Raw genomic sequence first — 72,089 nt, 5'->3', positions numbered from 1 at the left:
TTCTGAAAATCGATATCAAGACATCGCTGACGAAAGCAATTAATAAACAAGGGTTCATTCCCAACCCCTTGATTATACCACACCTCCCAAATCCATCATACAATAAAATTGATTTCAAATTCTTTACCCAGCATTCCTTGTTACCATCAGTCAGTTTACATTGAAAACAATAACAATGATAACATAGCGATTTGGATGCATCCTTAAAATTCTTAACCGATACTTGGCAATTCTAACCAATCGATGGCCCTTAACGTTGGCTGACCCAATTCGCCTCTTTTTTAGGCATGAATATGTGATGAATAAGACGAGAGTAAAATTTACAAAATTGTATGTGTATTTTCTCTATGGTTGGTGCTTCAATATAGCCCCATAGTTCACTACCATAGTGCAGAATCGGAATAATCTTTGCATCAAATATCTTAAAACACAGATGTATTGGAACATGACCAAGTTTCTTTAAATTAATCACTAATGAATGGAGAGCCTTTGATGCCTGGTCTGAAAGCTGTTCTACAGCTCTTGACCAAGTACCTCTAGACGATAATGTTAATCCTAACTATACATAGTATGGAACGGTTTCAATAACCTGGTTTCCATAGAACCACTTTTCATAACGTCTAAGTGTGCCACCGTTCCTGAATACAACTACTTTAGTTTTATTTAGATTAACCCTCAATTTGTACTTATCACAATACACTTTCAACTTTGAAATTAATCTCTGCGATCCGATCGCATTGTAGGACATAAGAACAAGATCATCTGCAAATAAAAGGTAGAAGAGTTTAAGAAGACCTACTGCACATCCAACATCATCTCCTAAAATATGATCTGCACGTAACTCCTCATGCAAAGTCATTGATGAAAAAGAGAAATAAGAAAAGGTGACAAAATGTTACTCTGTTTAACACCAACGGGACAACTGAAGAAGTCAGTTATACCCGAAGGAGTCAAGACACATGATTTACTTCCTTTATCTTCGCATTTATTGCGACTTCAGTTTTATGAAATATGAGCACGATAATATAATGAACAAATACATGTTATTCCTCATCCACGCTTCGACATACTTACACGTTGTAAAGTGGTAATGTGGATGGTAGTTTAAGTTCAGTTAATGCATGAAATCGATTGTCATTTGCACAAACATGCACATTCGCATCGCGATTCGCATACATATGTAGTCTCGTCTACACGTTCTGCGGTAAATGTTCTGACTTGTAGAAATTATTACTCGGCGCCATTTTGCTATTATTACCATGCATAGTTACCTTCTACACCAAGCTTGAAAACTTCAAGACAGCGGGTGACAGAGTTCGTGACCTACTGAGTACTGTGTTAGAGAACAGTGACGTTGAAGTTGGTTCTTTACAAGGATTGGCAAAAGCCCCGACAGAACGTTCCTGTAACAGTTGTGGTAGTTATCGATGCAAGGCAGACCAGAAATTTAATCACTCCTGAGAGAGGGCACAGAAATGTGGATCACGTTGACGAATTGAGGAAGTTAGAAAGCGAAACATCGCCCAAAGGTAATACGGCATTATGTAATAATATAGCCATGGATACTTTAGCAAAGCAGTATATATGAAACTCTGTGGCCCGAGGATTTTTAATCGAGAAGATACTTCTTCGTGGCAAAGAATTTAAAACAATATTTTTATTTCAACAATTTCAGGAAATTTGCATTTGTTTTATTAAAAAGGGAAGAAAATACGGATATTCTGTGACAATTGTTAAGCAGACGTGTTATATAAATGCCTCAAACATGTTATCAATTTTGGATGGGGTTCTCCTCATATTGGTGTCTCGTAAATATTATTTTTACCATTTTTCTCCTTTAACCAAACACAAGAAAGCAATCCGTTGTAAACAAGAGACAACTTAGACTGTCGACTTTCTCTTGTACCTTTTTTTAAAATATTGTATTGTCTGTTGCACATACGGGGGAGGGGGTTGAGGGTCGCAAGTATAGCATCGAAGGAGCGAGTCGGGAATGCTGAAGGCATGACTGCGAGTTGCGAAGGCACGAGGGACGCTTGCACCAGACGTATAGTCCTTGACTAGTCTTTGTCCAGCGTTTATACTACGAAAATGGCACAAAAGACTAGTACTGTTGACGGTCTGGGGACAACAGGTAAAAATCCGTTCCTTGCTGACTGATCTGGTGTTTGCTGTACTCCTGATCTCTCTGTGTTCCTTGTCTTCAGGCCATGGTAATCATTAATACCAGGAGCCGGAAGACAATATCTAGAGCGTGTATTGTGATCCATTCCAATATGTTACAGCATGTAGCACACACTACTGCTATAATGTTCTCAGCAGATTTACAGTGACTGTAGCCTAATATTAGTTAAATGACAGTGCGGTAGTCTATAACAGTCAAGTGATGGTGCAATTGATCTAACCCAGTACTTGTGTTATAATATCAATCCTACTTTGTTTAGGGGCTGTGGGTATATCAAAATTCAATTCAAATTCTAACTAACACATACAAAAGATTCCCCATGCTATTGATAAAAGATGCTCGTGCAGCCCCTATCCAACGTCAGATTGATATCATAACACTTGCATAGGTGCTTTTCATCAAGTAGGTAGAGTGAACTCAATTCTGAGATGAAGGCATCATATTTTATTGTCAAAAACAGAACTTGTATATGTATTTCACTAGATTTTGTTCAGCGAGTAAACATGTGTTTCTGTTTTGCTAATCAGAGAGAGAGAGAGAGAGAGAGAGAGAGAGAGAGAGAGAGAGAGAGAGTTTTGAGTTTTTCACAATGACTTTAATATAAAATCAAATTATTTACAGCAAATCAACTGAATTTTACATACAATCACAAGTAGGACATCAGAAAAATGTCAAGAAAAACACAATAAAGATAAAACAAACCATCACAGCAACTAGTTAAAAGTTCGTGTGTACATCGGTGACAAGTATCAAAAGAGACAAGAGAATTAAGCAAATCAACGACTTTTCATATCTGGAAACACAAATTGTTGTCTGAGTTTATTTCACAGATAGTATTGTTAATGCACCATATGTCCTTGAACAGTTCTAAATTCCCATTCATTTTGTAGTAGTTATAGTCTATGGTAATTCTACGGCGGACTCGTCGTTTAAACATGTGTAGTGGTTGAGGCAAGGCTTCATCCAGGCGGCAATAAATAGTTGCAATCTTTGCTGTCACCATAAGGAAATTGCAAAGTTGATAGTTGAGCCGGAGTATTTTGGTCCTTTTGGCATCCCAATGACATACCAACTCAACGGAATTGTGTCAGTGTCTAAAATTGACTGCAGCAATTGATGTAGATATCCATGCAATGGCTGTATCTCAGGACAATCAACAATCAGATGAAGCAATGTTTCTATTTCACCACAGTGTTGACACTCGGCATTCTGTCGTTGGTTGCTAAGATACAGGTAGCGTCCCGTTGCCAAGCAACCATGAATAGTTCTCCATTGAACATCACTGTCACGTCTGCTAAGAGGTTCTGAATAAACTGTGTCAAAATTGACTTTAGTATCATTAGATAAAGACAACAGATCATGCCATGGAGTTGGCAGCCTTTCTAAATGCTTCTTGCTGTACACATTATTTACAAATAAGCAATAAGTCTGTTTTCTACATAACTTACTAAAAGAAATCGGTTCAAGATCAATACCAGGAATTGAAATATTGAAATGAAATGACGTTTTTACCCCTAAATCAGTATTTTGATCTGTGAAAAAGAGATCAAGTTTAGTTTTCCAATTTTGTGGAATAGAATTCCAAATGAGCTGAATTGCTTTTTCCATAATTCTACTGGAATAAATCTGAACATTTCTCTGTAATTCATGTAAAGTCTTCTTTCGTTTCTCATCTAAAACAACAAGATCGCTAATAGTTACAATGCCAGCCTCAATAAAATGTTTTAAATTTAGTGGACGTCTTTGCATAGGGTGCAGAATCAAGGGATTATAAAAAAGAGGTTCTGAAAGAATGTCAACGACATTGGATGAAATCTCACATCGTTTCGTATTAAGTGAAAACCATGTACTAATTAATTGCTTATAGAAAGAGGACTGCTAATATTCATATCCAAAGTAGACGATAATTCAAGAGCAAAAATTTTAGTACCATAATTTAGATTGCCAACTTTGCTCAAAAAGTAATTTGCATAATGATGAAGTAAATATACATGATCATCGTACAGCAGTTTGCGTATATGCATCAAACGGAAGCTATCGATTTTACTTTGGACGAGAACGAGAGCATGTCCTCCTTCATTAACTGGTAAATACAATAGCTCATGAGGGAGCCAATGTCTTCCTTGCCAGAAAAAGTTGACAAAGAGAATTTGAATATTACTGACAAGGCCACCGGGAGGTGGCAAACATAAAAACTTATGCCACAGCTTTGATGCAGCTAATTGGTTAATTATCAGCGCCCCTTCCTCGATACGAGATAGCACTTGCATATGGCTTCCATTTTTTCAAGGTCTGTTCAACTGAATCCAGTAAACCTTCCCAGTTTTTGGCAGTGTAGTTACTGTCATTGCCTAAATAGACACCTAAGAATTTCAGCCCTTCACTGTTCCAAACTAAATTAAGAGGAGTATCATTTCTTTGTCGCCAACTACCGGCCCAGAGACCTTTGGATTTCTGGAAGTTGATTTTTGCGTTTGAAGCACCTTGATACACACTCAACCAGTGTGACAGACCTTCAAAATCCTGATCACAGGTGACAAAGACATTAATATCGTCAGCATAACCAGAAAGGAACTGTTTCTTCAGCTCCGGACCCGGTGCTGAAAACCCTTGCAAAGCACCACTCGTCCGCAATTTATGTAACAATGGTTCGATGCAAATAGCATATAGTTGCCCTGAAAGAGCACACCCTTGACGAATACCGCGACCAAACGTAAATGGAGCAGCAAGATCGTGATTCACCTTCAAATACTCTGAGTGCCATTATAAATAAGTCTGATGTAATTTATGAAACCTTCACCAAAGCCAAAGGCTTGCAAAGTCTTAAACATATAGCTATGATGCACTCGATCAAAAGCCTTTTCTTGATCGAGTGCAACGATAGCAAGTGGCTTATGTTGATCATTAGCATAAAAAAGAGTGTCACGAATACACTGAATGTTATTAAAAATTGACCTGCCAGGGAGACAGTACGTCTGGTCCTCGTGAATAATTTCCTTGAGAGCAAACTTGAGTCTTAATGAGAGAGCCTTCGTAAAAATTTTGTAGTCTGAACACAAAAGTGAGACAGGTCGCCAATTTTTAAGAAGACCGTTATCTCCCTTCTTTGGCAAAAGAGTAATCAAAGCTCGACGACACGACAAGGGAAGATAACCGGTCTGAATCGAATCACTGAAAACATCGTAAAGATCTCTTCCAATAACACCCCAAAAGCATTTATAAAACTCTGAAGGAATGCCGTCAATTCCAGGTGATTTATTATTGCGCAACATTCCAACTGATTTGGCAAAATCATCAAATGTGAAAGGCTGATCAAGGGCTTGCTTGGTCTCATCAGAAAGTTTTGGAATATCCGACAAAATTTTATGCACACTGTCGGAGTCGATCTCATCCGGGGTGTAAAGTGTTTTGTAAAAATCCCTTGCAGTTGTACGAATAACCGATCGATCTTCGGTAATAGCATTGTCACCAATTTTAAGGTGCGTGATCAATTTACGAGCACTCTTTCTTCTTTCTAAGTCAAAGAAATAGCGTGTAGACTTATCGCTTTCGTTAATGAATTGGAATCTGGAGCGAACCCAAGCTCCCCTGGCTTCTTTTTTGAGAAGTTCATTCAGATTAGCCTTTTTCTGTTCATACTCAGCAGGGTTTCATTAAGAGCCGGCAGCCGGCGAAATTGACCGGTTACTCTCACGATTTCGCCGGCAACTTTTTTTGGAAATTTGAACTCTTTCATTGCTAAAATATTTTTTACCTTCTGAAATGATACGGACAAGTTTCACAAGCTGTGTAATCAAACTTTTCAACGCCTTTTATGTGAAACAAAATTTAGAAGACGAGCGACTACTACGATCCGCCTTGCACTACGATGCAGCACGGTCTTGCGTATACTGCCTCAATAAAAATCGGAATTGCAATTGACGATTCTATTGGCTACCTGAATTGCTGATTCCTATTTGGTGACCTTTATATACGCTAATGAAAACGTGCATACTACCCCCGTACACCTGTCGGCCGTCGTTAGCTAACTCAAAATGGTCGATGAACAAATGAAGACGGAAGCGATCGCAAGGGTCAAGCTTCGCTGTACGATCCTCGGTTTTGAAGTGGACCAAGAAAAGAAGAGAAGGATATTTACGTGGATTTAAACTGTTTTCGAAGGCAATGACCTGATTTTTTTCTCACAAAAAACTTTCTGGTTACAGTTTGAATTTTAGTAAGCCGATGTGCGTTGCACTGCGGTAGGCGTAATTGTGAAAGAGTATAACCAGCTGGACGTATGATACGTACTGCTCTTCGGTCTATCGACGCCCAGAGTGATTACAATATGATCAGACCTCTAAATTCACTTCAAAAGCGATCGTCAGGTTAAATCCAAATGTGCGCTTCTGAACGTACAAATTTTCATATCCTATATCAAGGTTCTTACTTTGCATATCCATATAGTCAAATAACCTTGAGGATCTTTGATTCTATTTGCGAAATATGGTAATGATTGTCACTTTTTTATCATTATTCGTTACATAAATTATCCTTTTTACCTCCCCAGTGGTATCAAAGTTCTACATCTACAGATTTCCATACCAAATATCAGCATTCTTAATTTTAAGCATAACATTATGAGTGTTTCATCCAGGATGGCATCAACAAGGGGGATTTTCCCCCTTTACCAGAAAATTTCGGGGGCATTTCACCAGTTCAAGTGTTCTACTTGTACCTCTAAGGTTTGACTGGCACCATTTCATGGAAAGGGGGAGTGGTCCCCTTGACAAATTAATCGGGGGTGCCAACATTTCAAAACAGGAGGAATCCCCTATCCCCCTGTCCAGATGCAACACTGTATAATATCATCTACATATCAAATTTATAACATTAATAATAGTGAATTTTTATAGTTTACCTCCTAAAAGCATACAAGACTCTAAAAACTTGTTTTCTTTGTTCAAATTATCGTCAACATTACCACATTTTATCATTTTTAATTATGAATTCTCATATTTAAGCCTAATCTCCCAGGAAAATGGCTTTTATGATATGAACACAAATTGCCCTGGAATACTGCTGACAATTCTCCTGAAAATATTAGAAATTCAAGTGACTGTAAGCTGTAAAAAGTAAATTTTAGCTCATTTTCAGGGTTTTCGGCCGAACACCCCCTCCCAGACCCTCCCCCGACTACAAGCGCTTTGTGGTCATGGCAGCTGCAAGCCGCCTACTTTTCCAGTATAGCCCCCTACTTCAAAACTTAATGAACCCCTGACTCAGTGTTGTTAATATTACTGGACGAGATCTTATTTTCAAGATTCGAAAGATCTTGGAAGAGCTTTTCTTTTAGGCCCTGCTCACGTTTGCGACGACCAAAACTGTATTGCTGTGAAAGTAATTTTATTTGTAGTTTGGCTGCATCCCACCATTGTTGCAAGGAACCATAATCGGATTTTTTTGTTGTCCAATCCTGCCAAAACTCAGCAATAAGAGACTTATAAGACTCATCATCCAAGAGGGAGGTGTTAAGTGCCCAACAAGCACTTTTATGTTTCATTTGCTTTTGAGTGATGCGCATTTGAATCATACAATGGTCAGAAAATGTAACAGGGATGATCATTGCAGATTGCACCCTGTTAGTTATGTGTTTACTGACATAAAAGCGGTCAAGGCGCGCATGCGCGTTGTGTCCATGCCATGAGTAATTACAATTGGTAGGGTGAAGCTGTCGCCAAGTATCAACCAATTTAAATCTGTTAATTAAACGTTGCAGAAATGAAGAGGACTCTGGGTGTGGTTCCCGGCCACTTTGTCTATCAACTTTGGCGTCCAGTGTACAATTAAAATCCCCACCCAAGATGATGGGGTCCAAAGAATTCTGAAGGCGATTGAGAAGGCATTTTAACTGCTGGAAGGCAGCTAGACGAGCTTGGCCATCATTGGGTGCATACACATTGATAAAATGATACTGATAATTGTTAAGCTTGGCATGAACGTGTATAAGACGACCTGGAATAATATCTTCCTTTTGTAACACGTCAACTTTTGCTTTCGGATTGAACAGAATTGCAACTCCCCCAGAAATGTTATTGAGATGTGAAAATTCAATGTGTCCTCTCCAAACAACTCTCCACAAAGATTCATCATTAACGGACGTGTGTGTCTCTTGAAGGAACATACAATCACTACCATACTGAGATTTCAGAGACTCGAGTATGGTGTAACGTTTCAAAGCATCTCTACAACCACGGGTATTAGAAGAGAGAATTGACAAATAGGACAGAATTACAAGGAGAAACGGTCCAAAAATGAGCTTCCTAATTTTTGTGAAGGCGAAAAGTTGAAGAAGACTAGAACAGTGGGACCAAACTATTTTTCCTCATGTCACTTCTCACTTTTTTCATAAGTTTACTGATTCTCTGTTTAAGTTGTTTATCTGTCGATGGTGCCTTCATAGCAATTGACAGGGCTTCAAGTAAATGATTCTGGTTTGGACAAAATTCGCGTCCACGTTCAACATGATTTTTTAGATTTTTTATATTCTCAAGAAAAAGCTTGAGTTTTTCTTGTGTTGGTACATTCAAGCATTGTGACATAGGCTGTGGGTCAATATGGCTCTCTTGTTCCTGAGAAGATTTTAAACTTTCAACATCGGAATCACTATCAGATCCACTTAGTGTACTGAGAACATCGAAACGACCTGAACTAGGGATGATATTAGCATTTGCTGACAGAATTTCACCAGCCTTCAAATTCCCATGACTGTTAGCTGTCTTTCGTGCAGGAGATTGAACTTTAGTAAAATCATCACCAGAACTGGGTGGTAATTCTATGGATTCATCCTCAGATTCAATGGCCTGAAATTTATTTTGACTGTGAGAAATGTCATCATCATCACTATCATCCTCGACATTGTCTCTTGATCGTTTTACTGACTCTGTGGACTGAGCATACTGTTGGGAAACCATAGTCACATCTGTTTCTAGCGTTAGGGCAGCTGTACATGTCTCATTTGCATTTTGTTCAATAGCTGCTGAGTCATTATCTGATTGTTGATCATCTTTTTCACTCCTAATATCATCAGAATCAGGAGAAGAATTCAATTTGGTAATATTATCATAAGATAATTCATCATCATCCGCAGTTTTTGTTTCCAAATTGTCACCCTGTTCACTAGATTCAACCACTGCACTACTTTCATCAACAATTTCAGATTGGGATGGTACTTTAGAAATACTAGGTTGTTCATTTACATTGTTTGGGCAGTCCTTTCGAACATGACCTGCCCGATGACAAAGGAAGCATTTTATTTCATCAGTTGATATGTATACAGGATAGTATTTGCCATCGTGAAGTACTCTGATGACACCATTGAAATTTTTGAACTGTGGCTTCAAAACAATGAACACCTGTCTACGGAAAGACTTGACATGTTTCAAATCTTCCCGACGACAACCAAGTGAAATATGACGAAATGTGTGACTTAGAACTCTGCCGTAAGGCAATAAGTCCTCATAGAGACGTGAATTTGAGATAAACGGAGGGACATTTGAAATAACAACTCTAGTAGCGGGTTGAACCATCGGTGTCGGTTGCAAAAACATGTCATTTATATGAACACCTGCTGAACAAACTTGTGTGACCTGAGAAACTTCTTTCACAAACACAATGACATTTTTGTTCATTCTGGACGCAGCTAAAACAGCGTCAGAATCAACAATTTGAGCAACACTTTCACATATTCATTAACTGACGTACCTTCGATACTTGTAAACTTCAAAGCATGCTTCATAGACAGATTAGAAAATCTATATTCAATCTCATCCTCGCAGTCCAAGGCTAAAGCATTGGGCTTGCTGGCAGCCATATTGGCTTAAAGCTTGGCCTGCCAACCGCGCCTTCAAAAAACCAAATCTCCTTCAATCACGTAAACACCAGAACAAAATACACTCAAAAAGTAACCGAGGTAAAGAACATACAAGACCCAACCTAGATGGACAGATCTTGAACGAAAAAGGTTAACCACACGACCAAAACCAGTCCAAAAGTCGGAGCTCTCTTTCCCATGTGTTCACCGCATGAGAGAGAGAGAGAGAGAGAGAGAGAGAGAGAGAGAGAGAGAGAGAGAGAGAGAGAGAGAGAGAGAGAGAGAGAAGTTAATTGAATCCTGTCTTGTGTTTTGAAATTTCCACTGTGTATGGAGCGAGTTAAATAACCCTCCTATATTTAATACAGATTGAGTGAATGCAAATAAACCCTGAAATGTTTTAAGGGTACGTTATTGCAGGGAATACATTTTGTGTAATGAATTTAATTTTATAAATGCTTGCAAAAACATGGGACTTGTTGACAAATATTGAAAATATGAGCGCTGCTTATATAATATAGGAGAATCAGATTTCTCAGTTCACTGATTTACAAATTGACTTTCGTCAGTCGAAACAATTTGTCCTTTAGCCATTATAGAAAAAAAGTAATTATTTTGTTCTCTATCTTCCAACAGAAATGTTTCCACTCCCCCTGGAAATCACGCCGCCAGCGGTAGAAATGGGATAAGGAACCAGGTCATAACGACAACCATTACTTTGTTTGGCAGTAAATATTCATCTGTCCCGCGGTTGTCAAAAAACCGCACTTATCCTCAAACATTGTCTGTCTAGACGTTTCTAACGCGCTGCATCATGGCCCAGGGATATACAGAGGTATCTAGAGGAAGGTCACAACAAGGTCAGTTTAATTTCACACGCAAAATTTCATGGGAATATCCCCCAATGCCATCGCTAACCGCTAGGTAACGAAACTGTTTACGAAGTTTCGTTAAGAGATTAGCGTAGTTTTATATCGGAAGTATATTAATAATTACCTTGCATTCAACGGTGTTGTATGTTGATTTTAATTGACGTACATATATTTCAAAAGTGCCCGGAGTAAAATTTTAAATGAAAACCCAGTGAGACTTACCATCATTAAAAGATGTTGGCGCCATAATATCTAGGTCTAAACAATGCTATCGTTGACATTGCAGCTAAATAACAACCAGTGAAGCTATTTTCATTCATCTGTATGACACAGGGTCTCGTCTTTGATTGAATCTTAAGGACATTACGATTATTACTTCTGTTATGCTTATAGCATATTTGATAAACATAAAGTAATCGAGCAATTTCAAAAGCTTTCTTGTGAAATAATTCCTTAAGAAAGTTTTCAATCACTTCTTTTTATTCACTATTGTTCTACATTGTTAATAAACACAAACAGCAACTATAGTTGGTTCAAAATGGCTGGTGAAAGGCTGACCTCTTTGGACTTATGGTAATTCTTTGCACTTGCACACCTTGGCAGTTTCATAAGTCATTCAGGGACCTTTCGACCGGTCTGCAATATAATTTGCACTCTGCTCTTTCTTGGCATTTATTGCGAAGTTTAGAAAAAGCAAGAATTCGTTATCTAACGATACATCTAAATATCTCTGGTCAGTTTCATTGTGAGCATACTGAGCACAATAAAATAATGAGCAAATACATGTTATTCTTCGTCCAAGCTTCGACATACTTACACGTTGTAAAGTGGCAGCGTACATGGTAGTTTGAGTTCAGGTCATGCATTAACTTCGTAGTAATTCGTACAAACTTGCACATACCCATGTAGAAACGCACACTCTCATACATATGCAATCTTGCTGTCCATTTTCAATTGGTCGGTGTCTAGCCAGTCTGACAAGGGTCTGAACGTTATTCAGTAAATGTTCTGACTTCATAGTGTTTATTGCTCGGCGCCATTTTTGCTTTTATTACCATGCATAGTTGCCATCTACACCAAGCTTGAATCCTACAAGACAGCTGGTGACAAAGTTCGTGACCTACTGCGTACTGTGTTAGAGAACAGTGGCGTTGAAGTGGTTCCCTACAAGGATTGGGGAAAAGGCTCAGAGAACGTTCCTGTAACAGTTATGGTGGTCATCGATGCAAGGCAGGCCAGAACTTTAATAACTCCTGAGAGAGGGCACAGAAATGTGGATCACGTTGAGGAATTGGCGAAGTTAGAAAGAGAAACATCGCCCAAAGGTAAACACCCCTTTGTGTGACATTATCATATGAACTTTAGCAAAGCAGTATATATGAAACTCGGCCCGGAGAATTTTAATCGAAAATACACTTCGTCATTGCAAGGGATTTAATGCGCATTACTTAAAACATTATTCTATTCCACACTTTCCAGGAAAATTGCGTTTGTTTTATTAATAAGAGAGAAAATATGGACATTTTGTCGTGGCTGTTAAGCTTGCGTGCTATATAGTTAGCGAACAACTTCAAAATTATATTATCAGTATAGATGAACGTGCATAAATACATGAAGTCCTGTTATTAATTTTGGTTGTCGTTCTTCTTATATTGGTGTTACGTAAATATTATTTATAGCATTTTTTCTGTAGTTGTGATTAAACAAAAGAAAACAATTCTAAAGGAATGCCTATCATGGTCAAATAGTTGTGTTAAAGACGTTTTAAAAGAAATGGAACAATGTGGTATTACGATGTCCTCACTCCTCGATACTTTCCATGATGATGAAGAACAATTGAATTAAAGAGAAGTATAAAGTACATATTTCCAAAGCACCAACAAAACATAAAATTGTCATTATTTTTGGAATAAGAGACTTGTCGACATAGTTCAGATCATAAAATTTCTACGTAACTTTGTCACATGTTATCTTCTGTTGAGAAATGAAAGACGCCTGTTTTATCGATGAAGCGCTACGGAACAGTTAGCAAACAACTTCAAAATTACATTATAAGTATGGATTAACATGCATGCATATTTTAGTATATCAAGCAATATGATAAATGAGTGCTTCCACTTTTACTGGACATAAGCTTACGAATTATACGGAAGCAATGAAACAAAAATCACAAATATAACTGAATGTTTGAAATACAAAGTTCATCTTCCAAACACTTTCTCCAAAGCAATATTTAAACCTTCCAGAACCACGGAACTAGTGATCATCATCTCTATGGTATCTACACCGTTGCCAATCGAACATATCACTGTCATATACTGCTGTATGGTGATAATGGGAGACAACACAAAAATCGTAACCCTTTATTCATTGAGTTTAAACAAATTGTCATTTTCACTTGAGATATTCCACTAAGATGTATTTATTCTACAGGTTCCATATTGATAGTAATATATGGTGACGAATATTCGAAAGAGCTCAGCGATGGGGAGTACTTGGCTAAACAGTGGTTACAATCTTGGAAATTCAACGACAATACAGCCCATGATCTCGCACTTAAAGGACGATGTTTCAGCATATATGACAACTTCAACGAAAAGCAAGAAGAAATGTTGCGTCAGTATTTTCAATGGGTACCAATGACCCCTGATGTCAGAGTCAATGCAAGCACCATAGTTATTGGAAAGAAATGCAAGGAACAGGTTTCATACCTGTTCACTAACAACCCATTCTACAGGAAATTGCCGACCGATGGATCAGAAGATGAAACCCAGTACGGTTACTTCTCCTCCACATCCAACGATAAAGGACACACATGACAGATAAATGCACCCCTTGACGAAGTCAAGGTATGTGAGAGTACTGACTATCAAGTAGCGTTGAAGAGCCAATTGCAGAATCTGAACACCACTAGATATGGTACCACACCCAGCAAGACAAAGAGGCCTCCTTATGACAACGCCTTACTGTCATGCCACTGCTCCGAGTGCTACAGAATACTGGTGCAACATAGAGATGAAGTCAAGGCAGTGATGAGTAAGTGGTATTTACTGTACGACGGCTTATTTGCTTGCGAGTATCGTAACCATTGTAATTCACAAATGGCGTATCAGAAATGGCATTTTTAATATTATGCGTATTAAAAATCGAAATAAAGCTTCTGAAAACAAAATCACAGCAACATTATGAAAACAAAATGCTGTTTCGAACAGTAATGAGAGCACCGAGTTTATAAGTGGCTAAAATGCTCTATTTTCAGAGAGGGAAAACTTTGATGTAATGAATGACGTCATACCTGTCGTAAGTGAAGATCAAGCGGCTGATGTATCACGTGAGGCCAGGGACTACATCAATGAAGTGAGACTTAAAACCAAACAAAGGAGTATTCAAGAGGAGAAATGGATGCCAGGTCGTTATTACAGGCGTCCATCCTAATGGCTTGCCATGACAATACGAGTCACCGTAATGGAATTTGCAGGTACCGTAAATATATCAAGTGCTTGTGTGCTGTACTTGTAGTGTTTGTAATCATATTATCCATAGCCATTGCTGTGCCGTTACATTTCTCGGGGTCCTCAGATACTGACTCAGTCGACCCTTGTCAATTATAACCACCTTTTGGTTGATTGGAATGCCCTTCTCAAGAATAAAGGAATATCACAAAACTACTAATTTGAATCCACAGCTATGCATTGAATACGGATTTTATTCCTTGTTTGTCTTTTTAATGCCATGCTGTGAATTTTTAATTCAAGATCATCATCACATACTAACATAACTCCGAGACATGTGCGTCGTAATTTTTTCTACTTCTCTTGTTCATTCATCAAAACCATGATCAACGTAGCATTCCAAATCATCAGCATAGAATTTCAAAGCTGACGGCTAGCATACAATAAAATGAACATAGTCTATTTATGGAGCTACCTTCAAATCACATAATACTACAAAAGAAGAGAAAGTTATAAATCGGTAAAAACAAATAGGAGTGTTGTGGTATTATCTCATGGTGAGTTGCCAAGGATGAAAGAACATATAAAAATGAAAACAGCGTGACCTGTCACAAAGACCATGACTAAATCGCTGTAATAATGTCTGCTCATTATTACTTTCATTTTACAAATTTCAAAATTGTATGTTTTATAGCCTATGTGCCTGATGACAGTTTTTCAGACAATCTTTGTCAAATTTTCTGGTCTCCATGGCACCCAGTCACCTAGCGGAGAAGTCGCAGAAAAATCAGAAAAATCGAAATTTAAATTATCCCCTCAGTGTTATTATAGCACATGTAAGGGTATGGCGACCATTTTGAATTTTAAATATTGGTTAATCTTTTGATGATTAGTTACACAGTGACCCCAAGTTTTTATTCTTGATTATGACAAAGAATGGTTAGCAGTTTCCAAAGAAAAACAGTAGTAGCAAAATTTCACACTTGTCTTTTATAAAAGGCGTTTACTACTTGAATGACAGTGGCTAACAGTAACGCAGAAAGCAATGAGCCCAAACCTTTGCGTTGTGGCTAATAGAAGACAACGTTTATACAAGATACGACATCGCTATGCCTTACTGCCCCTTTTCTTTAAGTTACAGGTCAATCGACTAACAAACGCTTCAAAGTAGCGTTATCGGCAAATCACAGAACGCTATTCCCAGCACGTATCACTGAAACCCACAAACATTTTATTGTGTCACATAAAACACAGATTGGACATTAACTGACCGGTGAAATCACTCAGATAGACTGAGTCAACAGTTTCGAAACTGAGCAACGATTAGTTTTTTCACTGGGTTCACATATTACTAGTATGATGATGATTACCTGGTAACTGTCCCTCGGTGACGGGCCAAGTTGAAGATTCCAGAAAAGCCTGCCAGATGATTATAACAAGTTCGTTTGTAGCACTGTCTTCGACAGGCTTACTGAGAACTTTCCACAATTGTTATATCATTACACATGTTTGTTCAGAATATTCCGGAAAGGTTGACTATGTGGTTCTAATTTTTTTCTTGACAGGATGTGTTAGCTATGAGTACAACAGAAGACAGCAACTTCGGACTTTTTGTCTCCGTGTGCTTCAAAAGGCCAACTTGAGAGTTTAATTTCCCCAAGATGTGTTTAGCAATGCTGAGTTAGTTACTGTGTAGGTTTTACAATATTTTCTGTAACTTTCTGTTGAACCCATTATCGTTTTTAGAAGGTATGCACATGGTTTTAATTGTAACTATCAAATAAATTTATATTTCAATCGTGACGTTTTCATGTGATGGGCGTTGGAAATGATGAAGATTAAAATATTATCACCACGTTGCGGGTTGTTATCTTTCATGAAACATTATTTTCAAAGCTCTTTTACGAGTTCATGTTATTATATCCATTTTTCTTTATAATTATTCTAATCTTAATCGCAACAATACGTATAATATGGTAAGGGTTGTAAACATTGTTTCAAATGTATGCAGACTGTACGACATTTTCTTACTCACTTTTAATTGTGCTGTTTTTATATTATAAGCATTAATAGTATCCATAGTCAATTTGATTTCAGGTAGAATACTGAATTATACCAAGTGTCATATTTTATATTTTCAGTAAAACGTATAGGAAATAGTTTCAGCTCTAATCGGGCACTGCGATCCTTCAAACATTTGAAATTCTGGAATTGTTAATGTACAGTTTATCTGATATGTATTGATTAAGCCTGTTATTAATGTTTATACACGTATTTCATTGAATATATAACCCAAGATCAGATTTTTTATTATTGGACTGACGCTTAGCAGGTCATAATAAAGTTAGTTTAGAATACGTTCATTTTTTTGCTTTGAATTGATTTTATTTGATTAATACAACTTGCGTCATTGCTTCTCATTTTTTATTTTGCATTCATTTTGCTTCATTTTGCATTTATTTTGCATTATTAACTACTATCATAAAGGTATATCAATCCGTTTTATTAAGTGCCAACCTTTGAACTGGCGCCTTATAAGTTCCACCCCTGTTCGTCATAAGTCACGCAGCTCGCGAGTGGCTACATATAAAACCCGCCTGTATTAGTTGTCATTCGGTCACTGCAAAATTGGATGTAAAATTGCACAAAAAGCAAACGTAGATTGCCTGCGCACCACTAAAATAGTGACCCGCTTTAGGAGACTGTTCATTTATATAAGAACTTAGGACTTTCCATTGCACAAAACTTTAAATTGATGAACGTATCATTGAAATTATAAGTAAAGCTTCTAAACATCTACATATTATGAGAATACGAAATAAGTGTGTCGGAAGTATCATCGACTTGAAAAAATTATATTTACGTGGTCCGGCCTTTCCGTGTTGATTTATGTCGCCATCGCATTATGTTTATAATCCCTTATAAACTATAGTCATACAATGACGCTGTAGACGACTTTCATGCAACGACGTTGGCAGTGATCGACACAGGGCAGACTGGATGTATTAACACTCTTGGAAAAAGTGATACAAATATGAATCAAATTAATACATTGGCTCTGATGGAAATTACAATTCATTTTGTAAATCAGACTACCCTCGTTAAATAAAGTATAATAATAATAATAATAATAATAATAATAATAATAATAATAATAATAATAATAATAATAATAATTGGCTAAATCACACTTTCTACTTAAAATTAATAACTTCTTTTGACTTCTGTGACTTGTTTCGGACAGACTTTCGAAAGGGAACACTAGCGGCCGTGATAGAGTTACTTTTTCACAGTTTTGTTATTAAAACCAAACCAATCATTACCCAGTACTCATTAAGAGTATTTAGAGACAAAAGTACCAAAACACCCGTATAAAGTACAATACGAACATAATAGGAGTAACAGCTGTAACCGTAAAAGCAAAATATGATATTGGACTTTTGAAATCTCGTTCAATGAAATTCTTTACATACAAATGCAGGTGTAATAAATCGGCAAGCTGAAAAGGTGGCGTATGGTGCCATTATGATACCTCTACGACCCCCTACAAATATGCCTTCCAGCATCAAGCTCCTGTGAAGCTACCTTATCCGCAGCCAACAAGGACTGTGCTCAAAATTAGTGTGAACAGAAATCAGCAGTTTGACTAATGATAACCACAAATGTCTGTAAAATTAATTTTCAAAATTTTTGTTGAGGGGGAAATTTTAACATTACACGACTTTTGGTGCAGAAATAACGGTATGACACAATAACTCGAAACAATGGGAATCTCTGTCAATGTTCAGCGGTTCAACCCGGAAACAACGAACAGTCCTTCTTTGTCGACGTGAGAAAGTGCAATGGGCGTTACAAATCCCTTCTCCTCCGTCAGAAACTCGTGTTACTCATCGGTTGCCATGGTAGTCGATTTTTGAAAACAAATGGCAAAGCAAAATGATTATCCACAGATTGTCTTCACGTTCACTCCGAGATTTGGAGCGAACGGTAATTGTACAAGACTCTGAAAGGGGAGAACCATTTGATTTCTGGGGGCGGAAGAAATTGTTATGTCAGCAGTTTTCCATCTCTGTGATTGCACTTTTTTCTATCGTCATATTTTTTATGTATGCAGAAGCAATGCAGATTTTACTCGGCAATCAATTTTCAACTTGTCATTCACATTTCTCTCAACATATCACTGCTTCAAATCTACACCCACTTAAAATTTATGTAAAAGAGACAACTTTTGAAAAGTCCATCCTGAGCTATCTAATCCGAGGAGCGCAGTACTCCTAATCCACGAGAGTTCCATTCCTTGAGGTCGTTGTAATAATACCAGGGGCTGTCAGAAAATATCTTGAGTGTATAGTGTAATCCATTCGAATATACAACAGCTTGTAGTACAAACAACTGCCATGAAGTTCATAGCAGATTGACAGTGACTGTAGTCTAACAGTCGTTAAATGATATCGCAATAGTCTAATAGAAGTGAAGTGATGATGCAGTTGGTCAATCCCAGTATTTGCATAGCTGCTTTTCATCAAGTAGGTAGAGTGAACTCAATTCTCAGATGAAGGCATCATGGTATTTTGCAAAGACAGAACTTGTATTTGTATTTCACTGGATTTGTTGTATTGATTGGTAGGAATTATTTGTTTTTGTTCGTCTAATTATAAACATATGAATAAATAGAGAGTATAAATAATTGAATCGTGTCATGTGTTTTGAAATGTTCATTATTTACAGAGCAAGTCAAATAAACCCAGAAATGCTTTCAAGGGTCTGTAATTTCATCGAAAACATTGTGTACAGTGAATCAAATTTTGTACATTAGATGCTTACAAAAACATAGGACTTGTTGACAAATATTGAAAATATTAGCGCCGCCTCTAGAGAATATTGGAGAATCAGATTACCTAATCTGCTGATTTGAGCACGTAGACTTCTGTCTGTTGGAACACTTGCTTTTCTTTAACCATTATAAGATCAAATTATTTATTTTCTCCTTCACCCGCCAACAAAAATTCCTCCACCCCTCCCCCAAATTTAAAACCAAATGGTTCTCCCCTACGAACAGCGCAGCCAACGGTAGAAATTGGATAAGGAACCAGGCTTTTACTCTTAATCCGAACGAGAACAATCGATATCACTTCGTTTGGCATCTGTATCCCGTAATTGTGAAGAAATCATACTCAATATTCAAACCTTTCTGTCTAGAAGTTTCTGATACGCTGCATCATGGCCGTGGAATATACAGATATACCTACAGAGATACCAAACGGAAGATCGCAGCAAGGTCAGTTGATTCCATGCAGAGGGTATCTCCAAACAGCATGCAGGTCGCGATCTGCGGTGTAAACACACTTTTTACGACGTTTCGTTAACAAATTAGTGTAGTTCATTTTTGATCGAAAGTATCTAAATAATTATCGTGTATTCAACCGTATTATATGTATGTCGATACAATTTGACGCACATACATTTCATAAGTGCCCGTAGAAAAATTCAAATGAAAACTCAGTGAGAAGCCAAGGTACGTGGCATCATAAAGAAAATTTGGCGCCAAAATGAAGGTCTAGAATATGCTATCCATGAAATTTGAAATGCTGAATAATAACCAGTGAAAGCTATTTTCATTCCTTTGTATAACAAAGGGCCTCGTCTTTGAATATCCCCTAGGGACATTGCGACCAATAATTTGGTGAAGATTATGTTCGATAAACGTATAAATAATCGATATCATAAATCATGCAAAGTTTCTCGAAATCGTCAGCTGGGTATGTTGAAAACTTATTGAGAAAAGATATGTTGATGGTTTACAGTGTGACAATTAACATTTTGGAGAGATGTATGGTAATTACTTTTCAGAAGTTTGCAATATCAGTAAAAAGGTTTTACATTGTAGCTAAATAAGCTTATGCTACTTCCTCACGATTGCGCCTCGAAATGTCGAAAGGTCAACATCACTCGTGATAATCGTTCTGAGCACGGTCACTCCACAAAAAGTGACCGTGATCTGAGCAATTTAAAAAGCCTTCTTCCAAAATAAGTCTTTCAGAAAGTTTTCAATCACTTCTTTTTCATTTATATCTATTTTATATTGTTATTAAACACAAACGAGCAGCAACTGGATGGTAGCTTTCAAAATGGCTGGTGAAAGGCCATGGCCTGTTTGGACTTATGGCAGTCTTTGCACAAACACCTCAGTAGTTTCAAACCGAATACGTCATTGAGGGACCTTTTGACCGGTCTACAGTATTCTTTTCACACTGCTCTGTATAAAGTTCTTTATCTTGGCATTTATTGTGACTTCCAAAACGCTTCGTTATTTTGTGATAAATCCAAGTCGTTATGAGTATTTACGATCACAATAAACCACTGAGCAAATACGTGTTATTCCTCGGCCAACCCTCGACATACTTAAATGTTGTATAGTCACAGTGGCAGAGTGCATGGTAATGTTAGATCAGGTCATGCATTAATAGTCATTCGCACCAACATGCACACACCTAGAAACGCACACTCCCATGCAATCTGGTTATGCATTTTATATTGATCGGTGTCTAGCCGGTCTATCAAGGGTCTGCACGTTATTCAATAAATTTTCAAGCTTCATAGTATTCATTACTCGGCGCCATTTTTCTTTTATTACTATGCATAGTTGCCATCTACACCAAGCTTGAATCCTACAAGACAGCGGCTGACAGAGTTCGTGACCTACTGCGTGATGTGTTAGAGAACAGTGACGTTGAAGTGGTCTCTACAAGGATTGGCAAAAGCCCCGACAGAAGGTTCCTGAAACAGTTGTGGTGGTCATCGATTCAAGGCAGACCAGAACTTTAATCACTCCTGAGAGAGGGGACAGAAATGTGGATCACGTTGAGGAATTGGCGAAGTTAGAAAGAGAAACATCGCCCAAAGGTAAACACTTTTTGTGGGATATTCTCATAGAATTCTTTGCAAAGTAGTATAAGTAGTACATATGGAATTCGGGAAATTTAATCGAGAAAATACTTCTTTGTGGCAAAGGATTCGAAACTTTTCAGAAATTTGTTTTAAAATTTGTTAACATTAAGAGTAAATATGGACATTTTGTTGCAACTGTTAAGCTAGCGTGCTACATAAAAGAATAATGCCCGTTATCAGTTTGGATGCGGTTCTCGTAAATATTATTTTTTACAGTTTTTCTCCTGTCATTAAACACAAATAAACAGTTCTAAAGGATTGATTTATCGCCGTCTAATAGTTGTGTTTGATTTCAGTAATTTTACATACACCTTCCACACAGACTGAACAATTGGGAAAATGTGGTATTGAGAAGTCATCACTCCTAGATACTTTTCACAATGAAGGACACTGGTTTATTTGAGAAAGGCATAAATAAACATTTCCAAAGCATCAACAAAACATAAAATTGCCATTATTCTTGATATGAGAGAGTTTTCCGGCACAGTTTCGATCATAAAAATTAATACGTAACATTGTCACAGTATATAAAACTGTGCATGCAGTAAAGAAATCATGAAGAATCATACGATTGTTTTATAAGTGAAACGCAACAGTACAGTGAGCAAACTGCTTCAAACGACATTATCAGTATATATAAAACATGCATGCATATTAATTCTTAAACATTTTAACAGATCAATCAATATTAGTTAATGTGTATTTCCACTTTTACTGGACATACGAATGATAAGGCAGCAGGCAACCAAAATCACAAAACCACTGAATGTGTGACATAAAAAAGTTCATCTTCCATGAAAGCAATACTTAAACCTTGCAGAACCACAGAACTAGTGATCATCATCTCTATAGTATCAACACCGCTGCCGTCCGAACACTGTCATCTGTTGTAAGGTGATAATGGGAGACAACGCAAAAACCATAACCCTTCATTTATTTGATTTTGAACCCATTGTCGGGTCATTTTCATATACATGGAATTGATTGCATGTGAGACATCCCACTGAGATGTTTTCCCCTACAGGTTCCATATTGATAGCAATATATGGTGACGAACGTTCAATGAATCTAAGCGAAGAGGAGTATGTGGCTGAACGATGGTTACAAATTTGGAAATTCAACGACAACAAAGCCTATGATTTTGCAGTGAAAGGACGATGTTTCAGTATCAATAAAAACTTCAACAAGAAGCAAGAAGAAATGCTCCGTCAGTATTTTGAGTGGGTACCAATAATCCCTGATGTCAGAGTCAATGCAAGCACCATAGTTATTGGAAAGAAATGTAAGGAACAGATTGCATACCTGTTCAGTAACAATCCATTCTACAGGAAATTGTCGACCAACGAATCAGAAGAGGAAACCGAGTACGGCTACTTTTCCTTCGCACCAAATGATGAAGAAGCGACAATAGGCATAGATTTCGACTCATCCTTCGACGAAGTCAGGGTATGTGACAGTAATAACTTTCGAATAGCATTGAAGAGCAAATTGCAGAATCTGAACACCACCAGATATGGTACCAGAACCAGGAAGACAAAAAGGTCTACTTATGACAACGCCTTACTGTCATGTCACTGCTCCGAGTGCTACAAAATACTGATGCGGCATAGAGATGAAGTCAAGGCAGTTATAAGTAAGTGTTATTTATTATAAGACGTCTGACTTTGCTGGCGAGTATTGTAACCATAGTAATTCAACAATGAAGTATCAGAAAGGGTATTATTGTTGTTATGCATATTAAAAATTGACATAAAGCTCAAAAAGTCAAACGATCTTTCCTTCTCTAATGACTTCAATTATTAGCATTTTATTTGAAAATGCAATCGGAGAAAGAATATGAAAACAAAATGTTTTTTTAAAACAGTAATGAGAGTACAGAGTTTTTAAGCGGTTAAAATGCTCTATTTTCAGATAGCGAAACCTTTGATGTAATGAATGACGTCATATCTGTCGTAAGTGAAGATCAAGCTGATGATGTATCAGGCGTCGCCTTAAACTACATCAATGAAGTGAGACGTAAAACCAAACAAAGGAGTATTCAAGAGGGAGAAATGGATGCCAAGTCGTTATTACAGGCGACTATCCTAATGGCTTGCCATGACAATACGAGTCACCGTAAAGGAATGTGCAGGTACCGTAAATACGTCACGGTCGAGTGTCTGTGTGCTGTACTGGTAATGTTTGTAATCATAGTAGCCACACTCATTGCTATACTGTTATATTTCAAAAGACTCTCGGGTAACCCTTGCTAAATATTGCCACCTTTTGGTTTATTGGAATGCACTTTTTATGAATAAAAGAATAGACACGTCACCTTACAAAACTACTTATCAGAAAAAAACGGCCATGCATTCTTAGTCTGAGGAAGGATTTTATGCAGGTGTTTAGGAATGCTTTGCTGTTTAATTTGAATTCAAGGTCATCATCATCCGCATCACTTTAAATCATGTGCGTCGTGCATTTTTCTTTACTTCCTTGCTTTGCCCATCAAAACTATGATCAACATTCAAAATAATCAACATAGCATTCCAAATCGTTAGCATGGTATTTCAAATCATCAACATGGGATTTCAAGCCTAACGGCCTACAGACAACAAAAATGAGCATACTCTATTTTTTTATCAGGTGCCACCACCTGGCAAATTTGTCAATTTTATAAAACCAGCTCAAAATATGCTTCGAAGGCTGATATACTAATTTTACATAATTTTGACCTTGACCTAAAAATTTGAAAGGGAAAGTAAAGCTGTTCGTAACTGCCCTCCCATTGTATATACGGAAAATATGCCGTCCCACCTAATGAATTATGATGCCGTCTGCCCTCCAGTATAGTCTGCCCGCTCCACGCTCAAGAACACTGTTCAAGCTCCTCACTGCCCTCCCCACAACTGCAATTCCCCATTGCCCACTAGATGTACATATTCCCACATGTTCATTTCATTACGCAACTATTCATCTATCGCCCAGACTTGCGTGTGTAGCGACCGAGATCAATGGAAAACTCTGCGAGCAAAAACATCATTTGAACCTTTGGACATTGCTCCCCTCTAAGTTAGGTGCTTAATCGTCCCCGAAGATCTAACTATCAACCACGGCATTCCCCCTCCCTCAACCTATCTTCCTTACCCACTGCCTGAAAAATTACTCCCGACCACTGTAAAATGAATTCTTACTCGCCCACCGGAAATATCGACTTTTTCTGCCCCCCCCCCCCATTAGTTTTAAATTTGCCCACCTGCTGAAAAACTGCGCACGCACGTTTTGCACGAACAGCTTCGTTGGCGACACCTGATTTATGCAGCTACCTTCCATTCTCACAAAATGCTGAAAAGAAGAGAAACTTATTTTTGTCAGAAAAACGAAACAGGATTTGCAGTAGTCTAGATGGTGAGGTTTCGAGGAGAAAAGAACATAAAATGGAAACAGCAGCAGCGTGACTTTACCTAATAACAGAGGCTGTGAATAAATCCCCTTTCTCGTTGGTTTAATAATATGAGGTTATTACGAAAATACCGCAAAGGATGCACGAGGACATTGGCGCAGCGTATCGCCCGACGCGAAGCGGAGGGCGATGCGCGGCGCCAATGTCCGAGTGCATCCTTTGCGGTATTTTCGTAATAACCTTAGGGACCGTTCAGTTTTTACGGCCGGGGGGGCCGGCAAAATCCAGGGGGGGGTCATCGTAATTTTGGAATCCGCAAAGGGGGGGTCATCGCTTTTTCACTGGTAGGAAAGGGGGGTCACCACATTTTCAAAAACATAATACCAACAATAAAGTTCACTTTATGCCATGGCCATGATCGACCCTCTTTACCGGCGGGCCGCCTTCGGCAGCCCACTACAATAAATATACATTATGTATTACCCATGACCCTCTAAATGGGCAGACGCCTTTGGCGGCCCACTCCAATTAGGTTTACTTCATGCGATGGCCATGATCAACCCTCTTTACCGGCGGGCCGCCTGTGGCGGCCCACTACAATAAATTGACTTTATGTAATACCCCACGGCAATCTTAATGACCGCACGCCTTCAGCAGCCCTGTTCAGTAAAGTTTACTTTATGCAATAGCCATGATCGACCCTCTTTACCGGCGGGCCACCTTTGGTGGCCCACTAGAATAAAGTTGACTTTACATAATGGCCCATGACCCTTTTAACCGGAGGGCTGCCTTTGGCGAACCACTCCAATAAAGTTTACTTTGTACAATGTCCATGGACATAAGTTGTCTATGGAAATGAAGTTAAAAATTGCCTTACAGTCGTCCTAATTAATTGACGTTTCAATGGATGTGGCTGAGAAGTTTGTGCACTGGCATCTCTGCTACACGAATAAAGTGTGCCGCGTACCGGAGTTCAAATCCAAACCATGCGGGTAAATTTGACATATGGGTTTTGGTTATTTTTCAGCGCGGGGGGGGGGGGGGGTGTCATCAAATTTTTTCATCTGCCAAAGGGGGGGTCATCTTTTTTTCACGAAAAATGCAGGGGGGGTCTATATTTTTTTGAACACCGGCGACAAGATTTTGCCGGCCCCCCCCAGGCCGTAAAAACTGAACGCTCCCTTATTATTAATACATCTTACATTCCTGATCGGGCATCAAAATGTCGGAGTAGTGACCGTTTTCGTGCAATGTCACAATTTTCTTCCGATTTTATCGCGCCAGTGTGGAACGCTATCTCGGACGCGCTTCTGCAGTTTTGGGGAGTCGTTAGACTGTTCTGGCACTCGTCCATCAGGGGTCCTTGAAACCGTTCTACAGTGAACGCGCAGATACAGCCGCAGGGAAAGGGGCGCCTTGAAACCGTACGTGTTACTGAACGGGCGCGCGTTCCGTACGGCTTTTTTAGCGCACGCTAAATTCTATTGTTCTCGATTGTAGATGTATAATAATGACACTTATTACAGGTGTTACTGAACGCCTGGTCATGGTTGACTTTCATTTCACAAATTTCCGAATTGTATGTTTTTGGTCAATGTGCCTAGTGACAGCTTTTCAGACATTCAATATTTTTAACGGTAAATTTCCAGGTCTGCTGCTTGTCTTTACGCGTTTGTGGAGTATATTAATAAATAAGTCTTGCTTTTTAGAATATCGAAAGTTTCAATTATCCCCTAAATGTTAATGCAGCACGCTTACGTGGTACGACGATCATTTTAAATTTCAAATATTGGTTAATCTTTTGGTGATTTATTGCACTGTGACCCCAAGTTTTTTTTTCTCCAGAACGGTTAAAACTTTTTAAAGGAATATTTGAGCAAAATTTACACTTTTCTTTTGTAAAAGGCGTTTATTACTTGAATTACATTCGCTAACAATAACGGACCAAACTTTTGCCTCGTTGCCTATAGAAATAACATACGACGACATCGCTATGTAGGACACGACCTTACTGCCTCCTTGCACTAAGGTACAGGTCAATCGACAATAAAACACTTCAAAATAGCGTTATCGACAAATCACAGAACGCTAATGCTAGCATGTATCACCGTGAAACCCACAAACAGTTCATTATGTCAAATGAAGCTATTATTAGCGAAGTCACACAGACGGAGTCAACAGTTTCGAAACTTGATTAGTTCTTTCACTGGTTCACATCATATTATGTTGATGACTACGTAATTGCCCTCGGTGACCAGCTAAATGCAAGAGACCAGAAAATTGTATCATCACAACTAGTTTATTTTTAGCGCTGTAATTTGCATGCTAATTGAGAACTTTCGATAACTATTGTATCATTATACATGTTAGTTAGAATATTCAGGAATTCTGTAACGATTATATGTAGTTGCAATGTTGGATTTTTCCGGACAGGATGTCTTAGCTATGAGTACAGCCGAGCACAGCAACTTTGAACTTTTTGTCTTCGTATGCTTCACACGTGTCAACTCGAGAGTTTAACTTTCCCGGGTCTGTTTTGCTATGCTGGGTTAGTCACTATAATGTAGATTTACAGTGTTTTCTGTCACTTTCTGTTAACCTAGTATTTTTATTTAAAAGCTATATGTTTTTAGAAATTGTCAGTCTCCAATACATTTTTCTGTCGTAAGTAATATAAAATATATTACCACGTTGCAGGTTGGTTATCTTTCATGAAATATTATTTGCAGGGATCTTTTACAGTTTGATATTCTCATATCCATTTTCCTTTCATCATTTCACAATTACTACTTTTTGCTTCAACAGTTTATTTAAATAGGATAAAATACATATAGTAAATAAACTGCTGTAAGAATTGTCTTACGTTCACGTGGACGGTAAAACATTTTCAAACTCACTTTTGATGTGCCGTTTTGTATTGGTCTTGGATAACAATATTGCAATTATACCAAGTGTCGTATTTTACACTGATTTAATTTAAACATATACGAATGTTTTGCCTCTAAAAGTTCAGCTCTTGTCGGACAAGGCTATTCGTCAAACATTTTGAAATTCTGGAATCGTCAATGTATTGTTTATCTGACATGTCTTCGTTAAGCACTATACTAGAGTTTATACACGCATTATTTCATTGCATATATCCAAGGTCATTTTTTTCACTATTGTACAGACACTTCATGGGTCAGAATAAACACATTCATTTGGAGTTTAAAATAAGTTAATATTTGCTTTAAATCGATTTTATTTCATGGGTACAACTTGCATTTTATTTTCTTTTTTTTTATCTTTGCATTCATTTTAAATGAAATTACCATCATAAATGCATATCAATTTGTTTTGTCGCGTCACCGTTTTGAACAGACGCCACATAAATTCCATCCCAGCCCTGTGCGTCATAAGTCAGGCAGCTCGCGAGTTGCTTACATATAAAACTCACCTGTATTCGGTCACTGCAAGTATGGTTGTAACTTTGCACAAACAGAAAACGTAGACTGTTACATTGTCCTAGTGAAAAATCACCAGCAGTCACGTGTTCCTAGTCAATGAATAATCTCAACGATGTAATGATTTACGATTTCATATGTCTTAACCCTTTCATTGTAGTAATGCCAGTAATACATGTTTTTGCAAGCAGATCTCACCAGCATCCGCAATTGCTTTCAAGATAACAATATGAGTTTGAATCCAAAGAAACGTTAAGAGATGAAGTTGTGTTTTTTTCAAAATGCTATGTAAACTCCATACCATTAGAATAACGACTTTGTTTTGAAGGTTGTTCATGTATACAATAACTTGGGACTTTCCATTAGCCAAAAGTGAAAAATGGATGAACAAATCAGTGAAATTGTAAGTCAAGCTTGTACATGAATATTAAAAAAGTATGGTGGAAGTATCGGCGACTTGAAACTAACAAATATTTACTATGTCCGTTATTTCCTTGTTGCTTTATATCACCGTCGCATTATGTTTATAACCCCTTATAAATTATAGTCATAGAAAGACGCTGTCACAGGGCAGACTGGATGTATTAACACTCTCTTGAAAAAGTGACAGAAATGTGAATCACATCAATACGTTGGCTAAATCATGCTTTCTACACAAAATTAACAAAACTATCTGTCGTCTTCACTGTGTGGAACATTGAACTGCTCTTGGCTTCCTTTTATTTGTTTTGGGCGTTTCCCCTTACCGAAAAATATTACGTCGTTGCTTTAAACATTATGATTGAATGCACATGACGTGGCTTCACTGTAAACATCTCTCTGTCACACGATCTCTGTCATATGATAGTCTCTTGCATACTATTATTACTCATGATATAAGGTCCCCGTTGTTAATTAAAATGTTAATAAATCGGCGTAAGCAAATTCTTTGCCAATGTTGTTTTGCACTGATATGTTATTTTTGTCATTATTTTTGTTGCGAGTGCCATGGATGTAGATTTAGCGGTAATCTGTCAATTAAAGTTTCCGATTCATGTAGGCAGTGTTAAATTTATACAAATACTTATAAGTAGAAACGTATATCAATCTTTAAGATGATTCCTAACCGTAACTTCCACTTATGTAAGTTAAAGGAACTGGCTGGGTTGGAGCGGAAAGCTTACCAACTATCTATAACTTTTTTCTTTATTTCTTTTTAAATTCGATAGTTGGGGAAACATGTAAAATGTAACGGTTTTAAAATGACTAAAAAACGTCAGTCTTTGTGTATGTTTGATTCCATGATGAACTGATGACGTCGATAATGGTTTTGAACGTATTATGCAGAGAAGTCGTTATTATTTGGTGTACGTAAATAGTATTTCTTTGTTTGTGTTATGTCATATCCTGTGCGTCGGTTTTTTTCACATTAGAAATGGACTGTTCCGGTGTTCCTGCCAGGTAGGACGCACATATATTTCGAGATCGGACCATCCCCCTCCTGCGACAAACTTATGTTACAAGTTTTATTCATTACTTCGGTGAAGTCAAATTTAGCTTTGTCCTCAATATTGTTTGCTACAATCAATAAATATTCTATTCCCTGACAAATCAGCGAACACAGGCTAAAAGGGAAAAGAAAACAAAGACACAAACCAAACAGAAAGAGAGGCCATTGCATCGTAGCCTGCCCTCCCTGCGATCAAATAGAACCCCCTCATTCAGTGTAAAAAGAATTCAATACCTTGGAGCGAAGTCAGCAGCGAAGTCGAAGCAGTATGATATCGAAAATGCTTTCGTCGATGAAAGTACTTACTTGTCTGTTTCTCATACAACTACGCCTTGAGAATGTGAAAACATCGATTGAGACAGGACCGAGAGTCCAAACAACGAATGGACAAGTTGAAGGAGTGCATCTAGACGAGGCAAACATTTTCTTCGGTATTCCCTTTGCTGAACCACCTGTTGGGGAAAATCGATGGCGTGCACCGGTACCATCGAGGAGTTGGGGACCAAAATTTGTATACAAAGCTGTCACACCTCCCCCAGGCTGCTATCAACACTGTTTCCTACCTCCTCATACCTGTCCAAAAACGGTTAGTATATATTTTCCCTCTAATTCATTTAACTGTACAGGCCAACCCTCTAACTATGTGTATCGCGTCAGATGTGAGGGTAGGGCCTCAGTGCCTAAATTGTTGATGTATACTCATCTATAGTGCTAATCTATTCGAATATGCCTTCTTAGCACCGAAGAAATTGAGAAAGTTTTTGTGTTTATAGATTTTTCATTGGTCAGAGTAATGAAGGGTTACAGTGCTTTTCGGAAAGGTGTAACAGTACGGTTCTCAATTGTCATTTATTGTTTATTATTATGCTAATCCTCAGAGAGTCACCATGGGAAACAACTCTTACCAAAATGGCACTGCCAACATACGTATCCGCAATTAATTAGACCAAGTCGCGTTCATCAACAGGGATGATCGATTTGACGCGAAGGATGTCAACTTAAATACGTTGTATTGAACACTTTTGGACACGGTTTTAAAATATGAATCTACCGGAATCTTACCAATGCACACGGTCGTACACAAACCTGTTTGAACACGAAATATTACTTTGGTCATTGTTTTCGGATAAATAACTAAACATTGTTATTTAAACGGATGCAGTTCATGTATATAGTTGCAATGCCAATTACTCATACAAAGAAAAGAAGAGAAAAAATATGAATGACAATAATAGAAAGGATTTTTTCACAACAGTCTCTTTTCAGTTCGTCGCCCACGTCAATAGTCACGATGGATATGCCAATAGAACATTTTATTGGGGCCAAATAAACCGTGTGTGTTTACGGTTACATGCCTGCGAAAATTAGGATAGGCGAGTAGGAAGAAATTGTTTATTTTTATGTTTTATTTTTGTTGGATGAGCCTCATAAATTGTGGTAAAATTAAGCGAATTTACTCTAAATATTTGGAAATGCCAAAAATGTCTGTGATGGTCGGCGGGTTTCTTTTTGGTAGGTTGGATTACAGGAAATACGCACATTTTTTTATTTTACCTTATCCGCACATTTTTTTATTTTACCTTATCATGGGTCTGTTAAGAAAAACAATTAGTCCTGGTATGGTGATACGAGTGTTGCTACTAATTGTTGAAATTTTTCACTGTAAGTCTATCAAAGCTGCTGCAGTCACCAAGATACAAAAACATCACATCTTATATAATGGCGAGAGCGATAGATTAAGAGACATCAGTTTCGGAGAGCAAAAATGTAATCCATAAGCATAAAGGATAAGTGACAAAGTTTTATGAAGACTCAAACATGTCCTGTCACTACTTATTAAACATTCATAGCTTATCATTTTGTTTATACTTGTCCACTCTCAAACTCAACTCTCGTGTTTTTCTTTACTTTTAACAGGTAAGCGAGGACTGTCTATACCTGACGGTCTCTACGCCACATGGGGTCACAGAAAAATCGAATCTACCTGTTATGGTCTTCCTACCCGGGGGTCAATTCATCCAAGGAGCTGGTTACACCGACTTGACGGACAGTAGATACTTCGTGAATCATACCAGCACAGTCATGGTTCTCGTCAACTATAGACTTGGTAACTATAAATTATCTCCGATCTAAAAGCCTTCGTTTAACAAAAGTGCTTTATGTTTTAAGATTTTTGTTCCTTTTTTAATCTTTGCGTGTTTCATTCAGGTGCGTTTGGTTTCTTGGTTACTGGATCGGGTAAAGACGACGCTACTGGTAACTATGCGATATTGGACCAGCGCATGGCTATGGAATGGGTACAGGCCAACATCGCCTCATTCGGAGGAGACCCTACCAGGGTGAGGGCAATATTTTAGGCAGTATAAAAATCCTATATATAAAATCATACAGCGCCGGTATGATTGGATGACCTTTAGCCCCTCTATGTCAACCATCAGCCAACGTTTAGGTATATAGGCACAACCGTATTTTACGATCTGGTGGACAAATGATCCCATGATACAAAGCGGCAAAATCCCATTCCAACATGTTAAGGGACCGTTCAGTTTTTACGGCCGGGGGGGGGGGCGGCAAAATCTTGTCGCCGGTGTTCAAAAAAATGATGACCCCCCCTGAATTTTTCGCGAAAAAATGATGACCCCCCCCCCCTTTGTCAGACGAAAAAATTTGATTAGGAGACTGTAAGGCAATTTTGAACTTCATTTCCATGGACATTGTACAAAGTAAACTTTATTTGAGTGGTTCGCCAAAGGGCAGCCCTCCGGGTTAAGAGGGTCATGGGCCATTACGTAAAGTCAACTTTATTCTAGTGGACAACCAAAGGTGCCCGCTGGTAAAAAGAGGGTCGATCATGGCCAGTGCACGAAGTAAACTTTACTGACCATGGCCGCTGAAGGCGTCCAGCCGTTAAGATGGTCATGCGGTATTACAAATAAAGTCAATTTATTGTAGTGGGCCGCCGCAGGCGGCCGCCGGTAAAAGAGGGTCGATCATGGCCATTGCATGAAGTAAACCTAATTGGAGTGGGCCGCCAAAGGCGTCTGCCCGTTAAGAGGGTCTGGGTAATACATAAAGTATATATTATATGTAGTGGGCCGCCGAAGGCGGCCCGCCGGTAAAGAGGGTCGATCATGGCCATGGCATAAAGTGAACTTTATTGTAGGTATATGTTTTTGAAAATGTGGTGACCCCCCCCTTTCCTACCAGTGAAAAGTGATGACCCCCCTTCGTGGATTCCAAAATTATGATGACCCCCCCCCCTGGATTTTGCCGCCCCCGGCCGTAAAAACTGAACGGTCCCTAAAGGGACGAGATACTATTTATTTGTTTGACATGTTGAAAGATACTGAATGAATGGGTGACCATGCATATATTCGACACCGGTTTTAGACACGATACATGAAACCACCGCGAGAATGAATTAAATGACCATTAATTCATTTTCGCGATGGTTTCATTTAATATATGCATGTAAATGTACTTGTCCAAGGCCGTTCCATCAGATTTGGTCAACAGTCACGTAGCAATACTGACCCGTTTCAATGGTTTCTGTTATTGAACCATGAGGATCGTCCTAGTGTTCGCGTTTACGCAAAAAGTGGCGATTATGCATTGAAATTGACTCTCTACGCATTTTTTTAATTGTTATGCATTTTCTATACGCAAAGGATAACGGTAAAATATTTCCGAAAGCACTCTCCGCGACTGAACTTAGGTGACAACCAGACGAGATGAGTGCCAGCTTGACATTAAATTTGTTGCAACATTTCTGTCAATCACTCATTTTGTGTGGAAAGTTTCGGATTCTCTAGTGCTATATAGTTATAGTTATAGATATAGCTATATTATAGTGATATAATCCAAATTGCTTCAAAACGTCTGATTCATAAATCAGAGCACCAAAGTGAACAAATGGGGCAGAAATTGAAGTATAGCAATGATTACCGGTTGTTTCTTGAAGCTCTGCGTCAAGCAAAAAAGCTGAACCGAATTAACAGTTATATCAGATTCTGCAAATCAGAAACACTGCCAGTCACTTTGTTTTCTCACGACAGTTTTTATAAAATTATGTGACATCTTTCAGAACCCTGTTATCACAGTTGAACATGACAAGAAAATCATACACACACATTAAGTAAATGTATCTCTTCAACAATAGGTTACCTTGTTTGGACAAAGTGCGGGAGCCCAGTCCGTAGCGGTACACCTGATGTCTGAAAAGAGTGATAATCTATTCCACAGAGCCATTATCCAGAGCTTGCCATTTGGTATTCCCCTAAAGAGAGATTTCGAGGCCGTTATTTTAGGCAATTGCTTCGCTGAAGGAGTGATGTGTCGCCATGGCGATATGGATTGCATGCGCTCAAAGTCTTCTGACGAAGTTCTGGCATCACAAAAGCTCTGTGAGGGAATGGTCGTCAATCCTGACGCTTTGCTGGAGTCGTTTGAACAGTGGGGACCATACCTTGACGGCAACGATGTAAAACTTCAAGCTATTGAGGGGTTCAGGAAAGGCCAGTATAAAAAAATGCCGATAATAATTGGTTCAACGGCCGACGAAACGCGCATTAATATTTTCATGGCAGTAACCGAACCGATGACAGACATTATCGAATACTATGCAATTCTGTACGCATTTTTCCCGAGCAATTTTATTGATGTGCTGTTGGAATACCCACCCGCTCCGCCTGGCAGCGATCAACGAGAAGCCCTCATTCGTATTGCTAATGACTTTGTGTTTGAATGTCCAAAGCGGGCAGCGTTGCGCAGTATCGCCGAACACTCACAGGACGGCGACTGGATGTACATTTTCGACCATGCATCATCGTTTAACGGATGGGGTCAACTTTGGTCGTTTTGTGACGGCTACCCGTGTCATGGCATCGACCTGCCCTTCCTTTTCCATACAGTTAGTCGCGCTGGGTATCAGTTCACCCCTGATGAAGATGTTCTGTCGCGAAGTATGATCTATTACTGGTCCAACATGGCCCACACTGGTAATCCCAACGACAATTCCTGGCGAACAGAAATGGGAAAGAATACACTGACCGAAGGAGACCAGGAATTTGTGAATTGGCCGCAATACGTGAACTCAACGGGTTGGAGTTACCTGCGTTTTATGACACCACGTGATCAAGTAGATCGAGGCGACCTCGACGAAAAGTGTGCATTTTGGGAGTCTCTTAATGTTTATCCATAAAAACTTGTAATTTACACGAAATTTACAGGATTTGTAATTTATAGGGATTGACCAACTAATATGTGCATAATACACAGTCGTTGTGTTGACACAATTAGAATTCCTTATAATAGTGAAGGTGAGAGGAAAATTATATTTACAAAATACAGTGGGCAAATGAACAAACAAATAAAAATTCGGAATGATATAAAACTAGATCAGATTCAGTCTGAGCCACCGTAAAATCGTGATTATACCAAATATTCAAGTTACCTATCGCACTGTAAAGCTGCCCGATGCAACTCATCCACACATTTTATTTATGTCAACGTATTCTCTTCATAGATGCAGTCACGTTCGTCTGGTTTATGGCTTCGTGAAAAGATCGAAATCATAGAATTTACATATCTCTATCACGACCTAGGGTATTGTTATCGCATGATTGGATTTGGCTTTGATATCATACTTACTATGCTTAATTTCATGTGGTGTAGGAGACTGTGGTTTGCTTGTGGAGTTATTGATAGACGAGGGCCTTCATTATTTGTCTAAAACATAGGAGCATGTTTAGCTCATATCTGGTAGTATTGTGGAATCATGTGTAGACTGCATGGGAAAAGTAAAGCAAGGGAGAAGGGTTTCTGTGTACAATGTGTAGATGTAGGTTCAATGAAACAATAAATCTCTTTTAATATATAATGAACAGTGGGCTTATTTTGTATAGTGATTATCCTGATTTCGACCTGTTATCAAGTATAAACAGGATAAAATATGATCATAATTAATACTGTCGCAGTAGAGAGGTGCACATAACAGCAGAGGGGAAATATCGACATTACACCCAAAAACATATTCCCCGCATGAAACGATAATGACTTTCCCTTAAGAGTTAAGTGTCTTGTTAAAAATTTCTCTTTACAAAGCCAGTGCTAAGATACTACCAAGACACCCAAGGTTGGTAGTATTACGGTCCCATAGAGGAAGTGGTAGTATGAATCTTTTTAGGAATATCATCTTCGAACGTACTTAAATGATAACAACAAGAAACCCGTCCTGAGACCAAGGTACCCCCCGAACAGAGATTTTCGCTGCTCCCTGTTTAAGAACTGCCCGTAGCGTGCACTCCACGCATGCAAAAGCCTATACTATCGCTTCCGCAGAGTAAATTTTCAACAAATACATCGACACACCGAACTTTTACATTGCGATAAAAGCTGCACCAAATCATTGCCAAGGTATTGCACTCTCTCTCTCTCTCTCTCTCTCTCTCTCTCTCTCTCTCTCTCTCTCTCTCTCTCTCTCTCTCTCTCTCTCTCTCTCTCTGCATAAGACATGTACCCGTTGTGTCCCACTAGCCATTCCATTTCCTCAAGGCCTAAGCAACATAAGATGATCGGTTCATAGCCGGTAGTGTTTATCACTAAAATCACCTTATGTGAGAAAAGTTCAATGTACGAAAAGTTCGATGACTTCTAAGTCGAACTTGCTCTCTTATGCTGTATTCTCTATACATGCATAGTGTCGAGGACATACGTCTTATTCATCATCGGTCCACAACATTATGAACTTGTTCCGTCGTTTTAACTGGCAGAAACTTATTATGTATCATCTAAAGCAAGAGTATTATCACCATTTGCTTTGTACCAAAATGACATAATCTGTAGTTGTCAAAGTCCACTAGCAATTGTACCAGCCTCACAATTAAACCTAGCTCTGCGTGGCAGGGCTGTGTGTCACAGGCTATAGGCCTCCCATCACACACAGCCCTGCCACGAAGAGCTAAATCGAATCACGAATATGGTATGGCTTGTAAACAGTGTTTATGTTCAGATAAAACAATGAATCGCTCAATGGAAATTCTGAAAAAAGTAAGACATTTTGAAAGGTAAAGAGCATTTTAAATTTCACGGACCACCCCTTCCTTGAACGGCAGGTTCTTGCATGAGGTCTTGTTGTACCATGAGGTGTTGGCATCGGCTATTTACATGCTTTTCAGTCATTTATTTTCATTTGAAATTTTCGTCCTTTTCATAAATTTGTCTAGAGATATAGCCGATAACACATGCCCCTTTAAAACTTTTGATATGGACTGCAGATACCACCAGTAGTCCAAAAGTCCAGGGCTTCCCTTCCCCTTCGTGATGACCTACATGAAGTGCGTAGCACGATCTATAGTGATGTTTTCTGTAAAATACATTCAAAAACAGACCAGTCACCATTCAAATCAATTAAGTCTAAAGGTCAAAAACCTCTCTCCTCGCGAAATGGTCCACCCACCTCTGTAGTTCTCCCTTAAAGGAGACAGAGTGGGGTGATGGGTAGCGGGATGTTCTATTCGATATCGGTACTTCAGCTCTCTTTCCATTCACTCCTGCAGCAGCCCATGCCGTCACACAATAACCTATCCTACAGATATAATAGACTGTCCCAATTGGAAGAGATAGGAATAGTTCATTTTATGTGGCAAATGGAACAATCTAGTTCACAGTGACATGCTTAGTAGGTGGACGAGTTCTAAATCGGAAAAAATAAGTGGAATGATCCTAAATGGAACTGACAAGTATATATTGTCAAGTGGAATGTTCCTGTTGAAGGAAGGGTACTGCCCAATTGTAAATTAAGAAAAAAAGAAAATGGAGTGTCCAGTTCGGGTACCGAATGTTGGCGACAGCTAACAGCCACGAATTAAACACAAGTAATTTGCAGTTCGTGTAGAAGTAGTGTGAAGATGGCTTTTGTATTAGTTCACAGTCAGTTATCAACTATTAGAACGCTTCCTCGATCAAGAAGTCAGGACACATGCTTCCGTGTCGTTCAGGCTGATGAAGTCCAGCAATTATGCGGGCGTAGATTATACACCATGACCCCGGGACCATGACATGCAGTTAGCGGAGCAGCAGATATTTACGATATGACGGTAAATCATGTACATGTATGTCGGTTGCGATGACGTTTATTGTTTAACATCGTGTTTCTTATTTATGAGGCGTTGAAAAATGTGTTGTTTTTTCAATTTAAAGTTAAAAGTCGTAACCTAGGCCCAGTGTATACTGATGTTGTTTTCATGTCGAGTAAGAATTCAATCAAATTGTTATGACAAGATATTAGTCATAAGTGATTTTTACAACCATATCAAAGTACATAAACTTGTCTGGTTGGTGTCTCAAATGGTCGGGACGTGGATTGCACCAGTTTCAGTCTCACGTCCATCAATGAAGTCCGGTCGATGACCTTGCACCAGTTCGAGTCCCACGTCAGCGATATCGAACAAATTTGTACTAGATTTGGTCTCATCGGCTGTGACCCGAACCAGATAGAGACCCAATGCACTCATAAATTCTCGTCGGCAGTTTAGCGTGTCGTGCGACCCCTTGGGCATGAAATGGTTTCACACCCAACGAATGCAACAAGCAAGTTACCTCGTATAGTGTCAACGCGGAATCACTTGCATGGGCAGGAACACTTTTTCCCGTCAAATGACTTGGATTGCTATTGCATCAATTTTGACATGATCCGTGGATGCATACAACTGTTGAAGGAAGGCAACGGACACTTAAGTGAGAGGTGGGAGAATGGAGTTTGATCACTGGCACACAGGGAGTTTGTTGGAATATTTGGACTGTCATGACCTACACCGTCTTGTATGTTGCAGTGAACAGCAACTTCACTTTTAGTAATACTTAAGATGGGAATCTCGGCTTTATAGTCAATTTTCTCATTCAAATTTAAGTCTTACATAACATCTACCTATGTCTGTCTGTCGTCTATTTAAATACTTATCTTTCCATCTAACAAATTTATATAGCGCTAAATATCTTAAGTTAAACAATACTCAGTTGCACTTTGATGAGGAGAATGAAAATGCTCTCTGAAAGATGTATTCAAGCATCTTTTATACCAATTTATGCATTATATACCAATTTATTTATTATGTATTACATATGGTTACATATTTACTGTCATTGAGTTCATAAAGATTATATACACGTCAGCTCAGTTTTCCCTTTGACACTCTGCCCTCAAGATTTATATTTTCCCTTACTTTCAATTTAAGTTGACCAAAGAAACGGACTTGACTAGTTTTCGCTATTTTTCTGTGTCAATGAAGTGTTGATTGATTGACTGATTGATCGATCGATTTATTGATTGATTAATATCCATGTGTAGTGTATGAACTGCATGGTAAATTAAAACCACTCATCGGAGTACGTAACTTGAACAGTTGTTTGTTCGAGAGAAAAAATAGTACTTGCTCATTCATGTCTCGCATATGAAAATCTTCGATTGTTTCTACCTTTCGATCGTATTTGTAAAATTCATATACCCGGTCAAAATATTAACTGCAGTCAAGCAGGTAGTCAGTACTTACTTACATGAGAAGATCAGAAGCGTTGAAAACTTCGTAAGGGACAGTTTGTAGTTTTTGAGTGGCAGGGACGTCAGACGCGACGTTTCTACATCTCAATTTTTTTAAAGTTTAATTTGTAATTTATTGGAAAGTTTCTACTCCAATTTATAACTTATTTATTCCCTCGGTCGAGTTGCTTCTTTATCCTATCTACGATTAAAAATCGGTTACATGTTATGTACAGGTGTGTTCAATGTTTTTTTTCTCTACGATAAAATCTTACGTGAAATACTCAGATGTTAAGTATCGGATAGGCCTATACGGACCATTTTAACTAAACTGCGTACGCTAAAACCTGACGGCTGAAAAGATTAGTGTATGTCGCTAAAGCAGTGTTATTCGACCGATTAATCTTGGATAAGATATCTTAAACTTCCGATCACTGTAGTGACCAAGACACGAATCCAGCACCTGTTTTAACTGGTTCGAATACGTTCTCACTTTCGGAATAAACCATATGGTGAAAATATACCATTGTCATGCTTATAGGCGAAAGGAACATTTTTTTCGATTTTTTGCAGATCATATTAACCGCATAATTTAATTATATTGAGATTTTCCAGTCGCGTCAATGATGTATTGTTTTTCAAGGTAGCAAGGGTAGGTGATATTGATAGTTTTCGCTCTGCAGAGTTGTTATGTTGAGGTTTAGTGTTACATTTTCCATGTTCCACTTTTAAAGACAACGAAAATACATCTTCATCTCGTTCTAAGGTGTAATGGTGCAACTCCGAAGATGTGGTCGATTCGCTGAATTTATTACAAGGGATTCAGACTATTGTTGTGTTTGTGAAACGACCGTAGGCTCATCTGTCTATAATGAAGCTTTGAAACATAGCGTAGGGCACGGACAGACCTGGAGACACATGCTCGGGGAGAACTTGTAAAGGTACAAATAAAATCGCAGAATCAAAGCCGAGAAAAAATTGTCATAACCTTGGGGAGCCGCCATTTCTTTACTGCACAAGTTAGACGCAAGCACTCCTTTACAAAAGTAACGAAGTCCTTCTCAGGCTGCCAACTGAAAATGCTGAATGTAGTCTCAATCAGACTGATTATTCGACAACTCTGTGCTGGTCAGTCTATCTCTTGTAAATGGGCCTCTCGCATGATTGGAACTGTTTAGGCATGTGACTTCTACCATGGGTAGTATTGTGGTAGGCAATCCTCTTGTCTAGTATGTAGAAATGCAATGACAATACATGTGTCTACTTTTACTTGTGCGTAGTCACTCATCTTACATGTAAATTTCTGACAATGATGATAACATCTTGCGACTCTCTCATTTGGACGATTGATGGGCGAGCTTATTTGTCATCATCGTAGTGTTCTGATATATTCTTCAATATGTTTATTATTATTATTTTATTTCAGTGCTTTGGCCTCCGGCCTATAGTACAATATAAAATACAAAATTTGTATCTGGACACATGAGGAATACAAAAAAAAATACAATCACAAAATTAATATAATTTGACAAAAGCAATTACTTCTCTAACTCATGTTTATCTCTCTGTCTCTCTGTCTCTCTGTCTCTCTCTCTCTCTCTCTCTCTCTCTCTCTGTTTGAAAGCGAAAAATAAATATCTGGCAAAATACTTTACCTTTCCAGACTCTGACTGCATTAACCAATGATAAATTTCTGATAATTACAATCTTGATAAAAGTGTCTTGGTAAATACTTTTCATGTACATCAGTGTAAAATGGGCACACCAAATAAAAATGATATTCATCTTCCATTGCGTCATATTAACAGTAAACACACTTTCGATTTTCACGTGGAATACCTTTTGAACGAACAGATTCGATCATCAACTTATATGTTAAGGATCTCAGACGACACAATGCTGATCTCAGTCTGCTGCAATACTTGTGAGGTAAGACGCACAATTGAAAGTAACTTTAAATGCACAGTAGTTATCTAATTTTGTGTACCTTGACATATCTGAGTTCAATGACTCACGAATTCTCTGCTTAAAAATATTCAAAAATGAAGTTTTATTTAGCCACACGAAGCCAAAACCATAAGAGAACAATAGTTTTTCACGTTTAAAGCCCAACATTTATGACTATTTTCAGCTTCTTTGTATTGATATTTATAACATTCATACACAAAGCGATTGTGGCTCATATTTAAAATTTTGAACCGATACTTAATAATTCACTCATATCTCAAACAGTGTAAGGGTATTCTACCAAGCTCACCATAAATAATTATTGTGTTTGACACATTGTATAGAGACCAAACACATACTCACTTGCAAAATTTAAAATGAACTCTTTCAACATTCTCTGCCACGTGGAAGCCCGATATTTCCCTAAATCGGGAAAATTTTACAATAAAAAAATCTTCATTGAAATCTTAACATCAAGTGAATCGAACCTGGACAAAGTCTTCTTCAAAGCAAACATTGATTTACATGCTTGATCAGCCATAACTTTCTGTGCCATATACCAAAATTCCCTGAGAGAAAAAGTGATATCGAGATAACTAAAATAAGTTACAACTAATAATTTTTCACCGTTTAAAACCGCTTCTCATAACTTTTCAACCCACTAGCTTTCCTAAAGATCATAACTTTAGTTTTACTAAAATTGACTTTCAATGTCCATTTAGATGAATATGTTGACAAATCATTCAATAATCTCTGCAAGCCGATGGCATTATAACTAAATAAAATGAGGTCGTCGGCAAAAAGGCGTATCAGTCTCAAGGCGCCCACATAAACTCCAGAAAGCATGTCATCGAGTCATTTCTCCAAGTTATTTACAAATAATGCAAAAAAGCAAAGGTGATAAAATAACCCCTTGTTGGACTCCACAGATGTATTCAAATGCTTGAGTAACACCATTCGGTGTGCGGACGTGTGCACGAATATGTTTGTACTTAAATTGGAGTGTTCTATGAAAATTACCATGAAGGCCATACTTCATCAATTTATAATATAACAAATATAATCATTAATACGATCGAATGCCTTCACAATACAAACGACTTCCAAAAGAAAAATAGCTATTAATAATTGTCTCAAGTATAAACATATTATCAATACAACTGTAGCCTTTATGAAAACCTGCTTGTTAGTCCCCACGGACACCGTCCGGGGGGACTTATAGGTTTGGTCATGTCCGTGCGTGTGTGCGTGCGTGCGTCCGTGCGTGCGTGCGTGCGTCTGTGCGTCCGTCCGTCCGTCCGTTCACGCAGATATCTCAGAGATGCCTGAAGCGATTTCATTCAAACTTGGTACAAGGATTACTTCATATGTCATACAGATGCACGTCGATTTGTTTTGTGATACGATCCAATATGGCTGCCAGGCGGCCATTTTATTACGATTTTTCATATTCAGAGCCATAACTCAGGCATATTCTCAACCTATTTTATTCAAAGTTGGTACAAGGACATTGACCAATGTCATACATATGCATGTCAATTTATTTGTGATACGATCCAATATGGCCGCCAGGCGGCCATTTATTACGATTTTTTCATGTACAGAGCCATTACTCAGGCATGTTTTTACAGATTTTATTCAAAGTTGGTACAAGGACATTGACCAATGTCATAGCTATGCACATGAATTTGTTTTGTGATACGATCCAATATGGCCGCCGGCGGCCATTTTGTTATGATTTTTTCATGTACAGAGCCATATAACTCAGGCATATTCAACTGATTTTATTCAAACTTGGTACAAGGACATTGACCTATGTCATACACATGCACATTGACTTGTTATGTGATACGATCCAATATGGCCGCCGTGGCCATTTTATTACGTTTTTCATGTACAGACCATAACTCAGACATGTATTAAGCAAATTTATTCAAAGTTGGTACAAGGACATTGACCAATGTCATAGCATATGCATGTTAATTTGTCTTGTGATACGATCCAATATGGCTGCTGTGCGGCCATTTTGTTATGATTTTTTCATGTACAGAGCCATAACTCAGGCACATTTCAACCGATTTTATTCAAAGTTGGTACAAGGACATTGACCTATGTCATACATATACACTCTGATTTGTTTTGTGATTCGATCCAATATGGCCACCAGGTGGCCATTTTATTACATTTTTTCATGTCCGAACTACAACTCAGACAATTATGTTCAAGCGAATTTATTCAAAGTATTTTATCACAGACCTAATGAAGAGGACTCTATCCTCTCTTAGGACCTGTAATCAAAGCACCCATTAACAAGTGGGGACTGTGTCATCAACGATGACTTGTTATAATTTTTCATATACAGAGGCATAACTCAGGCATATCTCAACCGATTTTATTCAACATTGGTACAAGGACATTGACCAATGTCATAGATATGCACGTCAATTTGTTTTGTGATACGATCCAATATGGCTGCTGTGTGGTCATTTTGTTACGATTTTTTCATATACAGAGGCATAACTCAGGCATATCTCAACTGATTTTATTCAAAGTTGGTACAAGGACATTGACCTATGTCATACATATGTACTCGATTTTTTATGTGATACGATCCAATATGGTTGCTAGGCAGCCATTTTATTACGATGTTTTCATGTACAGAGCCATAACTCAGACATATTTCCACCAGTATCATTCAAAGTTGACATTGACCTATTTCATACATATGCTCGTCAATTTGTTTCACGTCATGTAGCAGTAACATGTCAATTATTGAAGTTTCGTAAGTAGGCTGATATGTCAAGAAATATGTACTGCATCAAATTCATGAAACTTTATACAGATGTTAACCGATGTTAAGCTCACATTGCTTTAACATTGAAAAAGACATTTATCAGTGTCATTTTAATTAATTTGTAATTGCATAAGTAATGAACTTTCCTAATTAGGGTGATATAGCCACAAATTAATACAACGTCAAATGTGATGAAACTTGATACAGATGTTGATCTCATAGTGTTGTAAATACTGCATCAAACTTTATGAAATATGGTACCAGTGATAATCTGTTAAGTGTTAGAATTGTATGCAAAAATGTTTTGCAACATCCTGTTGATTAATTCCTAGTTGACTCATTTTATGAACTTTAGGATGGTGGCCTACATTGGTTTTATGTTTTCATCACCATGGAACTCATTCTTGGCCATTGAGCGCCATCTGTATCAAAGTATTTTTATCACAGACCTAATTAATGAAGAGGACTCTATCCTCTCTGAGGACATGTAATCAAGTACCCATTATTAACAGTGGGGACTGTGTCATCAACGATTACTTGTTTCTTATGTTACGGTTCAGGAAACGACAAAAGGGTGAACCTCAGCAGTTAACGTTTAACAAAATTTATTACGAAATAAAACTAATGCTAAGTCAGGGATAGAGTAAAGCTTTAAAAGTGTACAGACTACTTATCTCTGCTTGGACGGCATAGCTCCAGTCTCAGAGTTGTAACAGTCTGTCGGATGAATGAACAGTCCTTCGGCTTGCAGGCTTGAAGTTGCACAAAGTCCACAGTATAAATCCAGCGTTGGCAGTGAAGGTCTTGAAAAGTCTTGAGAATGACTACTGCTGGGTTTCCAAACACATGTAGTAACACACAAGAGACACGATCCCAAAAGTCTGACTGGAAGCTGTGCACGTCCCTTTTATACCATGTGCTTACATAAAGGCATATAAGAACAATCTAGAACTTTTATTGACATGCTAATTACTGTTCTAAAATATCTCTCTTACACAACTAATTTACTTTCCAGAACATTCCAAACATGACTAATTGAATTCAAGGTTGTGAGGTCATTAAGGGCAGTGACCTTGAGAATGTTCTAGACTAATTGAACTCAGGTCATGATGAGTGTGGGGGAATTACCTACATAACACTTAGAAAGGGGACAATTTTTATAGTCTATTGTACAGAATTGATGAAAACATTTCCCTAATAAAGGAAGAAGAGTTACACCACGGTAATTATTACATTGTCATGGTCTCCCTTCAAAGTAAGACCAATATGGCCAGTAACGGCTCCTGCCCTTGGTTGTTGGAAGCAACCAATCTTGCATCGCCACTGCTGTACAGTTATGTCCATTTCGTCCAAAGTTCGCAAATGCACTCACGATACCTCTGTAATAGCAGATAAACCAGAAGCCCATGCTTTTTTTGAAAAAGATAAATTTATTTCAACATAGTCGCAAACAAAACTAATCTACATAACTGTGAATGCATTAAAATTACAATGCAACTTGTCTAAAAAAACCAACAAATGATTAGCTGTTTAATGCATTCAGGATGCATTCTTCTCCTTCAAGTCTTACAAGGCTTGAAATCTTTGCGCGAAAGTCCTCAGCTTTGTTCATCATCTTATAGGTGAAATATAATGTATTCATCCATGAGGAAAGATAACATTCTAATTGCATAACATAGGATTGAAGGGAAACTTTAATCCCATCAAGAGTAAGCGAATTTCGAATATTCCAAACTGTATATTTTACAAAGGAAGTAAAACAGTAAATAATGTCAGATGTTGCATTATTATCATTTTCGATTCCTGCAATTGCTAAGCTTTTGATATTGATTTTATTATCAAAGTTGTGTTTTCTGACAAAGAAAGAAATACATTTCTGCCAGATTTCTTTTACATATTTACACTCAAATAAGATGTGTTCCAGTCTTTCTTCTTGGCAATAAATATGGCATTTCCCATCACTTAAATTGAAAGTTTTGGCCAAGCTCCCTGTGACTAGGCCTCTGTGGAAAATCTTCCAACTTAAATCATTTACTGAATTGCTAACAATTCCTATTGAATTAAGACGACTGAATAAAGTATCTTTGTAACTGTCAGTGAGACTTAGATTCTCAGCCCATTTTTGACCAATTTGACCTTTGACTGCCTGCCATTTCTTATCCACTGATTTCCAATAACGTGACTTGGTTTTGACATCACTTTAATTCTCTAAGTCTAAAATATCATAGTTTTTTTCATTTTGGATGTTTGAAGTGATGATTTGTTTACAGGAATCTGGAATAGCATTGAGGAGTGTTTCATACTCTGTCTTAATTTCCTCTTGCACATGTCTATTTGTACCTCCTCTAATATTTTCAATTATTTCCCATTTTTGAAGCCAGTCATTTCTGTCATCATTCAAGATGTCCTTAATTCTTAAAATTCTACTTTTTGACCGTTTTTCATAAAAGATTACACTTCCTCCATTTTAAATATTGTCATTATACCACAGAACTTCACTAAGAAGATTCCGTTTTGATGTTGGTAAACTCACTCTTGAAAGTCTAAGTGACTTTCAGGTTTTTAACATATCCCCATACACCATCGGGATTCGTTTGTTGTTGACTTTGAAATTGAGATGGAGGTAGTGATAATCACTATTCAGTTTATTGTCATAATTCTCAATGAAATATTTTGATAAGCTGGCCCATTTAGGAGTCCCTTTATCGGGATTTTTCTCAAATAATTTCATAAGCAAGTTTAATTGAAAGTGCATTTATTTTTTCTTCAATGTCGACTTTTTGCCACAGTCATCATATCTTTGAATGAAAATGCCCCTTTTTATAACTTCTCGTTTGCCTTTCCAAATAAAATTCCATAATTTACTATTTGCTTCATTAATAATTTCCTTAGTTACGTGATCAAATGATGCCAGGTACCATAATTTTGATGCAGCCAGCATATTAGCTACTATTGCCCTTCCTTTAAAGGACAGATTTCTAGTATTCCAGATCTTACGGCAATTCGTAAATTTTTCCATCACTGTTTTCCAGTTTTCTCTAGATGTGTTACTGTTTCCAAACCCAACTCCCAAGATCTGTAAAACCTTGTTTGAAAAATCAATCCCTTCCACTGAAACAGTGCGGTTTTTAAAACTCCCAGCCCATAAACCTTTGGATTTCTTTTCGTTCAGCTTTGCACCTGTTCCCTTTTCATATTTGTTGAACATTTTCAACGATATGTAATGCTTTTCAAATTTCTCAAGCAAAGAGTCGTATCATCTGCAAAACTCTTTTTTCTCTCTTGTTTGTCTGGTAGTATGGACCCTGATATGCTGTCATCTTTACTAATATTTTCGGCTAGCACTTCTGCTGCCATAATATACAGTAGTGGTGATAAGGGGCACCCTTGTCTCACACCCCTATGAAGTTGAATACTGTGAGAAAGAAAGCCATTGCACTTAATTTTGCATGTAGTATTATTATAAAGAATTTTTATCCACTTGATGAAGTCAGTGCCAAAGTTGAATTTGTCAAGGACTTGAAAAAGGAAATCCCTGTTTAACCTGTCAAAAGCTATTGTTTGGTCAAGACTTATGACAATAAGAGGTGTATCAGTAAATTTGCATATTCAATAATGTCTCTGGTAAACACAATATAACCACCTGTCTCCCGCCCGAAGCTCTCCCGAGAAGCGCCCTCTGTGTCCTCTTCAATTTTGACCATGAAGCTGAACTTCATCCTAACGACAGACACAAACATTGTGCTATGCATGCTTTACGTATAGGATAAAGCCCGAGTACTAGGGCTCTTCTGGTATATAAAGTCCAACCCAACGATAAAATGTCGAGGCCGCAGGCCGAGACATTCTATCGTAGGGTTGGACTTTATATACCAGAAGAGCCCGAGTACGAGGGTTTTATCCGACTTAAAACTATCGCCCCTAACTGATATATTTTCGTTTTCAGTGTGTTTACGTCAACCGTCCCCTTTGTCAATGTAACATGTTTAGGATATAAATTAAAACTTTTATTTGTGAAATAGCCTTCCAATGTAATGGAACATCCTATAAATGCCCTAGGGCACATTATAAAATGCCCTAGGGCACAGCAGATTTTGTGTTGCAGCTGGTTTCCGCTGTGTTACTAGGGCACAGCAGATTTTGTGTTGCAGCTGGTTTCCGCTGTGTTACCAAATTTAAATATTAAAACGTACCAGATGTCTACAGAATATGACATGTTCACTTTTGATTGGACAGTACTTTACTACCGCGCTGTCATTCGTTTCTGGAATTTGGTGACCAAGGCTTTATGGTGTATTATACGCCTTGAGTGAGCTTTAGCAATGATTTGTATCCATGAAGGTTCCTTTTCTAAAAACTTTTTCAGTTCTGCATGTAAGCACTAATGTTCAGCATCAGAATAATTGTTAAATAATATCCAGTAAAAGTACGTTTAGAAATTTCAGCCAAAGTTTCAAAATAACCATTAAACAACCATGGAAGTCATTTTTTGTAGGTACTACAAATGCCATACTTTTTAGGCAGCAAGTTATGACGAACTGAAGGGGTCATTCTCTGAGAAAACTTAGAATGCAAAAAAAATCAATATCCTTTTGTTTCAAAAAACAGGTGCAACTGGTCTCCCTACTTTCCATCACATTATTCTGTATGGCTGAAGACACAATCAGTGGAAAATTTTACAAAAATGCTATCTCCTCTCTCAATCTTGCATAATTTTCCAAATAATTTAATATGAGAATTGAGAAGAATGGTGTTCTTAAAAGTACGTTTTCAGAATTTTTACAACTAGTCTATGAATTTGTCTACACATGGGAGACCTGGTAGACTTCTCTGGGGAATCTCTGCGGATACAAATCGCAATGAGTTATGGGAAATTTACAGTACTGTGTGGTAGATTTCACATGTAGAATGATATATGAATTAATTGAAGACGAACACGTCGGTAGGATTGAGAGTAATGGCTTTATTGGCAGCACGGGAACTCAGCCCGAGTAATCGTCTCTCTCAGAAAAATCTCATTTCTCATTTATACTCTCTTACGTAATCTACCTTAGACTGGAAGATCAGTCGCTCGAGGGCGCTCTCTACGCCCCCCCCCCTCTAGCGCCCTCCAGAGAAGGATCTTTCAGTCTAAATCCACCTTATAATACACACTATCAGGTGCAGCCAACGGAGCTATTCATCGAAAAAGCTATTCCGGAAGCAATTTTTGAGGGCAGGGGAAATTTTAATTTTGCTAGGGCAGGGGACATATTTTTAGGTGGCAGGGGAGCAAATTTTATTTTTTTTTTGTCGGGCAGGGCAGATATTGGTTGATTGTCTTGGGGACAGGGCTTGGCGAAAAACGAGGAGAGGGGAAGCTACTTTTAAAACGGGGACAGGGAAATTTCAGCCATGGTGCTTCCCGGAATGGGGACACAGGGCAAGTACTTATACCTTTAAAGGTAACTTAGCCTATCGATTGACCCCACATCTCACTCTATGTACTGCGAGATAAACCAAATACAAGGCCACTGCAGTATGTGTTTGCATGAGAATGTTAATTTTCAGGGAATTTTTTTCTCAGGGCAGGGGAAAATCGACAGTTTTTTTATCACAGGGTAGGGTAGCTTCATGTCTGCAGGGGAAATGGAATGACAAAATTTTGAGGGGAATTTTTCCACGGCAGGGGAAATCGGCAAGTTTTTTTTCGCCACGGGGCAGGGGAGCTTCAAACATTCACACTGGGGAGGGGAAACAGGCAAAAATATGCGGGGAGCGGGTAAAAATGAAGTTTGAGTGCGGCAGGGTAAGGCGAAAAATTTTCAGTGGGAGGGCAAATTATGAACAGCTAATTAATTACCCTCATGACTTAAAATTAGTCAGTTCAAATTACTTGTCATGCACAATATATCTTATCATAGTAAGGACCCCTTTAAAAGTGCATTGTTCGTTGGCTGCACCTGACACTGTATTCTATTGACACACCTTCTCGTGATACAACGAAATGTTGACTCTTCATGATATGTTGACTAGGCAAATACAGTCATTGTCGGCAACTTTTGTTGCCACCTGGATTGTCACGTTGAAACATCACGCGTTGTACATGTGTACCAATCACGTAACTTTCTTGAATTAAGGCTGCGTTCACAAAAAACGGTGGGGGGGGCGGCTGGAGGAATTCAGGGGGGATTCGAAAATTTTGGGGGTAGTGGAGGGGGGACTTGACAATTTTGCTCTACCTGTAGGGGGGGACTTGAAAATTTTTGGGTCGCTTTTGAGTTTTACATTTTCCAATTCCAAGTTTTTGTAGGTAATTCACTGAAAAATGAATATCATTTTTTATGTCATCAAAATGTTGTAATGTTAGTAATAATTTAACGAAATCTAGAACCATTTTGTCACATTTCATGACTTGTATCTCGAATAAATCTAAACGTGTGATTTGTCATAAAAACAAACTGAGCCTCGTAACAGGGCCGAAGCTGCAACTGTTAATGATTTCTGCAATATTTCTATGCAATATAACAACTACAGTTTCTTGCTATCTCCCTACAGCATTCTCAAACATACAATATTTAGTTTGTCGACAAAGCTTGTATATATAAATATATATATGTATTTGATGATAATTTAATTGGAGTCCAGACTGACAGTCAGTTGTCAGTGATACAAATGCATGGTACACATACATAGGCTGTGATAGCAAGCTGAATACCGGACAATTCAACATGCTGTAGGGAGTAGGAAAAGAACGCAGTTGTAAAAACTGAACAAAAATATTGCCAAAATTATCAATATTAATACAGCTACTGCCTACAGGTAGTGTCACTATCAGATACTACCCTGCTACTGCAGTGTCACTGTCACTGAATACCTGAACAGTGACAGAGACAGCTCTGACAGTGATGTACATGGTAGTTGAAGAAGAGTTTTGGTCAAATGACACTCATGATAGCGAAACTCACTTGTACACAAGATCAGGCCAGAGAGCAACACATGGAAGAAAACATAGAAATGTTTGAATTCTGGCATATAAGAATAATCAAATATTAAAGAAAAAAGATGGGGCCACCGTGCTTGATTTTCTAAATTTTCACACTCTTATTATAAAATGATACAGAAGTAAAACTTTGAATAGTAAAGACTTAAAGAAAAAATATGTGACCAAATGGAATTATTTATTTTTTAACCAAATTTGCAGTTATCACACCCAAAATTTCAGAGATTAAAACATTTATTTGATGGAATATTTAAACCTTCCGGTATTGTCAATTTTGAGTAGCATCAGTCATATAGGTCTTGTAGTTTTGAAACAATTTTTTGGTAGGTCACTGTGCAATAGCTATAGGGCAATTAGCCAGAATTCACAATTTTCCCACTCTCTCATGATTGCATTTTGTGTGCTCTTCAACAGGAGCAATTGACCTGGCCAGAGTTGGATTAACTCATGTTGGCTTTTAGGCGAATAAATCTAAAAAATTCACTGATGCATTTAAAGAACTTGCCTTGGGAATATGACTATACAAAGTGCTAATACAGGTAGTGTTGAACACCTGTGAGCAGAACGGCGCAATACATGTTTATTTTTTCTGCGCTCACATCCTGTAAAAATATGCGGGCCTGTGATAGTTGGGGGGGGACTTGAAAAAATTTTGACCATATAGAGGGGGGGCATTTGAAAATTTTTTAGGGTACTTAGGGGGGATCTGAAAAAAATTAAGATTTCAATCGAGATTCCTCCAGCCCCCCCCCCCCCGCCCTAATCGTATTTGTGAACGCAGTAAAAGAACGTGTAAAATCTGACGTGGGGAATCACAGTACAACATCATAAAACCCTGTTCGTGTCACTCTGTACTAGGTGGAAAATATACGTTCGATGTAAGAAATTCAAGACTGTGACAGATGCAAGTAAACAGAAAAGTGTGTAATACGCCTCTGAATGAAATGGCTCTACGCTAACCAGCTGGCTAGCTGCCCCGATGTACACATACAGGGCTCGAAATTAACTCTTTTCCCTGGTAGTCCCATTGGGCTACCATTTTCTAAGGGAACGAGCACAATTAACGCAGGGGGGCTGGAAGAGAAAATATGTGGTGCATATATTTTTTACTGGCCCCTCTAACACCAGCAAACATTTTAGTGGCCCCCAATCAACGGCAACAAAATTTTTGTGGCGCCCCTCCCCAAAAAAGAAAGATTGCATAGGTACAAAGTTGTACACATATATATAATCCTAATAAATTTTAAATGCATGATTGCACAAAGACATAGTTGAAATTCGCAATTTGGTCAGGCTACGTTCGTGCCAACACCGTCACTGCAAAAGAGAGGTTGGCCACAGGCGCCCATGTGTTGGGTAGTCTGCTAAATCGATCGATTTTCTACTTGATCTATCGATCCCGTGCTCGATCTGCCCACCACTGCAACCACCACTTCAATCTAAATGCAGTAGCGGACAGATCGAGCAGGAAATCGATCGATCTAGCAGACTACCCAACCCACGGGCGCCTGTGAGGTTGACTGAGTACTGAGATTCCTGTGATAGTTTGTTTCGGCTGAAAATTGCAGGAATGATTCATGCGACAAGTTTTAGGAAACTTATCGAGCAATACGTAATACTTAGAGTTGAAAAAGTGAAGCCTAGGCTGCTGCCACGCGTGGGCTGCCAGTGTTGCAGAGATACAGAACGTACTCCCAGATTCATGCGCCCTCTTGTGAGCGAGACTGTGCGAGATCCACTTGTTTATGTGAGAATAACACCATTTGTGTTCAATGTGTGCATGCTCATTCCTCTTTGTTCAGAGTTGCTGTACTTTCTCAGAGCGCTCACTTTCGCCTTTTTGAGCCTTTGTCCGTTTTCAACCTTCACATATTTTGTGAATTCAAGAATTCTCCTAGTAAGGTGACTTAGAATAGTTCAGAATTGTTTCTTGTCAAAATGGCCACTTCTGGACAACAAACTCGTAAAGACAATGAGACAGAGCAGGAGGAGCAGCCGTATGAAGCAGCGCAATGCAGGAGGCAATATCCGGGGCTTCAACTTCAAGGGACTGTCGGCCTAAGCAGCCCGTCTTCAAAGTCTCGACACGTAAAAGAGTTACAAACAAGCACGTAAGCGCTCAGACATTGGCACTAAGGTAAAGCATCAATTGGACTCTGCAACCTCCCAAGTGGCAAGTGCAGGAGATATCTTACCAAATCGCCGAAGTAATGCAAATTGTCAAGACAAAGGACTGTGCGCAACCGTTGCGCGTTTCAAGATTTCGTTGAACAATTTGTCGTGTACTTTTCGGACATTGCTGATCTGTAATTTCTGACTTACATTGACCACTAGTAAAAGCAACTTCAGTGGTGTGGATGCTACATGCCTTTCGACCGGCCTCGCTGGAACTGTGACATTGAATGCTCCGAGGACTGGATCCCTACCTCTCCAAGACATGTCTCGGTAAGTTCTTCGCATCAAACTTTCAATTTTGATAACACAACATAATTTCTATTGAAAAATAGTAGTGAGTAGCTATATCTTTCGCTGTGACGCAGAGCTATCGTATCATGAAATAAAGCAACGTGCATTATATGTATGTAAAGTGCTAAAGTATCTTTGTGCAAAGTTTGAAAGAAATTGGTTCAGATTATATGTTTGAGCGTGGAGCTAAACAAGGACCTGTGTTAGGGTGACCGGACGAGAGGCCCTCCTATTCCCTACAATGGGGCTGACACAAGTTTTCTGAGAGTGAATGCTCGAAATCGAAGGCATAAAGGGGGACCCAGGTAGTTACGAATTGTACAAATTCACCTTAAGTATGCAACAGTTGTGCACATTTATGTCTATGAACAAGGTAATGACGTGAAAATCTTGAAGTTTATGAACACATTTTGTCAACAAATGTCAGAGGGGACGCCATCTTGGAAGTCGTCTACTCGCACGCGAACGGTCACTATGAGAGATCGCGTGAACGGAAACACTTGCATTTCACAGTGAATGTTGTGAAGACTAGGAAGTCAAGATGAGTGCAAAAATTTCCTAAAAAGGTTTTTTTTCTTCCGAGAAACTGCTGACGAAATTTTTACTTTGAAACGGCTATGACTTTTGGCATCATTTTCCAGGAGGGAAGGAATGGCCATGCGGGCAAATTGTACCTTAGATATTTTTCTACTTGTTTTGTGCTCTAAAAAAGCTCAGCTATGCAGCGCAAATTAGCGCCCACGGTTTTTCCAAAGCAGGAAGTAAAGTTCGCAATAGAGCCGTACTTGAACAACGTGCTTTTTCACCGGTACGCACCTGTCTCTGACCAGAAACAATGGCTTGTATCCATGATACTGTAAACACAAAGGTCAGCGTGAGGACAATCTTCCATTTTCTTTCACTGGGACTTATCAACCCATACAATATTCTCACAGAAATAATTTGGAAACTATCAATGCACCTTTCACCAGACTCATTATTGTACAGTTAGTCATCTTTGAGCCATTTTAACAATATTTGATCCGATTTTTGGTCATATTGTCTCATTATTCCTCATTACAATATTCTCAGGGAAAGAATTTGGAAACTTTGATTTTCCAGAGGCTGCCAAATTGTGATCATGCTAAATAGCTAAATTATTTTTTCAGATTTGGACTTTGTACCAACACTTTCAACAGGTGCCATCAAGATTTTGGCAAAAAATTTCAGTTTTAAAAATCGTCCGGTCACCCTACCTGTGTCGATGAAGTTGAATCTTTATGCCCCACCGGACGACTAACATAAACAACTATCCTCTTCAAACAGTTCCCAAGCTAATCTCCGCATTATTACATGTACATGTACTACCGTAGTACAACCATGGAGGCTACCTCCATGGTAAACAGATAGTGTCCAGTCATTCATTTCACCATAACTTATAAACAGTACGGTAGTTTACAAACAAACATTGAGGATTTTGTAAATTGGATGTGTTAACGTGTATTGCAACCATTTAACTACATAAGCTGTGGAAACGCAGCTATCTGTGGTGGGGTAGCATGCGTATACATGCGGGCCATCAAATTCAAAAGGTCAACCCCACCACAGTTAGCTGCCAGGTGCCTCGTAGCAAAAATGGGTAAATTAATATTACTACGACCAAAATATACCAAAGTGGGTTTTTAGAGCTACTTTATAAGACAGATAAGCTTATGCTTGAACAGATCTAATCATACTCTGTAATGAGACAGTGTACATGTACTATTGCCAACAGTTGTGTTCGTGTTTACATGTACTATATGATTGTTCTGTCCTGAGATGGATTTCTAGAGATTAGTATTATCCCTTTTCCTGCCAAGTCCATATTTCACCATAAGGTCAAGATAGTTAAAATTAATGAAACACAACGTATTCCATATGATGTATTTTAACATAATACTGTACATTTGAAGGCCGTTGAAAACATAATACTGTAAAGTTGATTTTTTTGGGACAAAAGATGCTATAACATACCAAGCCAAGTGGGTGAAAATACGTCATGTTTTGGCTCAATACCGCTTTTTACTGACTTGGCTGATGGGGAAGTGATACAGTTATCACTGTCTGGCAGGAAAAGGGTTAATTAACCGTCGTTTCGTGAATTTTTGAATTTAAAATAAAATCAGGTATTTTTAAACTTGCTCAGAGTGAACTCCTAGTAAAAATATATAGTGCAGATGTAATGACTTAAACATTTGAGCGCCAAAGTAAATTTTTGTCGCCTTTATGAAATGTAACCCCAGTCATATTTTTTCAGATTTTTGCCAAAATTTTGAAGAAAAACTGTAGCCAATGAAATGTGATGTCCATTCAGTCAAAAATTATCAAAATGATTACAAAAAAATCATAAAAACTGGTAAAATGATGCACTAAAATTTTGGTGGGAAATATTACAGTGCTCAAAGGGTCAACAAAGAAGTGAAATCTATTGTTATCAATACAAAATACTAATTTGGGATTGCCCTGTGTGGAAGTTGGTTGACAGTTAGTCATCAAATATGTAAGGAGAATGAAATCATGGATGTTCAAGTAATATTTATTTTACTTTTCCTTTCAGGGACACCATGCATAACATCAGCAGGGTAGAGACATGGTGCTGTCTATGGACCAAAGGTTAGTACGGGATAGGGAATGTTGCCCAGGAGCCCTGGGATCAAGGTGGGTGGGTACCGTGGTTTGGGATGGTGGGGTATATGATATTGGGCCTTGGAATTGATATTATGAGGGATGGGGAAGATTTGGAGGGGCGATGTTTGTGAAACTTTCTTGAAGTATGACTGTTTCCTGTAAATGATGTTCTTGTTAATATTGCAAATCTATTCACTGTATTTGTAAAATGACACAAGATGCCATCCCAATATTTTCTAACAAATTATTTATCCGTAATTAAACAAACAAAAATTTATATCATGTGTTTGAGCACCATTCGGAAAATTTCCATAAACTCTTTTTTTGTATATTTATTCATTGTTTGGCATATTGAAACAAAATTCTATTGAAAGTGCCACATCATACTTTTACTTTTTTATGTCACTCCTCATAAATTTTTAAAAATTCAAAAATTACAGTAAACCATCGATTATCCGAACGTCAATTATTTGAATTGTTCGGTTATCCGAACTCAATTCATGTCCCCCAAACTTTTGTGTGTTTACATTGCGTTGGGCAAAATGCATTTTTTGTGTGGCGATCGTAAAGTGTCGGCGAGTACGTATATCACACTTCAATAAAGTTTTCTCTTTCAACAACCATACCGCTTCTTTGTCTGTCTTAATTGTTTATTGTTGCATGTGCATTAACGTACAAAATGATTTCAGAGAGATGATAATGATACGAAACTAGAAACAATCACAGTGACTTGACAAGTTTATCAAACCTGCCGCCTCACATAAAGGCACGGCTACCGACGACATCCAATTTTAAAGAGGTGTGATTGATAACAATGAAGTGAAACTGTCATTAAGGCTGTCAATCAACATTGTCGGCTTGACGTAAAAGTCAAGATGAAGTCGGCATCGTCTCCAGGACTGAGTAAAGTGCAAAAGCTGTTAACCGCTGTAAAAGGCCGGCAACAGGTCCATCGGCCAGATGAAACAAAAAAGTCAAAATGGCGTACCGATCTCTGATGTGCTGAGAATAAAGAACTGTCAAACACCTTGCTCGTTCAAGTGTATAAATTGAGACGGTGAACATGAGAATTTTCATTCGATTATCAAACAGCCTTCTGGTTACATCGAATTGATCTCAGCAACTTACGCCATGTCATCGAAACCCGCTTCCATGAAACGTAAACGCAACGTGCTTGACCTTGACACGAAGCTGTCAATCATCGACCGGCTGGAACGCGGTCAGACAGCAAGCAAGTTGGCTGTCGAATATGGTGTTGGTAAATCAACGATCACCGACATCAAAAAGGCAAAGTCAAAGCTGGTTGACTTCGCCGGCAAGATGGACTCTAGTGCTGGACTAAAGCGAAAGATCATGAAAACGGCCGATGATGAAAAGTTGGAGAAATCAGTCTTCACTTGGTTTACGCAAGAACGCAGCCAGGGCACGCCTCTTTCCGGTCAGATCATCATGGAAAAAGCCAAGTGGTTTGACGAGAAATTAAATGGAGACAAGTCAGCATTCAAAGCAAGCACCGGTTGGCTGAAGAATTTCCAACTGCGACATGGTATACGACAGATTTCCGTACAGGGTGAGAAACTTTCATCGAACCAGTCTGAAGTCGAGCCGTTCATCAACAAACTCCAGGAAATTATACAACGAGAAAACTACACAACAGAGCAACTCTAAAACGCCGATGAGTCTGGTCTTTATTGGAAACTTCTACCCAGAAAGACATTAGCTGCTGCTGCCGAGAAATCTGCACCAGCAGTCCTGAATGCTGGGGATGGTAATTTGAACAGCGCCCTCAGAAAAATAGCCTCGTTTTCATTTCAAAACAAAGGTCGCAGTAGTACGCAGGGGTCACACAAGCATGGGTCGCCTAAACATGCCTACATTCACGCTATACCGCGGACCTGAGTGAATGTTATAGGTAATATGTGTTTTTTAGGAATTTGTTTCTGATATAAACAGTTTGTCATGTAAAAATAAACCTACCTTCAAAAGATTGTCGATGTGTATACTGAGTAGTTTCTGTTGCATAACACGATTTGGGTCTGTCTATGAAGGAGAAACGGGGCTAGTAAATGGTCTTCCGGGTCTTGAACACCGATCAAATTTCAGCAGTGTCTTTTTCAGTAACAATTGATTGTGTATACCAATTTTTAACTTCACAGAGCTATTTTACTGGAAATGGTACACTTTTCAATAGACCCTTGGCGAAACTTCGTCTAAAAATTTCACCTATGATGCCGTTTTCTAGTACTTGTTACAGTGGGCATTATACATTCACCACAGATTAGATGGCCTCTACAAACGAGAATAATTTTGTTAACTACAACTACAGTTCTTTAGTATATTTTTTTCTCAGAATTTTAGAATTTATAAATTGTTTTATGTATCTTTAAGTCTGTTTCTATACATAGGAAAATGAGAGCAACTTTACACATCGTTTTCTACCTTTGATAGTGATGCGGTATATTGATTCGATCAATGTGGTTTAATGATATGGAGAAACATGGCGAGACACCGGTGAATCGATAGTGCTTTGACCCTGGTCATGTGATCTGGGTCCCCGGGAAAGAACCGGTTATGTGTTGGAGCTATTTATCCCACATATTAATTTGATAGTAGCGATTGTTCATCAACTAGAGATGCTAGTATGGATATGTTGTGGTCTGAACTTTGAGTGGTTTGTTGGTCAGACCGTTCGTGTTTATTTTATCCTCGTGCTTGATTTGTGCCTGAACGAGGATGTCTCTTAAGTTTTTATTCCTTTTGTATGCTATGATAGGTTTTTCTGGAAAAACTTTGACCAGTGTTTGATCGGCTTCTATTATTTCCAATTTTTGTTAGACATTGTTTGATTTGCCTGGTTTGATGAATGGACTGAAGGTCGTTGTGTAAACCAGTTTTGTTCTTATGTCATATTCCTCTTATCTTTATCGGTGAGGTATCGTCGATGGTTGGTGAGATTAACATCTTTCTTTATACGAGATATATCTTTTTTTTCTATAATCTTGTTGTTGAAGTTTGCGTGTGAGAAAGTTGACCTTTTCAATGAAGTCCATGTCGTTGTTGCATGTGCAAGCATATCGGAGAAGTTCACCTTTAATGAAGCCTTTGAAAGTGCCGCTCGGGTGACACGAATTTCTCAATAAATATTGGAACGTGTCGGTTGGTTTTGTGTTGGTTAAATTAAAAAGAAAATTAATAAGTTCTGAATTCAATATACTGCAAAGACAACAGCTTTATTCTAAATAAACCTGAAGTTTGATCAATACTTAAGCCTCAGAGACTTGACTGCAACAAACTGAGACAAATCAGACACGAAAATTACGTCAAAAAAGTTAAAAGTGAACAACCATGAGGTCACATGCACAAGTTTTTCTATGGGAAGCCCGGCTGGAAGCTTCGAAGCCATCCTCGGACTGTGATGACCCTGAAAAAAAAAAGAGGAAAATAATTAAAAACAACTGTGACACGAATTTTACGTATTACAACCTAAAAGTGTCACTTGATGATAGTTTCCCCAAAAAAGTAACATTTGACCTAAAAATACGCACATTTTGGGGATTTATTTCACTATGAGCGTATGCGAGTACACAGTGTACGTGTAAACGTACAGTACACTAATGTTGATTTGGCGCCATATTGGATTTTCGCGGCAAAACACAGCGGCGAACTTTGCCGCCCAACATCAAATTCCTGGCATGAACAGACAAAATTCTGCGGTAAAAAGCTAATTTATAGTATAATTCCACGAACTATGCTTGATTTTGGGCCTTAATTTCATGCTACCGTAGTTGGTACAGCAACACAAGTCCGCGCTCGACATATAACATCGTACTATGAAAATCGCAAAAATCACTTTAATTTTTCAAACAGAGCCCCGAAAAGTCACTTACCTTCTCAGAAAATCCAATTGAAGAGATGAAGTTGGTCTCCAATGATAATTATCGGCGAAAAAATGAGGATTTGGGAGCGACTGAAAAACTGTGTTAGCCAGCCAACGGTCACAGTGTAGACTGAGTTGCTGAGTGCCGTTCGAAAGGAAATGGCATTTGCATATGCAAATTGCACCCCTAGCGTTCAGACTGCAGGCTACAAACATCAGCAAAGATCACATCACAATATGGGCTGTGCGAACGCTGCCGGTATGCACAGACTTTCTCCCGTTGTGATCGGCAAAGCACAGAAGCCTAGATGTTTCAAGCATGTCAACATGAACAATCTTCTCTTCAGATATCTCGCCCAAAGAAACTCGTGGATGAGCAGTGAACTGTTTTTGACATGGTTCCATGATGATTTCGTACCGGCAGTAAGGAAGGCATTTACGCGGGAAGCAACTTCAAGAAAAGGCGCTGCTGTTGCTTGACAATGCCCCGTCTCATCCAGGTCTGGACCAGCTTCAAAGCCAAGACAGGGTGATCAAGTGCCTTTTCCTGCCGCCAAATACGACACCACTACTTCAGCCGATGGACCAAGGTGTACTCAACGCAACAAAACGTCACTACAAAAGCAAAATGCTGCGGAAAGTCATCATAGAAAACACAAAGATGTCCCGATCACTGAGTGCATCAAGACGGTCAATTTGAAAGACGCATGTTATATGATAGCTGAATCGTGGAATGATCTCAGTGAAATGACTCTTGCCAATGCTTGGCATAAACTCAAGTTAGACCTCAATGATGAAGAAACACAGTCAGCGGTCCAGCCAAGCAACAGTGAAACCTGTGATACCAATATTGCCGACATCACCGATCGCCTGACACCAGAAGATCGAGATGAAATCGAACATTGGTTTCAGACAGACGAAGGCGATCCGGGTCTCCAGACTTTGGACGACGAAGCTATCATTCAAGCAGCAACTTCAGCGACAGACGCTGATTCTCCGCTTACGGAAGACGACGACAAGGAAAACAACGACCCTTGTGAACCAGTGCCGTCACACAGCGAAGCAGCCAACATGTTTACGCGATGTTTGACATGGTTAGAAGCGCAGCCAGATTGTGACCCGACACAGCTGTTACTTCTCCGCAGTTTGCACAAGAAAGCTGTCCAAAGACGCCAGCAGTCCAGCAAGCAGAAATCCATCTTTTCATTTTTCCAGAAGACGTCAAAGCAGTAAGGTTGAACAGTGCACTATCATTCCAGTAAAGTGAACATTGACACAATCAGAGTTTCTTTTTAGTAGTGAACTTTACTCTACACTCTCAAATTATTTTGAGTTCATAACGATGCACTTTCCTATTTTCATATCCGAACTGATCGCATATCCGAACAAAAAGTCAGTCCCCCTAGGTGTTCGGATAATTAACGGTTTACTGTACTACTGTCCCATTCAAAACTTTACCATATTACTATTTATTTGACCAAATTTGAAGAATCTCCCTTACACCAAAGCTTCCCCCGATTGATTTCTATGTGTTTGACCAAATTCCCTGTGTTATTTCTTTATTTATTCACTGTTTAGTACCAAAAACCAACAGACTGCCTGACAATGCCACATATTACCTCATTTAAGCATCGATCAATTGTCAAATATTCTTTCACACTTCAATATTTCCCACAAGAACTACCAATACCTAATTCAAAACTGTTATAAATTAATGTTTTGCTGTTAAAATTTGGAAGACTCCTCTATACCAAAATTTCCCTACTTACCCGGTCATTTGTCACTTCAAAAAACCAAATCATAACATGAAAATGCCACAAGATGCCTTATTTTATGCAATAATTATCACAAATTTGGCCTTTTTTTCACAAGTGTAAAAAATAATTTTCATTGATGAAATGTCATGATCCTCCTGAATACCAAATTTCCCCACAAAATGTGACTTGACTTTTTCATCTTTATTTTTATCAAAATATAAAACCAAATTATAAAGAAAATGCCACATAATGCCTTAATTAATGCAAATATTTCATTCCAATATGATTGTTCCGTGCTCAATATTTCATTTACTTGACCCTCTGTCTAAAAATTCCACAAATTGCAATTCATGATTCATGATTGATACAACAAAATTGAAAATAAAATATTCATTGAAAATTTTCTGTGCAATAATTTCCCCTTATTTTCATGAATTAAAATAATTTTGAAAAATGTTTTGAAGAATACCTACTACTATTATTTACAATTGGCATTATGAACAAAATAATTTTGGTAAGATTCTGCATCATACCCTTTGTTATTATTTACATTATCTTGACCATGTAACATAAAATTGTATCTGAAAAATTCTAACAATATGCCTTTAAACAATTGATGGTTAATGTTCTGCAAAATTCCATGCAATAATTGACCATATTTCTAATAAACTTCATACACATTTGAATAATATATTTTTATTTTTATAAACATTCTGGCAAAACTTCCCTGTGCATGTGGGCCTCATTTGTCACAAAAAATGTTGCACAATGTATGGATGCATGGCTAAAGCTTTGTGATTGGTGTGACTGTACAGTATAGTGGATTTCTTGCGATATTTTTGGATGTGACTGTCAATCATGACAATGGGTAACATTGAGACACCTGGCTCTTATTGAATATTTGTCAGCCTACATTGATATACATATCAATGTAAAGTATTCAATAAAAAAGTTAAGGGTCTCTTTTGATCATGTTGTTATTGTTGCTTTGACTTTATTTGTGTAGCTTCTCAAATTGTTTTTGAAATTGCCCTTGTAAAGTGGTTGGCGATTACACCCTCAGACATCGCCTGATTTCCTTGCGCTGTACATGTGATACCATTTGCAGAACTTTAAGCATACATCCGGCATTGGCGACATATCTATTTCAATTTGTTCATTGTTTTGGCATGTTTACCCTGCTAAATTTTGAATGTTCAATTTTTCAAATTCACATGCACATTGATAAATTTATCTGCAAATTTTCCCATTTACATTAACCATCAATTGACAAATGTTACTCTTTAAATTTTTTTAGCATTTTTCATAACCCATCATAAACGTCCCAAGTTTCCCCGTGACATTGCGTAATTTACTTTTGGCTTGTTATTTTTTAAATATCTTAAATTTTGACCCTGTCACATTTATAAAAACCCAATGAGATGATGCAGGATCTTCCCTCAGTTCAATCATCAAATTAAATTTCCCAATTCATTATTTGATTGTGCATTTTATCTGAATAATTTTGTCGTTCGGCTTATTTCAACTAACTTACTTACTCTAAATTGTAGAAAGTCATCAAATTGAAATGGACACATTCACTTTATTATGACCCCCTAAAAATGTGTAATTTGGCCCATTTGAATTAAATTTCCAACCTGATAACTCTTAAGTGCTGAAAATATTTGTAATTCATTCATCACACAAATTGTCTTATGTGGCATTTTCACCCGTCCCAACCTGAAGGATAATTTTACATAACTCAATGTTTCATTTGGTACAAGTCTGGTTCCTCCTGCTCCTGCTTATATGCGAAATGTTCAAATTAAATTTATTATCAGTGGATATTTATAGCTGTCAAGGTCATGTGGCATTTTCATGTTCCCTGCCATTGAACTTTATGAAGTCAATTTTTAATCATGATGCAAATGAATGACATCACTTGACCCATTCTAATTCCACCATTTGTGATATGTACTATTCTTAAAAATTTGATTGTCCCTTGAACATACAAATTCCCCAAGGTAATGTGGCATTGTCACCAGTCTCATTATCCTGTAAACTTTACAAAGTCCCTTTTGATTTCATTTGACATTGTTTGGCCTATATCAACTTCAAAACACCTGATATGTGAAGTGTTCAAATTTAATTGATTGTCCATTAACATTTACAATGCTCAAGGTGATGTGGCATTTTCACCCACTTTCATTTAAAACTCATGTTTAAAAATTACATCATTGCATCAACGTTGCCTCAAAATAAAATTCATCCCAATTTAATTGACATTCTGTTTCCCCTTTATTCCCCTGCCAAATTATTACATAAATATACAAAACTCTTGATACTCTTCTGTTTTGCAATATGACCCTATGACACCTATTTTACATAACCCAATTATTGTTTGAAAGCAAACACCCTAATTTATTCCCCAAATAAAAAATTTGTTTTCACATTTTTTTGATTTGCCCTATCTTAAACTGACTTTTCATTTATTGTGTCATACTTACAGAAAGTCTCACAAACATCAGGGGATTGATTGTATTTGGGTAATTAGGTAAGAGGGGTGGGTTAGGGGTTGGGATTGTTTTGTTTTCTCTGCAGGATAGAAGTCGTATGGTTTAAAGAAGAAGAAGAAGAAGAAGAAGAAGAAGAAGAAGAATCAAGTGGCACCGCCGAAGATGATATTGGAACAATTATTTTGAATTTGTTGATTTGTATGACAATTTATTTGTTAATTAAATATGTATATTAAATAAAGGCACACTGCCCATCTCTTTCCCTACTCTAGGGATCTCTTCTTCAGTAGAATTTTCGGCCATGAAGGAGGTAAATTATTTCCAAAAGTCAGGACCCAAAAACGGAACACAGAAAACTAAACTATGTTATTTTGTGTTCTGGAGCTGCCTGCAGAATATTGCTTTTTTTTTCCTCTCAAAACTGAGGTTTTTTTTGTTGTTCTGTAGATGGCTCAGTGTATTTCATTTGGACATCTGTATAACTTAGTTGCCATTTAATACGTTCAGGCCCCAAAAGAGACCACCAAAAATATACAAATCAATTTTTCAGAGACTTCATAGACTTTGAACTTGGTACGGATGTTGATTGTCATACGTTAATGCATGAGTAATGGCGCCACTGCATGTTTTAATATTTGCACAGCACATAGGCACAATAAATATCTAGGCACAATAAATATCATGGCATTCAACGTTCTCATCAAGGCGGAGACTTGAAAAGTCTGTCTGAAACTTGTACATTTTTCGTTTGGCCGAGGTCAAGCTGTAGAACTTTCGGTTTCTAAATTAATACAGTTTGGCATTTGATTGACATTTCAATGATGCATACAGTCAGCTTGATACGGGTATTATTTAGTATTAGCCTCTGTGCTAGGCAGTGCAAATCTGCTGGTACCCCGAGTATGACAGTATATTTATCATTGGCAAATGTTAATATTTGTCAAAGACCACATGACTGCAACTGAAAAGTGCAATTCGAAAATCCACAATTGGCATTTTGGCATGAAATTGATATAAAATTTGTCTCACTTAAAAAAATTTATTTTGACAAATTGATATCAGATTTCGTAGACACTGGCTATACTGGTAGTAGGCTTAATCAGACTTATGTAGGGGAGATGTTGTACCCTCCACGGCAAAGTCCAAAAACTGCAAAAATCACTTTAGACTTAGTTGAAAAAGTCATTAGTCCCCATGGACACCGTCCGGGAGGACTTATAGGTTTGGTCATGTTAGTGCGTGCGTGGGTCCGTCCGTCCGTCCGTTCACGCAGATATCTCAGACATGCCCAGGTCAATTTCTTTCAAACTTTGCACAAGGATAGTACCCTACCCCATACAGATGCATGTCAATTTGTTTCACAATGCAATCAACTGTTAGAGGACTTTTTAGTTTTCACCTCCATAGACTCCCATGTATAAGGCAGTCTCCATAGACTCCCATGTATAAGGCAGTCCATAGACTCCCATGTATAAGGCAGTCCATAGACTCCCATGTATAAGGCCAAGAAAAATAAAAATTTAGTTTCTCATTGTATTCATATTGCAAAACGGATGCAGTGACACAGTTTTAAGTGCCCACGGATGAAGTCCAGGGGGCTTATAGATTGGGTCATGTCCGTCTGTGAGTCCATCCGTGAGTCCATCTGTTCACGCATATATCTCAGATATTTTGACAAAAATATCACGTGACCTTTGACCTCAAATATATATATATGTCCATAAGTCGATAACTACAAGTGCTACACCCTTCATATATGGTATGATGGGACAGCTTATGACGCCACATATTGTACCTCATTAATTATGCACAAATCTAATTTTGAGCGAGCCAATAGTGCTAGAGGTCTGATTTTTGGTATATAGGGATAACTTAGCAATACAATTTTTTTTTCAAAATGTCACGTGACCTCGGTGACCTTTGACCTCAAATATACATATTTGTCCATAACTCAGTAACCACAAGTGCTACTACCTTCATGTATGGTATGATGGGACACTTATGACGCCACATATTGTACCTCATTAATTATGTGCATATCTAATTTTGAGCGAGCCAATAGAGCTAGATGTCTGATTTTTTGTATATAGGGATAACTTAGCAATACAAATTTTTTGACAAAATGTCATGTGACCTCGGTGACCTTTGACCTCGAATATACATATTTGTCGATAACTCAGTAACCACAAGTGGTACACCCTTCATATATGGTATTATGGGACACCTTATGATGCTTCATACTGTACCTCATTATGCATATATCTAATTCTGAGCAAACCCATAGAGCTGGATGTCTGATATTTGGTATATAGGGATAACTGTGGGATAGAAATTTTTTGACCAAATATCATGTGACCTAGATGATACGTTTATATCGATAAATACGTAACCACAAGTGCTATGTCCTTTATATTTAGTAGGATGGGAGACCTTATGACAACACACGCTTTACCTCACTAATTATGCACACATCTAATTCTGGGCAAGGGAATAGCGAATAGCGCTAGAGGTCTGATTTTTGGCATATAGGGATTAATTAGCAATACAATTTTTTTTCAAAATGTCACGTGACCTTATGACCTTTGACCTTGATTATACATATATATGCATAACTCAGTAACCACCCTCTATACCCTCCAATTCTGATAGGATATTAGACCTTAAGATGTCACATCTTGTACCTCATTATTATGCACATATGTATTTCTTGGCTGGCCAATACAGCTAGAGGTCTGATCTTTTTTCCCGATTTAGAACCATAACTTAGACATGCCTCATGTGTTTCAAATTGGGAACAACGACATAGACCTATGTGCCCATAGATCTCAACATATACACTCCAGTGATACTTCTTAATGACCACATTTCCCTGCCCCATCAAGACTAATACTCCTATTACAAGTGGGGACTATGTCATTGTCAATGACTTGTTGATACAGGGACATGTTTGAAAGTTTGCCTCGGTGAGATAAAGTCATTTATACATATACGCAGTGCAGATTTGAACGTCATGGAAAGCAACAATTGTTTGAAATCAAAGACTGACAACCATCTAGAGTTTGGTCATATTATTATCACAACTCTATTCTTACTCGATAATGGACTACCTGTCCTAGCACACAATTGTACATATTTTCAGAGTCAATTCTTGATTTGTTTTCATTTGTTTGAGTAACAATTTTGTATTTGTTCTATCTTGTCTATTTGACGATACCGTTACACTTATGTATTATAAAAGAGAAGCAAACCATAAATAATTATTAGTTATGTTTGTATCATTTTAGTCCCTGCAGATGAAGTCTGGGGGAATGTTAAGATTGGGCTCTGTCCATCTATCTCTCTGTCCACCCTACACACACATAGATATCTCAGACATTCCTGGCCCAATTCTTATCAAACTTGGCACAAGGATAAAACATAATACCGTCTGGGGGGACTTATAGGTTTAGTCATGTCTGTGCATCTGTCCATGCATCCGTCCGTTCACGCAGATATCTCAGAGAAGCCTGGAGCAATTTCATTTAAACTTGGTACAAGGAATACTTCATATGTCATACATATGCACATTGATTTGTTTTGTGATACAATCCAATATGGCCGCCAGGCGGCCATTTAATTATGATTTTTTCGTGTGCAGAGCCATAACTCAGACATATTTCAACCGATTTTATTCAAAGTTGGTACCAAGGACATTGACCAATGTCACAGATATGCACATTGATTTGTTTTGTGATACAAGCCAATATGGCTGCCGTGCAGCCATTTTATTAAGATTTTTTATGTACAAAGCCATAACTCGGGCATATCTCAATCGAATTTATTCAAAGTTGGTACAAGGACATTGACCTATGTCATAAATATGCACGTTGATTTGTTTTGTGATACAATAGAAAATGGCTGCCATGCAGCCATTATTTATGACAATTTTCATGTACAAAGCCATAACTCAGGCATATCTTAACCGATTTTATTCAAAGTTGGTACAAGGACATTAACCTATGTCATATATGTACGTCAGTTTGTTTCATGATATGATCCAATATTGCTGCATGGCAGCCATTTTATTGCAAGTTTTCATGTCCTTAGCCAAAACTCGGGCACGTCTCAACCAATTTTATTCATTGATTTTATTCAAACTTAGGACAAGGACACTGACCTATGTCATACATATGCACATTGATTTGTTTTGTGATACGATCCAATATGGCCACTGTGTGGCCATTTTTGTACGATTTTTTCATGTCCAGAACCATAACTCAGACACATATCAAGCGAATTTATTCAAAGTTGGTACGAGTACATTGACTTATGTCATACATATGTACATCGATTGGTTTCATGATATGGTCCAATATGTCCACATGATGGCAATTTTTTATGGTTTTTTCATGTCAAGAGCCATAACTCTCGCAAGTCTCAACTGATTTTATTCAGTTGGTACATGGACATTGACTTATGTCATACATATACATTGTACATGTTGATTTTTTAAACAGTAAGATCAAATATCGCTGCGTTGTGGTGATTTTGTTACGATTTTTTCATGTACAGAGCCATAACTCAGACACATTTCCACCAGTATCATTCAAAGTTGGTACAAGGACATTGACCTATTTCATACATATGCTCGTTTCATGTCATTTAGCAGTATCATGTCAATTATTGAAGTTTCGTAATTAGGCTGTTATGTTAAGAAATACTGCATCAAATTTCATGAAATTTTGTACAGATGTTAAGCTCACATTGCTTTAACATTGAAAAAGGCATTTATCAGTGTCATTTTAATTAATTTGTAATCACATATCTATTGAACTTTCCTAATTAGAGTGATATATCCACAAATACAACGTCAAATTTGATGAAACTCGATACAGATCTCATAGTGTTGATCTCATAGTGTTGTAAATACTGCATCAAACTTTATGAATATGGTATGGATGATAATCTGTTACTGTTAGGATAGTATGCAAAAATGTTTTGCAACATCCTGTTCATTAATTCCTAGTTGATTCATTTAATGAATGACCTTTAGGATGGTGGCCTACATTGGTTTTATGTTTTCATCACCATGGAACTCATTCTTGGTCATTGAGCGCCATCTGTATCAAAGTATTTTATCACAGACCTAATTAATGAAGAGGACTCTATCCTCTCTGAGGACTTGCAATCAAAGTACCCATTGACAAGTGGGGACTGTGTCATCAACGATGACTTGTTTCTTTCTTAGACCTCATGATTTACATGTCTTGAATGATAACGATTGCTGGAATTGATTTGATGTCATATTGTATACTCTGAATTTTACAAATTAAAGGCACTGTTCGCAATCCCTGGAATCGCCTTTGTTCAAGTCTGTAAGAGGATTATGGAGGTGTGATAGCCTTTTGTTTTTCATCGAAATTGTAATCTGGTGGGTACATTTTCTGATGAGACAATCTGGTGCCAACACAGGCCTTTAACAAATATATCTAATTGACGGAAACTATGTCATTGACAATGACTTGTCTTCTCTTTAGAAAGATGAGATGAGATGCAGTATCCATGGTAACACAATAAAATGAAGATCTATAAATATATACTTTTACATGAAAGGGACGAATGAAATATTAACATGTAAGAGGACAGATATTGAAATTGAAAGTAACTTTTGCAACTTTTGATGTTTTGTATTTCTGGTTTGATTTTCTATGGCAAGAGTAGACATGAATTGTCATCTGATTTTGACAATGGAGTTGTAGATTTTGTATGAGACCTGATACATAGTCAAATGCCCTATTAGGTTTCAATAAAATACCGCATATTAAGCTTTTTTGAATGATTTTCGACAGATTGATACAATCGTTTGTCAACAGTATCAAACACAAATAGATTTCACCATAGCTTTACACTAACATGGAACACAATTTTTATATGAACAGGCTCTTGGATAAGTCTCTTTTGACAAGTTTCTGTTTAAAAATTAGTGAGGAAGTAAAAGCTATTTAATCTTGACCCTGCTTTTACTTAATGTTTTCAAAGCAGGAGCTGTAAACTCAGTGGCAATACTGTGTACAAATAGTGCTTTATGGAAGCAGCAGTTGCTATAAACGCATATGGTAATTTTTTCGAGAGTGCACGTAGAGGGCGTACATCATTGCAATACAGCCACTATGCTTGTCCCTTGTAAATATCAGCCATTAAACACACTGGGTAGACAGAAATGCGCAGTGTACATAGCTACCATTTTAAAACTAGAGAATTAAAATGTTAAAATAAGAGACATTTAATAGCTCATTATGATAACTATCTAAAGTTTTGCCAGGCCAATGCCGAGCGTGAGCGTCCAGCTTAACACCACCGTGCGCTGCCAACGCTAAATATGAAGACAGTCACGGTTGTGGAGCAAGCACACGTCCTTCATTTGCAGATGTACATATCTTCTCTGATGCTTGAAAATACTTCTGAAGAGAACAATAAAAATGGAATAAATTTACATAATCTTGTGAAGTTTGCCTTATGTCCGCGGGAGAGGACTCTTATCACCTCTTTGCCTCAATTTATAGCAGATACAAAGCCTCAACGTTGAAGAAAAAAATGCATTGTTACTGCTCTAGCGAGGACAGTGCATTTGAACGGTGATATCAGTTAATGATAGATTGTTTTTCAGAAAGAAAAGGTAGGAAGTTCCTACAACCTTCTTGAAACTGCAGCCCATCATGCTTCACAGACGGTTCCTCATCAATGACAAAGGTTTATATATATATATATATATATATATATATATATATATATATATATATATATATATATATATATATATATATATAAAACTTGATTGATACACACTACCACACCCAGTTGTTTGGTCCGAACGTATTTTAATGAACTTGTGACACAACGTTTCGCTCCAAAACTGGAGCTTCTTCAGGTGTACTGTATAACGGAAAATACAAAGATCGTGCTTATAAATAAATGCTGTACATTAAGAAAACATTGCTTTACGAAACTTTAAACTGTGGAATTGTTTGAGAAAGTCGATCGATTGGAAATGATGTGTGATTTTGTGAAAAAAGTACCCACCTTTATGTTATGTATGTCGGTGGTGACGTCACCTTTCACGACACGTTATCAGTTATGACTGAGTCTTAGACATGATGAAAGAGTTTGCGCCCTAATGTTGTAAACAGTGCACAATTACAGGTGCCCGGAGTTGCCGGTGTACATGCTTCTCTCTATCTATGCATGTACACCGGCAACTCCATGCACCTGTGTACAACGCTGCATTTTTATTGCGTTTTCGCCGTTGTTTCTTCATCTTTTGAGCAAAGACAAGGAAAAATCTTGTCAACTGCAATTGAGAGCGAAAATGGTGCATGTCAACAGGACCGAAACCCTGCCGCTTCCAGTATGCACCGTGTACCGTAAGATGGCGGCATCATCGATCGCCGACTCGGACGCCATAGTCCAATTACACCATGCACGGTAAAGTCGACGGCGACTTTGTTCATTTTTTCGTGCAAATAGCTCAGTAAAATATTCTGAGAAGATTGAGGCAGTTTCTCTCGCTAAAATTACGTAAAGCTTAGCGAAAAAAGTCTCGCGTGTCAATAGACACCGTACAAGATAAAGAATAAAGCACCTCGTCCGTATTTTAGTGCAAAAAAAAACATTCTTAGAAGCATGAGGGGCCGGTGTGTTTCGCTAAAAAAATCCGGAAATTTGGAGAGCGAGTCCCGCGTGTCAATAGCCAGCTAAGGGACTGGTCATTTTCTCCGGCCTGGGGGGGCGGTGGATTCGTGGGGGGTCACCCTGTTTTTGACTTTGGTGATGGGGGGGTGTCACCATGTTTTTGAAATGCCTAATGGGGGGGTTCAGTGTGTTTTTTGAATTACGACACAGGCTCATCATTGCCTAAAATGCATTGTGTCAGCCACAAATTTCATCATTCCATTGCATTTTTCGGCGCGCCCTTCGGGCGCATAACTTTA

General features: G+C 38.1%; 2 protein-coding genes, 1 long non-coding RNA gene and 1 pseudogene across 3 annotated transcripts; 3 read left to right on the top strand and 1 right to left on the bottom strand.

Annotated features, from left to right (window-relative positions):
- The first annotated feature begins 10,722 nt into the window (after positions 1–10,722).
- On the top strand, positions 10,723–16,612 carry LOC139121000 (uncharacterized). Its single transcript, XM_070685577.1, has 5 exons — positions 10,723–10,897; positions 11,974–12,234; positions 13,343–13,945; positions 14,169–14,387; positions 15,927–16,612. The coding sequence occupies exons 1-3, from the start codon at positions 10,852–10,854 to the stop codon at positions 13,726–13,728; spliced, it is 693 nt and encodes a 230-aa protein (XP_070541678.1). The 5' UTR covers positions 10,723–10,851; the 3' UTR covers positions 13,729–13,945; positions 14,169–14,387; positions 15,927–16,612.
- Positions 16,613–29,842: 13,230 nt separating this feature from the next.
- On the top strand, positions 29,843–35,505 carry LOC139121974 (cAMP-regulated D2 protein-like). Its single transcript, XM_070687310.1, has 4 exons — positions 29,843–30,209; positions 31,541–31,730; positions 31,832–31,962; positions 33,783–35,505. Exons 1-4 carry the CDS (start codon positions 29,892–29,894, stop codon positions 34,821–34,823), a joined length of 1,680 nt encoding a protein of 559 aa, XP_070543411.1. The 5' UTR covers positions 29,843–29,891; the 3' UTR covers positions 34,824–35,505.
- A 21,481-nt stretch (positions 35,506–56,986) lies between these two features.
- LOC139120949 (jerky protein homolog-like) lies at positions 56,987–60,705 on the top strand (annotated as a pseudogene).
- Positions 59,205–60,020, bottom strand: LOC139121973 (uncharacterized). Its single transcript, XR_011549376.1, has 2 exons — positions 59,881–60,020; positions 59,205–59,414 (listed from the first exon to the last, which is right to left on the bottom strand). It is a non-coding gene; the product is annotated as an uncharacterized lncRNA (long non-coding RNA).
- Positions 60,706–72,089: the final 11,384 nt, after the last annotated feature.

This window comes from Ptychodera flava, chromosome 21 (genome assembly GCF_041260155.1).
Source record: "Ptychodera flava strain L36383 chromosome 21, AS_Pfla_20210202, whole genome shotgun sequence".
Classification (NCBI taxonomy): domain Eukaryota; kingdom Metazoa; phylum Hemichordata; class Enteropneusta; family Ptychoderidae; genus Ptychodera; species Ptychodera flava.
The sequence above is the reverse complement of the archived record's forward strand: the minus strand, read 5'-3'. Positions and strand labels throughout refer to the sequence as shown.

Excerpts from the sequence above, each read along its gene's own strand:
- LOC139121000 (XM_070685577.1), top strand. The coding sequence starts at position 10,852 with ATGGCCCAGGGATATACAGAGGTATCTAGAGGAAGGTCACAACAAG. Across the intron at positions 10,898-11,973 it reads TAGAGGAAGGTCACAACAAG|TTGCCATCTACACCAAGCTT; the intron begins GTCAGTTTAATT and ends TACCATGCATAG. Across the intron at positions 12,235-13,342 it reads AAGAGAAACATCGCCCAAAG|GTTCCATATTGATAGTAATA; the intron begins GTAAACACCCCT and ends TTTATTCTACAG.
- LOC139121974 (XM_070687310.1), top strand. The coding sequence starts at position 29,892 with ATGATATCGAAAATGCTTTCGTCGATGAAAGTACTTACTTGTCTGTTT. Across the intron at positions 31,731-31,831 it reads TCTCGTCAACTATAGACTTG|GTGCGTTTGGTTTCTTGGTT; the intron begins GTAACTATAAAT and ends TGTTTCATTCAG. Across the intron at positions 31,963-33,782 it reads TCGGAGGAGACCCTACCAGG|GTTACCTTGTTTGGACAAAG; the intron begins GTGAGGGCAATA and ends CTTCAACAATAG.